General features: G+C 38.4%; 2 protein-coding genes across 2 annotated transcripts; both read left to right on the top strand.

Moving 5' to 3' along the window:
• The first annotated feature begins 6582 nt into the window (after nt 1-6582).
• On the top strand, nt 6583-7707 carry LOC139739615 (rhodopsin, GQ-coupled-like). Its single transcript, XM_071650217.1, has one exon. It carries the CDS (start codon nt 6583-6585, stop codon nt 7705-7707), a length of 1125 nt encoding a protein of 374 aa, XP_071506318.1.
• A 39531-nt stretch (nt 7708-47238) lies between these two features.
• LOC139739614 (steroid 17-alpha-hydroxylase/17,20 lyase-like) lies at nt 47239-65371 on the top strand. The gene is made up of 9 exons (XM_071650215.1): nt 47239-47442; nt 53926-54099; nt 59160-59253; nt 60784-60942; nt 61606-61814; nt 62443-62568; nt 63225-63464; nt 63907-64005; nt 65115-65371. The coding sequence occupies exons 1-9, from the start codon at nt 47265-47267 to the stop codon at nt 65369-65371; spliced, it is 1536 nt and encodes a 511-aa protein (XP_071506316.1). The 5' UTR covers nt 47239-47264.
• The last annotated feature ends 6718 nt before the right edge of the window (nt 65372-72089 follow it).

The following is a 72089-nucleotide window of genomic DNA, read 5'->3' as shown; positions in this document are numbered from 1 at the left end:
TTAAGCTTGAAATGGATGGAGGCCTCGATATTATGGTTGTAGTTTAGTCATTTTTTTTACTCGATTGTACATAACAAACATGTATTCATAATGCACGATATGTAGTATGTATGCTATACATATATAATATATATATATATATATATATATATATATATATATATATATATATTATATTTTTTTTTTAAGTTTGAAGTAATAGCTATGATACCCGCGAAGTTGTCCATTATTACTTGCGCACGTCAAGTCCGACTTTTCTGATGCAACAAACTTATTTCAAAATCTTATGAGAGAAGGAGAGAAAGAAGACGAGAAAACACCCTTCTCCCCCCCCCCCCCAAGAAACAAACAAACAAACAAACAACAACAACAACAACAACAAAATGCACCCACGCAAGCACGAACAAAAACGCCACGATCAGCACCATCATGATATATGCGCGAAGTGCTACACCCCTTGATATGATTTATGCGGGGCTGAAACTTAAGCTGGAATCTCTTTGCCTGGTGCAAATTGATTTTTTTTCTCCAGAGAAAACAGGAGAGAGCAGCGTATATTTGTATCCAAGCTTGAAGTATATGAAATATATCAAAAGAAGAAGAAGATGAGGAAGAAGTAAAAGGCGGAATCAATTTTCTAGTGTTGGGCAGATAAACCGGTAGGTACTCACAGCATTGTAGTGCTTGCGTGTGCGGTTATTACGTCTACCCTCTCTCACACTGAGTGTTATTGTCGTAAAGTATGTTCGGATATTGAAGAGACTGACACAACTGCAGAAAATCTAAAGACATGATTTCACACAGGTAAAGCCTACAACTTCATGGCATTTTGTTGTAATGTTATGTTCCTGCTCCAGCACTATACGTGGAGATATCCAGACGACTAAATTCGGTACTGATAGTGTTAAAAAGTATCCAGATGCCGTACTCACTGGGAAAATATGCACATTTCTCGACCGCAGGCTATATACCTCCGTATTTGGATTATCAAATTATAGCTATTTCAAAGCGGAAATCGTGGATTTAACCGCACAATGCAATAGCACATAATAATGCAAGCTACTGAAAAGCTGGAATCGAATTTATTTCAGATTCAGTTGCACAGATCGCACACACCAACACGCACAAACACGCACAAACACACACATACACACACGCACACAAACACACACACATTTAAGCTATTGTACAGGAGAGAATTGTATCGATCGAAAGTTTCAATTTCCGTCTTTTCGTGTCTGTTGCTTGTTATATTTTGTTCTTGAATCAAATTGCATCAAATGGGTAGGAAATCCGTTTTGTAAAATGTTGAGTCACAAAAGCGATTCACTGATTCCAGATCTGCGTGCTCTCAGGAGATAGATACTGTAGAGTAGATGAATAGATAGATAGATAGACAGACAGACAGATAGATAGATAGATAGATAGATAGACAGACAGATAGATAGATAGAATGATAGATAGATAGATAGATAGATAGATAGATAGAGATGGATGAATAGATATAGAGATGGATAGATATAGATAGATAGATAGAAATAGATAGATAGATAGATAGATAGATAGATAGATAGATAGAAATAGATAGATAGATAGAGATGGAGGGATAGATAAATGATAGATGGACAAATAGGTACGAGAGGGAGAGAGAGGGAGAGAGAAGGGGGGGGGGAGAGAGAATCCGACGTAGAGGACTAGAAGCGGATAGATTCAAAAGAAGTTACAATGCTTCTCCTTGGGATCTTGTTGAAAAAGCATTCAGACTCCACACCCACCCAGACTTTGAGCAATATTGCGCCATACAGGGTAATAAATGATCTCAATCCAGGATTCGGTTAAACAAATTAATCTTACAGTGCTCATTTATTATGCTAGGATTCATAGACTTCGAAAGCTGGATGAGAACAATAAGAAAGATAAAAACAAAAAAGCACACAAAGAAACAAACAAACAAAAATGGGCGTGGTGGGGAGAAGATTTTAAAAAGGCGTGTATAAAAGGGAGAAATAGATGAAAAGAAAGATGGTTTATTAGTAGTCTAACTTCTTTTCTCGAGTTTGACGGGAACTTTTTTAATTTTTATAATTTCTACAGTATATCAGTCATGATAATTATTCGTGAGGCGCACACTTGCAGTACAATGCGTTGTACACTCAAAACATGAATTAGAAAACTGAAGCGCCAAATCTAGCTGAACTGTCATAATTTGAGGATAATGATTACGAAGAAGAAAAAAATACAAGCAGATGAAGACCATTAATCTATCTTGCAAGGCGATAACGAAGTAGTTCATGCTTCCTATACATTCATCCCCAAGTTGGCCAACGACATCCAAGTGACATCGAACAACCTCCATAAAAATCGTAATGCATATGGGACAAAAAAAAAGTCTTCTTTCATAATCGGAGCATGATAATTACGAGGGGAAAATCAGGTGAAGAACATTAATCTGTCTTGCAAGGCGTTGATAATGAGTTAGTTCGTGCCACCTACATTGCGAAATGATTTAAACAATAGCGGACTGTCTTCCCCAAGTTGGCCAACGACATCTCGCGGCTGGCCAACGACATCGAACAACCTCCATAAAATAAAAAACAAAAAAACAAAAAACAAAAAAGGTCATGCAAGTGAGACAAACAAAAAAACCCCGCAAAATCAGCTGATCTGCCTATCTTCCTTCATAATCGGAGCATGATGATTACGAGGGAAAAACAAACAAGCAGGTAAAGAACATTAATCTATCTTGCGAGGCTTAGTCAGTTAGTTTAGTGCACCTATACATTGCGAAATAATTTGAACGACAGCGCACTCGCATCTCTATGTTGGCCAATGACATCGAACAACCTTCATTAAACAACGTCTTACTCTCCAAGCCTGTGGATTAATGTCTTATCTTTATTTTCCGGGACTCGGAGGAGACACAAACATGGCACCCACACCCCCCCCCCCTTTCTCTCCCCTCTGAACATCTTGACAGTAATTGCCTGCTACTGACGAATGACTGCCTTGGCTAATAGATGATTCTGTCCCCGTACTGACTGAAATTTGTTGCTGACTTTTGCCCCGAGTAAGACAGTTCGAAGCTTTGATATCGTAAGAATAAACTTGCTTTAATTGATTGTCAAGCCAGAACGTTTTGCCTATTCCCCCTTTCCCGCCACGCGGAATCCTGCTCTATCATGAGCGCGTTGCCTGGGAAAACGGCGCGTCGCGTTAGAATGGCATGATAGGAATTTACAATTAGCGAAAAACGAATGACGCCATCAGTCGCAATGGATACAGACAAATACATTAGAGTAGCCTCCAAGGGCGTCCCCCAAAGGCAGCTTTTAGTATCGTTTTCGTTCACTAAACTCGGTGCTCTAACAAGCACAAATAGGGGGAGGGGAAAGGTGACATATTGTTTGCTGTGCGATGCAGGGCGCGGTGAACGTTTTCAGTTTTCGTTTTATTGTTGGTTTGCTTCTTGTAGTCGAACATGCGATCATGGCAAATGTATGGCAATTGAAAGGGTGAATCTTCGCTTTTGAAAGGTTCCTGGAAAGTCATCAAAGACGATGGTAATCATAAAACTGGCATTTACATCACTCAGGAAAGTGAACTTCCGCAACAAATTACAGCAACACCTCATTAAAACTGTATTCTCGTTGTCGCCAAAGCACGTCGTTCATTTTCCCGACTCGCTATAACTCGTGATTTATTAAAGAAAGAAAAAAAACAGTGAAATGCGAGATGAAATTTATTGTTACTGCAAAATTTGTAAATTGTGTTTAGGCTGACTGAAACGAAATGACTTGATCGGGTGGGTATATCTGGTATTCACACTCAAGGTAATTTGTAAGCAAAGTGTCAAACAAGAACAATGAGATTTTTTTCCTACTTGAAAGCGCAGGTTTTCTATTCTATTTTATTGCTAAAACCATTTCGCCTATTTGAACTAACGCGAATAATTTTTACAATCTTTCTCGGGTACAGTGTATTTGTTAAAGATTGGGATGGTTCAATTTTCTTTCTCAGTGTTAATCCTTTCACTATCAATAACATTATTTTCATCTAAACTGGTGTGCATACTTTGGTTAAACAGTTAAAAGTAGGTCCTTATTGAAATGCTGAATAAAGTTGGAGACATTCGTCCATTTTTCCAAATTGTTATAATCAATGAAGGAACTCAGTATTCACAGCACATTGGAACAAACAAATGAAAAAAAGTCATATAATGGTACAATGTTTTCGAATCCACATGATAATTCCATAGATATTTAGTATCATGAGAATTTTTTAGCAAGCTTTGTAGTGTTGATCATCATCAAACAATACTGTTTTGGAATGATGGTTTGCTACAAAGTCATGTATTCACAGTTTTTTTTTTTAACTTTTATTTGGTCTTGATTTAACATACCAGTTACTACCTACCTGTCCATAGCAGAAGATCGGTATTTAAGTTTTTTTCTGAAAACTCCCTGTCCATCATGGCCTACACGCTTTACGAACAAATGAGTCATATTTTCACTTTACGTGAGATTCACTTTTCATTACAAAGTACACGTTCATGTATGTGTTTTGCAGTGTAATTTATTATCGCAGAAGAATTGCTGCATTATTACATTACATATGTTATTGTTGGCAATGAAAATTGATTCAACAATTTCGTCGTCGGTGAAAGTAAGGAATGATTTAGAAATCGTTACCTGTCATTAAGCTCCAATCAATTTCTTCTGAACGTTATGGCCCCTTTGAAACATTGACCGAAGGGAGCGCCCAGATTCTTCTTATTGTCCATTGTATAATAGGTCTTCTCGCTCTCCAATTAGCTATTCATCCTTTCCATAAGGGTTTGTCAATACCTCACTTTCGCACGATACACCTCTCATGCCAGGTCTACCTGTTTTTCCCCAATCTCCTTTCACGTCATAATGTCTACAAACCATCTGTGTTTCATTGTTGCTGTTGTTGTTGTTTTTTTTTTTCTTCTCTTTATCGGCATCCTGTCTGTCTTGCATCTACATCAATTTGAGTGATGGCGAAGACGTGCTATGCGCTTCTAATAGATTACGGTTCTCATTCAACACTTTTCATCAAAGATCTTGCAGATGTTCATCTCTCAAATTCGAACAGAATGTTCTAACCAAACAGTCACGATCATTATCACAACTTCCTGAAAAGGTGGAAATTTGTTAACTGTGAGACCAATATCTTGTTCGTCCATCTGCAATGATCTGTGTGCCTTCTCTTCACCAGTGGTTGGGTTTTTTTTTTTCATTCTTTTGCTTCATCTCTCTGGGTTAGTGTGTTGTCTATCTCTCCTCAGAATCAGCTTACTTTGGTTCCATTCTTAGTCCTCAATATTATGATAATCATTAATTTATCATATATTCCCAAAATACGCTCTAAGGTCAACACTACTGGTTGAACTTCAATTGATTGTAATGTCTAGGGACAGTCGCCATCGGATAATATTTGGCGTAAATTCACTTGACTGAATTTTTATTAAAGGTCACCCTACATAAAACAAGCGAGTAAAAGTCCTTAACCACTGTGGTCAGCGTCACACATCCACTGAGCACGTAATGGAAAGGTCTATACACATAAAACACACACACACACACACACACACACACACACTCACACACACACACACACACACACACACACACACTCATACACACACACACACTCACACACACACACTCACACACACTCACACACACACACTCTCTCTCACACACACACACACACACACACTCACACACACTCACACACACTCACACACACACATACACACACACACACACACACACACACACACACACACCACACACACACACACACACACACACACACACACACACACACACACAACTCATCACATATTCCGCTTTTCATCCGCTTGCTTTGCGGGGATTATGCTTGATTTTAGATGTCCGGGGTTAATATTCTGGCCTTGCAACGCATTTACGGGATTATTCCTAAAGTCGTTGTCTTTTTCAGATGCGACTGTCATATCACTCTCTTTTTTTTTTCATTTCCTTTGCCAGGTGATAACGAAGCACCCTGTTTGCGACAGAAGCACAGCTCCGCCACACCGAAGTACTGCGGGAACGGATGATGAGAGAAACCAATTCAACCTGTTAAGTGGTGATCGCAGACACCGATCAGGACCTCACGCTCGGACGCATCAACACGGAGTTTTGTGATCCCTACGTTTGTTCCATCACGTTCTAGTCTTGGGATGATCTAATATTGAAGGATTGGTTTCCACCCCCTGGTGACTCTTTCCCAAATTACCAGCCTACATACCCATGCTTGAAGATGATAACCACCAGAGGTGTAGCAAACGTCAATAATTATCTGAAATTTTAGCTTGCGCCGAGTGCCCCGATTACATTCGAGATGTGTAATCATACCCTCTGGAAGTGTAATGGATGGTCTCAAGTCTTCACACCTTCCACATATTTTCTTTCGTCGAATACAGGGGTGCAACCTTAAGTCGCACCTCTATTATAGCCTTAAACTTATCATTGGGTAGAAGAGGCGAAACTTACCAGCATCTCGCGGAATTGCCTTGGGTTCTCAAAGGTCACCATGGTTACGTCATCCTTTGTGCGCGGGAAGATGTCAACAGTTGTTATGGGCGAGCCGACTGTCGTTTTTGATTTCACTCAAAACGCACATCTTGCTGTCATCACCTTAGATACAGAGAACATGAGCACTCGCTTATCTGCGGGCCCCGAAGAATATGTGAATGAACATACGTTCAGAGCAATCGGATACTATCTCCTTGTGGTTATCATTGCAGGAGCTGCCGGCAACAGCGCCGTCATTTACGCCTTCTTGAATTGCAAAAAGCTCCACACTCCAACTAACCTCTTAATTGTCAACCTCTCCGCCAGTGACCTCGTCGTGGCACTGACCGGAACGCCGCTCTCAGCGTATAGTACATTTAACGGCAGGTGGATGTTTGGGGAGATAGGATGCAGTTTCTATGGTTTCATTAACTACTACTGCGGATGTATCTCCCTTAATAGTCTAGCGGCAATATCTATTTTCAGGTACTACATCGTGGTGAAAAAGCTCACAGGACCTAAAAAGATTACTTTCAGGAAAAGTTGGCATACCGTTCTCATCATCCATGTGTATACTCTCATATTTTCGACGCCACCTCTCTTCGGCTGGAACCGATTCATTCTGGAAGGGTACCGCATTGGATGCGACATAGACTTTCGCACAAAGACCCCTCTCTATATTTCATACATTGGTTACATGTTCATATTTCTATTTTTCATTCCGCTGGGAATCATAATGTTTAATTACTGGAGGGTTTTTCAAGCCGTACGTCAACATGCTTGCACTCTAGCTAACTCACCTTCAGCCCGGAAACCTGGTCTGAGGAAGGACTCCATGCTCGGGTTTCGATCACATTTCCTCAGGACGCGGACAGGGTTGATTCTCTTCATTACGGTGGCTGTGTTCCTTGTGGCATGGCTGCCATACTGTGTCGTGTCGCTCTGGGTTCTACTTGGGGACCCATCGTCCATTTCCCGCGTGGCGACCGTGGTGCCATCACTGTTCGCTAAGTCGTCCGTCGTTTACAACCCAGTTATCTACGTCATGTTAAATCCCCAGTACAGGAAGGCCTTAATGGGGTCATTTCACTCCAGCAGACCCTGTACCAAAATAACTACTGCATGGCAAGGAACATCGACGTGAACTCGACCGTGCCTCTGCAACAATATGAGACAGTTCTTATTGTACCCAAGGATAGATTTATATACCAAGGACGGAGTAGACCTAAAACGCGACACATCAGCGATAATGGAATATACTTTAATCGACCTGCCATTAAACGTGAAGTTCAAGGAGTTTATACGCGACTTGGTTTGTGATGCTATTTTGTATTGGTTCTCCCAGGACCTGTTGCCTTACGGCTACTGTATGTAGAAGCTATGGCAAGATTGAGTGCTCTCACACCTGTTACAACATACTCTTACACAAAGTAGCACCTTCATGAAAATGCAATATGTTGTTCTTTTTAGATGTGACAATAAGTCCAGTAAATGGTAATAAAAGAGTAATCGAAATAATGATTTAACTTCAAACTATGATAGGCAACAAAAATATGTCACATGCTCTCATTCTAACCGCCCGTCAAAAAAAAATTAAAAAAAAATAAATATATATATACACACATATATTAAGGATTTTATTTTACCAAACTTCTTTGAAATCTGAGTTCCTTGTGGGTATATTCACTGCAAGCAACCTGGTGAATAATGCACAACTGATGACTAACTACTATCTTCACTCGGTGTTTTTTCGTCTTTTTGTTTATTTAGTTGATTTAAGCAATTACTAAACGATTCAGGTTTCCAGCAAAAAAGCAGAGAAGTACACACCTGAACAATGAAAGACAACCATGAATTTAAAAAAAAGTGACGATAAAGATAGAACGGTGGTTTTTTGCTGCTGGGTGAACGTGCTGGCTGTTTTGACTACACTTTACTTTAAAGGGGATGGCTAGTAACCGATCAGTGGGAATCAGTGGGAATGCTGAGGGATGATTGTTCCAATCCTTGTGGGATTCATTTAAGAGTACATTATATGTCTATTGTTGTGTGAAAATAATTTGCTTCAGAATGGTCTCATATTCAAGTAATGTGCAGATTAATGCCCCGTCACTGACCATGGACGCTTACCTGGAAACATTAAACTGCACATTACTTGAATATGAGACCATTCTGAAGCAAATGATTTTCACACAACAATAGACATATAATGTACTCTCATTAAATGAATCCCACAAGGATTGGAACAATCATCCCTCAGCAATCCCACTGATTCCCACTGATCGGTTACTAGCCATCCCCTTTAATACTCAGTGGTTGCCAAATTAAATCATGGAGCTACAGCTGTACAACTGTTATAGCTTCATGGATAAATCCTCCTTACGACAAGCTGTTGGTATAGGGTATGCCACCACTCGACAACAGCATGCATATTTGATGGCCATAATGTGTGAAATGCTGAATGTATTGCTATTAGATAGCGACTCCGGGTTTCTCATGAGACCTATAAGACTTAAAACACCATCAGGCAGCTGGGGTGATTGATAACTTTATCTGATAGATGACGTAGGGCGACACAAACGGAATAAAAAAGAAAGGAAAATGGAAATGATGGAAATTACTGGCGAAATTTGAAAACTATGTGACATTTCGAGTAGATATTATACTACTGTCCAGAGAATATTCAACTAACACTGAATAAAGGGAAATATTGCATGTCACGCACAATGACCCTTTGCTGAATTTGTAATGAGTTTTGCTTCTTCTTTTTTGTTGTTGCAAATCCTTACGTGAATATACATCCTTTCTTTTTACAAGAAGCAAGCTGGCATAGAGTGGGATAAATTTATCTGGCATATACATAATGAACTAAGCTGGTCTAGTCCATGAGAACAAATATTTTATGTAATGTCTACAGACGGATAATATGACACTTCAGTGGATAATCGTAAGATGCACTACGTGATTATCTCTTTTCACAGGGGTCATAATAATATTACACTATGAATCATTAAAGCATGAATGAGAATTATATAGCCTGTATTTATTGAAAATGTCCTATCGATACATTCCTTTATTGATACTTGTATTATGACACCTGCCTAATTGTACAATGAATATTGCAGAATCATCGCTCTATCAAAGTATTATTTTTTCCCTAATTCTGAGGTAATATCAAAAGCATGCGTTTGTTGCATTTTTCCAAAGTTTCTATAATATTGTATAATATTAATTATTTTAAGAACAATGGATGATTATAAATACATGTGATTGAATGGAATTATGATATACCTTTTTTTTCGGCGAACTTCGTACTTATTTCAACCAAAGTTCAGAAAATTTCATTTAATTTGGGCGATTCTGATGACCGACGACGTCAAAGTTTTAAAAGATATGATAAAACGAATTCAGTTCAAAACTATGGTCATGCGATTTCGCTATTTTGTCAATTGAAAGTGTCCTTTAAAATCGCCCTGAATTCCCCGATGCAGGCGTTCCAGCATTGAAATGCGTGAAGAGGAAAACATGTTTGGTATTTAGCTTTTGAATAATTTCTATACAGATGCCAAGTGCTCCCAGTGGTTCACTCCCATATATATGCCAAGATGCCAAGAAGTTGACGGATAAAAGACTCTAATGAAAAAAAACAAAAGACAAACATTACTGTTATTCAAATTCATGAATTTCTTCCGTCGAGATGTTTTCATTGCAACTGATTGACAAATTGCCCTACATCGACGTAAATTACATTTACGTCGATGTAGGGCAATTTGTCAATCAGTTGCAAAACATTACTGTGTATCGACATCCCATCTTACATGATTATAAAGCGTACAGGTGAATCATACATCTATGAAGTATGATGATATTGGTTTAGCAGCATTGAGACTTATGACTTGCAGTGATGATACATGATCGTCAAGTTATCAGCAGATTGTTAAAGTTATATGATTTGCAGATAATGGAAATTAGATGTGAATAGGAATGATTTTTTAAAGGTTGATACAATGAAAAACAAGCAAACCAACAATTACAACAAAATGTAAATCAAGAAGTGAAATATGAACAATACATTTGGCAATATTTGGCAATACATATTACACGAAAATGATTTTCTGGAAATACGAACTTGCATTCTTGAGAACGAATTTGAAAGTTGTTATGATGTTGTCATGCCTTACACTTGACTGATGCGAAATTGAATAAATCTGTCTCTAAATTGAATAGTGAGGTGTCAAAATGACTTTATTTTACACAAAATCCAAGATTCTTAATAGCAGAATTCGACCCGAGTGAAAAGGTTAGCGAAAGAAATTGCTCTAACATCATCGCTTGTCATCAAATTCAAATTAATTTTCTTTTTATCATATTAGAGAAAACTCGTATTAAATCACAGAATATAACCGTACAGTCATCAGTCGTAGTTGTCGGGTACTGCCATATTTCACATCTGCATAATTTCATTTATATGAAACATGAACTTGAGTATGTTCTCTCGACAATTTTGTATCATGTATCAAAATGATATAACCATATTATGCCTCAATGCCTTCATGCTTGCAGAGTTAAACGTAATTATGATTAACGAGTCATGTAACGTAATCGTTGCCTCCTCATCATTCGGCCTGAGGCATAAGATAACGTTTTATGCAGACATCCCTAAATGCATTCCTCAATCGCCATTTTTTGTTCCCCACCCCATCCACCCCTCCCTATTGTATTCAACTTTGCATTGTATTTCATTCTACCCATCTAGCACGTTAAAGGGATCATATAGTTTTGGTTGAGACCTAACTTCAGGTTTCTAACATTTTTTGGTGAGATGATGAGGAACCTTTTATGAAATGTGAAAGAACATGTAATTCCAAGAGGAATTCAATGTTTATTTGATAAAAATTGGTTTTGGAATGGCTTAGATATCCAAAACAGAGCGATCCTAATAAAAGGCGGGACCAACCTTTTATTACGAACGTTTTGTTTTACTTTGTTTTTTGATGTCTCAGCCATTCCAAACCCCATTTTCATCAAATAAACTTTTAATACATCTTTAGAATGGTATAGTCTGTACTTTTTCATAAGTGGTTTCTTGATATCACACAAAAAGTTAAAAGCCCAATTCTTATCTACGAATATCTCCACCAATACACAAAACAGCCATTTAATGCGCCAGATTGTAAATTAGGGGCCCGTTTCATAAAAGTTACTATTATGGTAACTTTGCCATCCGATGGTTACTACTATGGTAACAATACTCAACAGCCAATCAAAATCAAGAATTCCATGGAAGTTACCATTGGATGGCAAAGTTACCATAATAGTATAACTTTTATGCAACGGGCCCCAGTCTTTTTTTTTCCTGTAATTTCCATGTTATACGGCCTTTTCCCGCATTGTTACTGTTTCGAAACATTGCAATAAATCTCAGTTCAGTTGTTTCCCCGTGTGCAACACATTCGTGTTCAAGAGAATACTGGTCGCTAAATACAATTCGAAACTGAGAAACTGACAACAAAAATAGATGCGATGCTGCATGAACAGGTAAATAACATGAAGTTAATCGGAAGAAATGGCAGATCCAAAACTTTGAATTAATATGAATAAAAGTATGAAATATAACAGATACAAATAAAGGTAATGCTTGCAAGTGCCAGTCAATTCCTGATAGTGAGTCGGCGACTGCTCGTAGAAATGTTGAGATGAGGTTATCTATCTTTCCAATACCAATAAAGACCAGGAAAAAATTGCTAGTAGTTTATCCGGTAATTGATGGTCATAGGCTGTTAACAGGCATCTAAAACCTTTATTAAGCAAACCAAATAGCGGATTGGCTGCCAAACACTAAAAAAAAAATGCAGACTTCAGAAAACCCTCTTTACAACCTCTTAGAACCCCCTGAAGTGTATTAATCTGAACCTACTGCTGAATGATGTTACCCTGTTATTTCTTTTTCATCTAATGCGATTCATTACATTTTGTATAAGCTTATCATGCTGTCTCTTGTGAATGAATATTCACCAGAATGTAATAAAGCAGTAATAATTATTTGCAACAGCTGTATTCTGGTCCCTTCTTGTTTGTTGTGCTTTCATGAAATGTTAAGCTTTAATGTGAAGCTTTGCTTTCAATACAATCATTATCATTACTAGTTTTCCTCCCTTTGTTTAATTATTTTTACAATGTGACATATCTAATTGCATCAAAACATTTACTCACTGGATCCACCTGGGGGAATTAGCTGTTAAAGAGACTTCTCCGCTTTCACGAAATGATGTCGTATACTACTTCCCAAGACCTTATCTGTGATATCGGTAATCGAAATTTACATTGTGTATGTGTGTGTGTGCGTGTGTGTGTGTGCGTGTGTGTGTGTGCGCGTGTTTGTTTGTTTGTGTACATTTTGTAGCTCGCTCTAATGCTCAGTACAATCAAGAACAACATTACGCACACAAGCACTACAAAAACATAATTTTATGCACAATATTCATATGTATTGTATATTAAAGGTTTACTATACATGTACAGTACAGTATGTGAATTCGTGCCGTACTTAGACTACTCACTTTCTTTCTTGCAAATTTGCTTTCTGTGCGAGAAATTCTTTAAATGCATCATCCAAAGTTAGAATAAAAGTAAACAATGTAAAGGTTGTGCATTAACAAGTAATTTCCCCTCCTACGAATTTATTATCACTGAAAAAAGAAATCTAAAACAAATCATTCGAATTCAAACAAAGGCATGTCAAAAAATTGGCATTCATATTCAGATTCCCACTGCCGTACCACTGCCCACTTCATATGATTTTATGAAATGACATGCAGGTTTCAAATGAGTGTATTAAATTTTAAGGTGTATCGCAATACATTCCCAGATATCACAAGTATTCAAAAGAAGGTCTACAAGACAACTTTCTCAAAATTTCATATCGACTAGCTGCAGCCCTGGACGGGCTATTCGTCCAATACGAAAATCAATGAAATAATGGACGTAAAGATCAGAAAGACGAAAACACATATGTTACAACCCACATAAAACACAGCGAAAAATATACTTAATCATGTATAACGTTTGATATCAAGATAAACATTTGTGTTCAGTAGGCCTATGTTCTGACTTTTGCTGCAATCAAAAGACATGGTTGTATACGTTTTGTGTTCTTTTTTTGTGTTGTATAATTATGATTTTGTAATTTCTTTAAGAAAAATTGAAATATGAAATTATAAATTGAACTGAACTAAGATATGAATAAGAACACATGCACACTTATCATACAACATAGTTTAGATGAATAGAAATGCAATGTTAAAAGTGAACATTACAAACTTGAAAGTCAATGATATTCAATCATACAAATTTGAAAGTTTTGAATAGAATTAGATCATGAGACAAAAAGAAATCTCGTTTTGAAATATATATATATATATATATATATATATATATATATATCTCTCTCTCTCTCTCTCTCTCTATATATATATATATATATATATATATATATATATATATATTAGGGGAGGGAGGAGAGAATAAAACATGTAAGGCATATAAAGCGTAATATTACTTATATCTGTATCAAAAATAGCTTATTGTATACAGAGACAAGTGACACAGTATCACATAAACACGCATGTGTACATTAAATAACACGAAATACGTGAACAGATGAAAGGGAATGAACGAATCTCTGATTTTAGATTCAGATTCAGATTCAGATTCAGATTCATTTATTGTCCATATAGGAAATTCTTCTTGTTGGCATATGGGGGTACACATAGGCATATCTGCATACATACATGCATACAAACTGAATTCCCCAAAATTATATGAAATGCCAAAAGCAAGCTCCACTGAAGAACTTTCTTAGTTTGGATGCATAATCATTGAAATCTAATGAGCTAAATTTGAAGAGGAATTGCTTATTTGAATAAGCTGAGAAAGAATCGAATGCGGATAAAGAAAAGAATAAAATGCCTCAATTGAAATAATACTGTCGATCGGTGAATTGCGATGTTAATAAATTAATTCATGTGCTCCAAATTGAATTCCAGTGACTGGATATAAGATTCTAAAGACCAATATTAATCGAAAAAAGATAGCGTCTGAATTTGTATGCATTTAAATGAATATGAGTGACAAAAACATGAAATTGTGAGGGAAACATATAGTAATACATATCTAGTTTGTTACAATATCACTTTTCGTATAATATTGAAAACACGGTAATTATACAAGGTGACTGGAAGCGTGAGGAACACGTGCTGGTCTCCCATTCAGTAGTTGCTTTACAGTCATAGTAATAGTATAAATAGTATAGTGATAGATTTATGATCGGAAGAGGGTAATTTTGGATTCTGTCCTCGCAATTTCGCATTAAAAAAGAATGAGTGCATGCCCTGCTGTCAGTAACATGGCTCAATCGCCCGTCATTCCATTATTTTCCCATTGTAGCATACTCTTAACTTTAGAATCTCATAAATCTGCCGAGGAAAATAAAGAACAAACTACATGTATACAAAATGTCTGCGCTGCTCAATTAAGGAAGGAGATAATCATTGAAGATAACGTGACACGTACACACAGAGGTTTTATGTTGATCTACATAATGTATGTGCGGGGTTGCCTGTATGTATGGAGATCTATCACTTAGTCTACTCCCACTTCGTCTAATGGCCATTAAGTCTCAACTCACATGGTTTAATCCCGATTCGTCTACAACCAGTTCGTCTAATAACCCTTTTAGTCGAATTGCTAGTTGATCTATATACTTCCAGAAGGGGCTATGCCCATTTCGTCTAATACTCACAGTTTATTAGACAAATGGGAATAAAAATCCTTGCTGGAATCAAATTTGCAATTAAACCATATGATCATTAGACGAAATGATAATTAGCAAACTGGACATTAGACCAAGTGAAGATTAGACTAAACGGGCATTGGACAAAATTGATAGTAGATCAAATGAGTTTAGTCGTACTGGGAAGTAGACCATCTGCTATTAGACTAAGCGGCAATAAACCATATGTACTGGTGTTGGTTTCTGTCTATATGACGGTCAGTGGCGTATCAAGGGGGGGGGGGGGGGGGGCAAGGGGGGGGGGCACGTGCCCGGGCGCCACTCCTTGGGGGCGCCGAAAACGAAAAAACGGAAAATGAAAAAGAAAGAGAAAAAGAAAAAAAGAAGAAGAAGAAGAAGAAGAAGAAGAAGAAGGAACAAAAAAACCCTCGCCCGGACGGGGGGGGGGGGGGGGGGGAGAAAACCAAATCAAACAAGATAAAAAACAAAAAATGACAATGTTAATTGTGTTCACACAAGAATTCCATGTTTTGTAAGCTGAAATTTTGGCTTGCTCGCTGCGCTCGCTCGACAAAATGTATAGAAAAGAAGATAAGAACAAAACGTGATGATAACGCGGACAAAATGACAATGTATATTGTGTTCACACATGCCATTGTTAGAAGGCAAAATGTTACACGGAGCAGCGGCTGCAATTTTATTTCTTTCGTTCTGAAGCGATCGCCTACTGGATCAAACGAGGGCACCAAAGGTGTCGAACATTACGGGGGGGGGGGGCGCAAAAAAAAATCAAACAAGATAAGAACAAAACGTAATAATGACGCGGAAATATACAAATTTCGGCTCACTCGCGCGTAATAATTTAGAGTATTTTTTATCAAGTCCTCAGTTTGTTGGTATAAATCGTTATCTATAAGGCCGTCACTATATCTTGATTAGAATTGTAAGATTTAATAAGCAAAAAATGGCAAGAATTCCATGTGTTGTAAGCTGAAATACAAAAATTTTCGGCTCGCTCGCTGCGCTTGCTCGCCAAAATTCATCAAAACTGAAAGAAGATAAGAACAAAACGTGATGATGGCGTAGAAATATACGAATTTCGGCTCACTAGTGCGTACTAATTTGGAATATTTTTTCAACTCCTCAGTTTGTTGGTATAAATCTATAAGGCCGTCACTTATATATCTTGATTAGAATTGTAAGATTTAATTAGCAAAAAATGACAAGAATTCCATGTATTGTAAGCTAAAATACAAAAATTTTCGGCTCGCTCGCCGCAATTTATCAAAAAGAGAAAAGAAAAGAAGATAAGAACCAAACGTGATGATGACGCGAAATACACAAAAATTTTCGGCTCGCTCGCCAATATTTATCTAAATTTATTACATTTAAATCACCCTCAAAAGACCCCTTTTAAGTGCTTGAAAAAGCATATGTGAACCTTTTTTCTAAAAGTCCCTACCGGGATGGGGTTGGGGTTGAACATTTTTTCAGAAATTAGGGGCGCAATTTTCGCGCTTGCCCCGGGCGCCGTTTTCCCTAGATACGCCACTGATGACGGTTCCATCATGATACTTCAAGGGAACGCTGTGGTTTACATCACTGTGTCAGTCATTGTTCAGTCACCACATTACGTACCTTTTTTGAGGAAGAGTGCGATAGCAGGAATTCACAAGAATGTACTGGAGGTGGAATTCTCTGCCAATGTCAGTCTATAACTGCCTTTATTCATACGATTAATTCAGGCTATCAAATGAAATAATAGTCGTGATGCTTCATCTCAATTCCTCCACTGACATGATCAGGATTTGACGAAATTGGTTAAAGGAATCAACAAAATCTTTTTCTTTTTAATAAAAAAAAAGGATATCTGTCAAGGAAATATGTTTAACTATGTGAGTCCTAAATTTCGAGCAATAACTGACTCCATCGGGGGTATATTATTCGCCATCGCAAAGAGAAGAGTGGAGAAGAGGGAAGATTGTTATTCGGTAAACAAACTTGACGAGCCAGCCCGTATGCTTTGATCAATGAAAATTCAAAGGAAAAAAAAGCTTTACGAGAGCTCTGCTGTAGCGCATTCCTATATATAAGATTTACTTAGTTTAATTTGATTCCAACCTGGATAAACTGAGAACTGGGTGAAAGTGGCATTAGAAAGAGAGATGTTAAATTGCACTACGAAGTCAATTGAGAGCCACAATGTGTGTGAGTGTTTTTTGTTTTTTGTTTGTTTGTTTGGTTGGTTGGTTGGTTGGTTGGTTGTTGTTGTTGTTGTTGTTGTTGTTGTTGTTGGTTGTTTTTTTGGGGGGGGATGTTTATACTTGTGACAATGACAACGTTTGCATGCTGGACAACGTCTTCAGTGTGAAGGTTTTTCTTGTCTTTTCCATTTTGTTGGGGGAGAGGCATTGTTGTCATTACTCAAGAACAAATTGATATTATATAAATATATACAATAGGCGTAAGAAATTACATTCCACCGATTCAGACGTAGGCCTATTCCTTCTTCTTTCTTCTTCTTTCTCTCTCCTTTAACCATCCGTTTATATATAGTTCAAGCGTTTGGCCCCAGGCCTTCATCACGATATATAATGAAAGCCTAGGGCTGAAAGCTTGAACTAATTAAAGGAGATAGAAGGAGAAGATATACGTCTGTGGATTATCATTTCTTTACGCCTTTTCAGCACAATGCCTCCACCACCTAGGAGTTGCCACGGAGGTTAAAGAGATGGAGTCACAACAGTCTTACTCCCTTTGATCCCGTGTTCGATGCCGCCCCTCGAAAATATTCGAAGTGTGTGCCGAACTCAACCTGCCCTACGGGAAGACAATGGATTCATGTGTCATTGCAAATTAAATAACCAGTCACTCTCTCGAGGGAAGATACTGTTTTTATGATGGTAATTACATTTCGCCGTCTCTTAACTCTTATGAAATACATGAGCGCTACGTACTGGCATACAGGCACAGGGATACGCGAATAGAAACTGCGCAAAACAAAATAAAAATGTGAAATAAAAATCAGAATTACTCGACTTTTTATTTCTTTGCACTAAATCGACATATAAATGAATAAAGAGCTACACTTGAAGAGTATACCACATCAGTTTCATTTGTCGGAAGTGATTGGAAAAATAATGATATCGGCTTTTCAGTGAGGGTTCATACAATTCTAAAAACTTTCACAAGTACAGCTCAAATGTACAGGTTTGAACGTATTTCTGGACGGAATCTACTTTTGTTCCTTTATTCTTTATCATTAAGTGAAGTTTCATTTAATTTAACAGGTAAACAAGCAAAATGTAGCGAATGCCATGTTTGAGTGTAAAATCAATCTTTCAGATTGCTCAGAAAGACGGCGTCATCGAACCCCTATCATCAAAGCCCCAAAAATTAAATTCAATTCAATTTATTTCAATTCCATTCCATTCCATTCAATTCAATTTAATTCAATTCAATTCATTTATTTTTCATTCTCATTTTTCTTCCAACAAAATACACCTGCGAAATTCTTTTGTGCATCCACAGAAAACAGACAACTGTTTGAATTATTCTATTACAGCCAGTTATAGCTGTTAGTACAATGAGAGATGATTAGAGATGAAATAATTACTGGGAAAAAGTTGGAACTGCATGTCAATGATTATCCTGAGTTTGCCGATATCGAAAATGGTCACTTGCTTCTTTTAAATGATTAATAAACAATATTTTCAATTCAAACCAAAAGTGCCTTGAACGCCAGGAGGTTCTAGAACGTATAAGATATATTTCATTCATCATGTTCGTTGAACATTGCATATTGGCTGTCACCGTAAACCATCATTCTGACCAGGGAAAAATATAAGTTTGTTTTTCAACGCTGAATACCCACTTCTAGACACGTGATATCTGCTTTTTCGAGGGAGAGCAAATCAGAGCCATACGTGATTAACACCAGGTGATGTGTGACTGTCTACACACTTAGACGTGTCAAGATTATTATTTTATCCCGATCGATTTGCCTGGGAGATCGACCTTTCCAACTTGATTGGCGATCTTGCGGAGCTTCGCCGGGAGAAGAGGGTCAGCTTTCGAGTCTTGAAGAGGATAAGGGTGGGGAGACTATGTCAATACAGCTGTACTTAAATCGTTCCTTTGCAAATTTAGCCTCCTGTCGAGGCTTCGTAGCTGAGATTTATATACTAGTATATGACGTTGATGCAGCTTAGACGAGACTAGACAAGAGGATTAATCGCTGGGGGATAATATTGAGGTCGCAAGGAAGTGCCTTCCGCTGGCGTCACTCGCTCGCCCATGTTTCCATGAAGTTTAGTATACTGACACTAGTCTACCACGCAGCTAAGCACCATCCCAAGCTTTTCTCGGCGAGATTTATTCACGATGTGAAATGCTAACCCATTGCGGCCTTCAAGGCGACTAATCAAAAGGCTAGATCCACCTGGTACCCCCCAAGTAGATCAATTTGTATGTAATTAACTACATCTCAAACTCTGCGCCATGCTAATAAAGTAAGTGCAATCAAAGGCAGGCTAAGCTGTCTTATGACACGATGTGGTGTAAAGTCATTTGGCCGAACTCATATCATTTACCTTATGATTGTGTGACAATTTTTTTAAGTCTCATTAAAGGAGCATTACTATTATATTATGTTGGAATCGCCAGATCCCTAAAAATAACGGTCTCCCATAGCATCGTGAGAATGTCTAATTACACGGAATGACTGGAAATGATGCGACTAGCCATGCATCCTTTATTGGCAATTATAGGGTGAAATGCATAACTCCCTATAGAGCAGGGTATCCCACCCAAGATATTTGAGAGCAATACCCGCTAGTCAGGGAGTGACTCTAGAGAAAGGTGAATAAATCCTCAGTTGGAAGACTTCTTTACTGGTGATGCACCGAGCAGTGCAAACGAGTCGAGTTCTCGCCGCGGGCAGAAAATTCAACTCTCTCTCAGCTAATGGCGGATGCACGCGCTCATCGAGTTGTGCTTCCTTTCCACTGCTCAACATTCGCTGCACATTCGGCGCCACATATCTAGCGGGTCATACCATGTTACCTCAGAGAGCTAATTGAAATACCTCCAGTGCTTTCGTTTGTCAGAGTTGGCAACTCAATGAGCTGTAAACGCTTTAACTCCTGCAACGACCTTTTCGGAGGAACATACCACTTTTTACTTGGGGGGGGGGGAGGGCATTTCATGAAGCATTATGTCCGACAAATTTGTCAGACAAATTTTCTCTCAGCCAATCAGATGCAAGGATTTCAGTAGCTTGTAACAGTTTGTCAGAAAAATATCTGAATATCAAAATGCTTCATGAAATGACCCCCAGAAGTCTCCGGAATTATGTAGATATATTTTTTATCTTGACTCTCGATATTACAAAACTCTGTAACCCCTGAATGTTTGAAAAATGTTTTTTTACAATTTCTCGATTTTATCTACTTATTCATTTCTACTGCACTCTGGGAGGCCTCTACACTGCAAAATCATAGAGATCATAAAGTGTCTTACGGTGATATGATATCACCCGTATCCGGGCAATTACCCCCGGAGGGCAATTACCCCCGGCCAAATACTGGTTGGTGGTAAGGTTAGAGTAAAGATTAGGGTTAGGGTTAGGTTTAGGGTTAGGAGTTTGGGTTAGGGTTAGGGTTAGGTTCAGGATTAGGATTAGGATTAGGGCCAGGGGAAGGGTGCGGGGTAATTGCCCAGGGGGTAATTGCCCTAGACCCCATCAGTCGCTATAATCTAATCTCACGTCAAGACTTTTAATAGGTGCTGTTCTTTAGTTCACATGGGCAGTAAAAAACGTGAAAAAGAGAGTGACAGTCGGACACACACACACAAAAATTGCTTTACAACTCTAAAATTAAGATACCCACTTGTTGTCTGACACGCAGCCTTTTCGTTTTAGGTTAGGTTTTAGGTTTGTAGGTTTATAGGTAGGCCTCTAGTTTTGAAAGTATGTGAAGGTTCGCGGTTATTTATGGATTGTCGTTATCTTGTTGTGAAAAACGAGAAGAAAGAGAAAACCTGAACAAAACACAACCACGCAATTCTACATATTGTCAAGCTCAACCGATGGGTGACATACACGTGATGTCATGGGAAAAAGAATATTCTTTGATAATTGAGAAGAGGACGTGACAAGGTGCCCAAAAAGGAGAGAGAACATTATTGCCACACTTTGAGACTCTATTGTCTAAAAGCTGAATATGACACAAGACGCTAACCTGCATAGCTATGATAATTATAAAAGGAAATATCTAAACAGCCGGTCAAGACAACAACGCCGTCAAGAAAGTTTGAAAATCAACGAATGTAACGAAATACTGAATCGTTTTCCGTATCTACACTGCAAAAAGTCCGGTGTTAAATAGTGAACACCGAGCTGGTGTTAAATTTTCGGTGCTCATTTATGGTGTTAAATTAACACCTCCGGGTGTCATTTCCAAATGTTAAACTGTTTTTTGAAGAGTTTCTTAGTAACTGCACTTCTTGTTGATTTTTAATTTAAACAAGACGATCCAGAATTTTACATTAAAATACTAGATGTTTGAAAAAATGTGAAAATAAATTTACACCCCAGTAACACCAGCTGGTGTGGTCTCTTATTGAAGCTGGACGGGTGTTAAACCATTGATATTAACACCAACAAATATCAAATCAACACCATGTGGTGTCATTTTTGAATTAACACCAGTACAGTGTCAAAATAACACCAGGTACAGTGTCAAATTAACACCACGAAGTGTCAGGTGAACACTTTTCAACACCATCACAGTGCATTTTTAACACCTGTGGGTGTGGTCCTTTATTGAAGTTTGATCGGTGTTAGATTTAACACCCGTGGTGTTAAATCTAACACCGATGTTTTTACAGTGTAGTCTGCGAGACAACACATTTGCACAAGCAATCTTCATTCATCAAATGAGAGGATTCATTTTGATTTTGCTTTATTCGCTGATAAAAACAAATCAAACTAACATTTTGGTGCAATAAAAAGTAATATGATAAAACACTGAACAGGTCAGTGTTATCATTGTATGAGAGAGCTGCTTAAAGAGGTTGATCCAGTTAGAAAAGACAAGAAATCTTAATGTAGAGATTTAAAAACAATACAAAAGTTACAACGATTAAGAACAGGATGAAGTTCAAAAGAGAACAAATAAAAAAGAAAGATTGCAAATAATGACAAATTTACACCACAAACAGCAACTCCCCGTGACCCTTGTAATTATGATGTAGGCTCCTATAATCTTCCGTTACGTACGAAGAAATGCATCTGGAGGTCGTATTTTAGTCCTACATTGTCCTACATCCATTATATCTTCACACTTCTTATTCTTCCAGCCCAAATAAGGAGGACACGAGGAAAAGACAAACATCATGTCTCTACACTGTTTTAGTGCCAATCGTTTTCGCTATCGCTTGTCGGTAGCATTTATCGATTGATCGATTGATCACAAGTGTCGGGTGGAACTGGGCTTTTCTTCCTCATTGTTTTGTGTGTCTATTTTGATGATCGAACGTTACCTGACCTCGTTTATAACAGCAATTGTGAGCGTCACTCTATCATTAATCAGCCACCATCATCAATTTCTATAATAGTGTTGAACTTGGGAGTTTGAGTTCCCCCTAGGGAAATGCATCCATTCTTTGATAGTGCTGACACCACGAAGCCACGAAGGATGGATAGGTGCTGTCGGAGAGTTAAGGCGCGTTAAGTTTAAAAATTCATGACGTTCACGCAGTATGCGCGAATCGCAGATCTTGTGACTGCGGTGATCGTTATTGTAAAATGTGAATCCACGAGGAAGCCTACACGGTAACCCTGCTGGGTACTGAAGAATTAGGACGAGGAAACAAATGGGGGGAGGGGGGAGGGGAGAGAAGGTATAAAAGAGAGAAAAAAAAATCTTTTATTGGGTACACACGCCTTAGCGAATAGTGCCTGCATCAGGTTGTAGCATTATATATAGGATTAGTCTGAACTTGTTTTTTTTTTTTTTATCTGAATGATAAATGTTTATAATAATGTTGTTTAGTGACATATTACTACGTTTTGAGTGATCCACATAATCTCAAGCCATGCTTTTTAGTTGATCACTTTTTGTTCATCTTTTCGGTCAACCTTTCAAAGTATTCATTCATGTTCATAGTTATTCTGCTTTGTTTGACATTTCATATCTTATCGAATAATTTACGATTCATATTGCGATATTTTCTTTTTCAAACTGATCAAATAACGTGATGATGTAATGCATATTATATTTCATACTTTGTATTTTGTCGTACTTGTTGTTGGATGCCGGATGGAAAGTAAATGAAACTGAACTGAAAACTGAACTGAACTGAGTCTGGTGTTTTGACGGTCAACGGACTCTTTGTAGTATTCAAGCTCATTTTGCCCATGAACGGAAGAGTTGAATTTAACAACATTTTTTAAAACAAGATGATGTTAAATTAAAAACAAAAATCAAGACAATTAAAGCTGACAAAGATGATGCGTTGTTATTTCATGATAATTATATTCTTATACTGACCTCCAAACAAGTTTTCATTACGCTTTCTTTTTAATGAAAATTCGTAAGAATATTAAAGTATCTTCTTCATTGAACTGTACTGTCATAATGAGGTAGAGCTTGCTTGCCTTACTAAATTACGATTTGAATGAATAAAAAACACGATGTAATATTTCCTTATTTTAGTGGTCACTACGGTCATGATTTCAACCGCAACTGTTTTCCTGAAAACCTATGAAACTTTCTAGTTGCTGCCTAATCGTGAAAATGTTACCTATAATTCGAAGGGGGCTCTGTAGGGTACAAACTTGGAGCTGTACACTGTCGCTGTATAGCAAGTCGCGACGCCGTGCTCTGCACTCGTAGATCGTCCGGTTAATGATTCTCAGCACTGTCATGTCCAATATCATATTTACATAGGCCTACTTTTTATGAAATCTGATCAGTAAACGCTTTATTGGCGAGTTTCACCTCTGATTCTTATTCTAAATTCATGAATACCTAACAGAGTGCCTAACACGCAGCCTTTTTCACGTCTTCTTGTATTCTCTGTCTGAACAATTCGATCAAGGCTGAACGCGGACCAAGGCGAGTTTTGAGCTCAGGGGGCATTTCATGAAGCATTTTGTCCGTCTGTTGGACTCTCAGCCAATCAGATGCAAGGATTTCTCTAGCTTTTAACAGTTTGTCAGACAAAATATCTGACTAAACGCTTCATGAAATGCCCCCAGAAGTAGCTTTCTCGCCAAGTGGACACTGAGCGTCAGCGAGTTTTGACAAATCGACTTCCAGCCGCCACTCCGATTCAGAATCCCTTATACCCCAATTCTACAAAGATTGTTTTTCATCGGTCACTTGTCGGCCACCCACGAAAGTGTATCGGATTGCAGTCTGATTAATACGACCTGTATTTGGTCGACTATCCGTCAGTGTCGAACATGTTGGGCGTGATCCGATGAGAGAAGATCGTCCGATGAGGATCATGAGCGACTTCAATTCAATTCAATTCAATTCAATTCATTTTAATCGTCCAATAAAAACATTACAGGAAATTCAGTGCGGGATTTTTACATATAAACTGATAGTTGGCCAGCACAGGTCAGATTCGTCAGACTGTCATCCGATGCACTTACGCTAGATGGCACGAATCCACAGACTTTGCTTCCGACGAGCGACCGATGAGAAAAAAAAAATGTTGCATGGGGATATTGTACACACACAGACTGTGGTCCGATACTACGCTAGTCGCCCTCTCCGCCCAGACGTACGTAAAGCCATCACACCTCCCAGGCCAGGCAGAGCGGAACGAGTGATAAACCCGTTACGCAATGTATGCAGACATCACACAGGTAAATAGTAGTAGGCTGCTATACGCGTAAATGGCTGTCAGTAGTCTCTGGAATGCCAGAAGACTGTGCCGGATAGACTAAACACATAACATGCCACTTTGTTAAGTGGCTCTGGCTTGGACACCACAAGACCAACACTTAATAGCATAGACAATTATTTCCTCCTCTGTGTTGCACATGCAGGTCTGTCGCAAGGCATTGAGGGATCCAGGGATTGTAAACGCTAGACGCAAGGCGAGGTAAGTTCACATGTGTAAGTGTCTCGCAATATTGTTAGTGTATATGTAGTGTGATTCACCAAGGAGGTGCCTAGTACCTCCTTGGATTCACACTGCGATGTCACAAAGGCCTATTATATTAGTACCCTCATTGCACCATAAAGCTCATGGCAACCACTCACTACACACGCACTATCACTGTAGCAATGAGAGTATATAGTATGTTGTGCGATCTTGGCACATGTACCCAAGACACGTCGATATAGTATACTCTATCGCCGCAGACGCATAATAAGTTGCCATTATGGCCGTCTCAGACAACCACAATCTGCACGCAAACATGAGGATACTGTACTCGTGCTGTGTGCGATGCATGCAGTTACGAGCCGCTTCACCTTGTATACCCGTACTGTAGTCACAGCCCAAGAATCCATGTGATGTATAGGGCATATACTCCTGCCAGGTTGCTGTATTCCCATTCATAAGATGCAGCTAGTTTTGCGGACGTGTTGATATCATTGAGTATATATATATATTTTTTTTTTCAAGAACTTGTTCACTGTTCAGTGCGTTTCCACCATTCGTTCTTATTCAATCACATGCTTGAAATTCGAACAGCATTTTTGATGGATGGGGGCGGGGCTTCATTCGAAATATATCTTTTTAATTCTCCATCTTTCCCTGCAATAGACTTAAAAACGAAGAACATACAATACGATTGCCGTATCTATTCAAGTGGTTTGTATATTCCCAGTGTCATATAATACAAGTATTGTATTACATTATGTAAAAGAATTGCACCCTCCACTCACAGTAAACAAAAATAATGTTCTGTGTCACCAAACTTGATTGCAATTAATTGAATTCATCGATAATCATTCGATGTGAATAGTGACAGTGATACAGTGATATAATGCAGTGTGAAATACAATGTATGCATCAAAGCTGGTTGGATAATGATTTACTTTATAGCTAGTCTCATTCCCATTTTAAAGGGTGTGTACAGTTCTGGTTTAGGTGAGGATTTAGCTTTTAACGTTTTGTGAGATATTCAGAAACCACTCTATAAGATGTCAAAGAGCATGCAATTCTAAGGGGTATCAAAAGTTTATTTGATGAAAATCGGGTTTGAAATGGCTGAGATATCCAAAAACAAGGTGAAACAAAGAGTTCCTAATAAAAGACGTGGCCTGTCGCCTTATATTATTATCACTTTTTTTAGATATCTCAGCCATTTGAAAACCAATTTTCATCAAATAGACGTTGAATCCTTCTTGAAATTACATGCTCTTTCATATTTCATAAGAGGTTTCTCATTATCTCACTGAAGAATGTTCAAAATATGAATCCCCACCTCAACCAGTACTGCATGTACAGTCCCTTTAACCCTGTGCATGCCATATCCGTTTTTTGTTCATTGCTTAATGTGCAATTTGTGCACATTTGACTCGGATGCACCGTATGGGTTGACAGTGTCGTACAAGATGTATTGCAAAGGAACGTTGATTATTCTTAACACTTCATGCTACTCACACTTACATTATGTTATCGTTTTCCCATCTGTACATGACGATTATAGAGATGATAATGATGGTAGCTTTGAGAGCAGACAGGTCTGCCTTTCTACGCTCAAGGTATACTTCTGGTATACAGGTATATGCACATGACATAATACACGAGAACAGAGAAGTAATAATATTGATCACGAATGCAGGTAGAAATACAGGTACGCTGTACAAGGCAAAGATGATTAATGTAGACTACGCTCACCTGGCCCAAGTTGAATCAGCTCCGACTTAGAGAAAACTCGACTAATCGGGTATTAGAATCAATAGATATAAGGGGAAAAGGGCGTGAAAAGATCTTCTACTTATTGCAGGTCGACTTCATGGGGATGTACAGTTCTGGTTGAGGTGAAGATGCAGCTTTTTAACGTTTTGCGAGATATTCAGAAACCACTCTTTGAGATGTCGAAGAGCATGCAATTCTAAGGGGAATCAAAAGTTTGGAATCGGTTTTGAAAAGGCTGAGCTATCCAAAAAACAAGGTGAAACAAATAATAGAAATCGTGGCCTGTCGCCTTTTATTATTATCACTTTTTTTGATATCTCAGTAATTTGAAAACCATTTTCCGCCCAAATCCTTGTCCGCCCTCAGAAATTGTCCGGTTTGCCATTGTTTGCTGGAAAATCCCCACACGCAACAAGCCCGCGTAGCATGCCCGGAATGTTGTAACAGGGCCTAAACATGGTTGCGGGTAAAAAGATTTGCGTGCGCACCTCCGGGTGACTACGGGTGAGATACGTGCTAGGTACTGTCATGTGCGGGTCATCTGCGGGGACCTCCGGGTAGTAAAAATTGTTCTTCACAAGTCGCACGCAAGGCTTGCCCGGAAAGGTGTGACACGGCCTTTACACTACAGTGTGTCTGTTTTTGTTTTTGTTTTTGTTTTTTCTGCTTATCGGTTGTATGATTTTGTATGAACGGAAAAGAACCCAGTAAACAGAACACAGGGGGTACACCATGCACTCAACATCAGTTTTCTCTCAGGTGAAATCACCAATCTTCACACACTGTAGGTATACGACAAATAATTGTGATGTCAATCAGCTATTATAAAAGGCAGTTCAAGTACACGCCCATGTTTTCTGTATGTGTCTGATTCATTCTTTCTTTTTCAGACACATCTATCAGATCTTTTGATCAGCAGTATTAATGGCTGATGGCATATCTAGCATAACAAAGGTGGTAACATATCCCAATTTGCTCGATTACCTCTGTTAAGCTTTTCCATATACTGACCCACAGTAATAAGGTCAAATTCATTAAAATATCCTTTGGTATTTTGACTGGTATTCCTCCATCATCCCATCGTTTACCCACAATAAAACCCCGAGTTTAGGGGCACGCGCCATGAAATATGAATATCCATCTATAGTGATTAGCTCAAACAGCACATTCAGTTCCTTTTTGGAACACACACACACACACACACACACACACGCACGCACAGACAGACGGAATAATGCATGTTTAGATAAGAAAGCATTCGCACAACTCTCTTAGAATCACACGATATCACAGTATCACAGTCACGATTATACCATTATCATTGTCTTTGCCCTAGTGACATGGTTTTGACCCCTCTCACCAAACACGCCAACATATGGAGTTTAAGATTAACATAAGATATATGACGATAACCCATATAGATTACATTATCATATAGCGGCACCTTTTAATTTCCCGACATGAATATCATTGAAAATATTTGTCTGTCTGTATGTGAAGATAAATGTTGATCTCTGATCACCTTTTGTTGACAATCTCACATCAAAACTTATTGTCAGTGGGCAAAGGTGCCTCTCACTCCTTTTCCTTATAGAATCTGGTTTTTATTTACATTTAATTGACGTATTTCGTTCTCGTCACCAATATGTTATAAGCTAAATCTCTGTAACATGGCTATTGGTGTATTACATATTTATCTAAACGTTGAGAGCATTAGGACCGTAGAGTTGGATTATTCACAGCTCTATGATTAGGACCTAAGTGCCATAGGTCACAGTGTTTCATCTGCTAACTCGTGATCTGTCTGAGGGATTATTATATCTTGGTCTCTATACCTTTTTTATTCTTTAATGAATGCATCTCTCCGTGTACATGTCGGTCCGTGCTTTCCCTCTCACCTGCGTGTATAGATACCTTTTCCTTTGCACCTTACATCTTCCTTGATGTAGTTGCCACATCACAGAGTTCCAGTATTGGTGGAGATGAGAATTGGGCTTCTAATTTTTTGCGAGATACCAAAAAAAAAAAAACCACTTATGATATAGTACAAAGCATATCATTTGAAGAGGAATTCAAAGTTTGTTTGATGAAAATCGGGTTTGGAATGACTGAAACATCCAAAAACAAAGTAAAACAAAGAGATCGTATTATAAAGTGTGGGTCCCACACTTTATTAGAATCGCTCTTTTTTTGGATATCTCAGCCATTTTAAAACCAATTTTCATCAAATAAACGTTGAATTCTTCTACATGTTCTTTCATATTTCATAAGAGGTTTCTCATTATCTCACCAAAAAATTTAGATACCTGAAATTAGGTCTCAACCAAAACGATACGCTCCCTTTAACATTGCTGTTTTAAATTCAACTACTAAATAGTGATAATGCGCAGATAATCTCGGGGGCGGGGGGAGGAGGGGTGCGTATATTCTTTGTTCAAATTTCATTCAGGGATGTAATAATCATAATTCGCAAAGGACCAAAATACTCATTGCACACATACCCTACGCACACAAACACACCAAAAAACAGAACAACACAAAACAAAACAGAACAAAAAACTAACGATAAACAGCTAAGATTTAGCCTGGCTGCCCCCCCCCCCCAATACACACATCTCTTACTGCTCCGCAGGCTAAAGTCCGAAAGATACAGACCTTTGGTCAGTGACTGACCGCTGCTGCTGTTGTTTCTCGGCGAAAGTATTTCTTCAAAATATTCTTCATTGTACATTATATTACCTGTGAGCAAAAGTGTCTTTTTGTCTTGTTCGTTTCGTTTTGTTTTTTTTCTTTTCTTTTCTTTTCTTTTCTTTTGTCTGTTTTGTTTTTACAACAATCATTGCCTTTTTGAACTCGTGCGAAATCGAATGAAACGTAAGGTGGAAAAAAATCCGTGTGTTGAAATGCGCTAGATTAATTTCATACAATGCCCTGCCCCCCCCCCCCCCCTTTCTCTCTCCCTCCTCCCCCCCCCCACCCCTCTATTGATTCTTCTCAAAGCGATGATATACTTCATACACGTGCATGTACCTGGACATTCACACACTTACAGCTACGCACTCAAGTGTGTCAAGATACAAACGTTTAAGCACAATGCGTGGAAGTCCGTACCTTAACAACGGCAGTAACTATTGTTCATTGATAAAAAAAAAAAAAACTATCACTTCCACAAGACGACTGAGCGATTGTGGAACAGGCTAACACCCTCAAATTTTGTAGTGTTTGACTGGAAATGTGACCAATTGTGGATGTGCAAGGCCGTCATCTTTCGTCAATATTACACAATGCGTTGTGATGATAACAAAATAGTTTGTCACTAAAACTTATACAGTGTACAAGAAATGCTTTAGGTTGAGCTAACCCCGTCAGTTTTCTGACCATTTGACTTCAGATATGACCAGGGCCCTGTTTCATAAAGACAAAAAGCTGTTTGTAAAGTTACGAACAACTTACGAGCGTCTGGTGATCAGTTCTGATGTGCTATACTTATCAGAATTTCCATAATTCAGCCCAAGAACTGATCACCAGTCGCTCGTAAGTCGTTCGTAACTTTACGAACAGCTTTATGAAACACCCCCAGGTGTATGTGGCCGCTGTAGTATACATCTTAAAATACACAGAACTTTGTCATTTATTTCACATTTCGTCGATCTTCGAGGATTGAGTCGCGGTGGGGGGGGGGGGGGGGATACATAGCTTGGAGGGGTGGACAATAATTATTGTTATACGTTTTATTTTTGTAACTGGTTTTTTTTTTCGGAAATAAATTAGGTGGAAAACAGTAGAAAGAGAAAAAATGGATTGTCTTCATAACGTTCTTTTACAGAAAAAAAATAACAACAAACAAACGTGTATTTCCGCATTTCAGACTTGCACGAACCGCTTGGCCGCAGACATGCACTATATAGTTTCAATTTTAAAGTTGCAATTAAGTCCTAAATCTTATGTCACGTGTGATATCATGACAGTTAACGTGCCTTATCTATTAAGTAAATGACCTGTAACAAAAAAATGATGATTATGATTGTCCTACACTGGGTTCGTAGTCTGTTCCAAGAGAAATTTTGTTTGTGCTGCCAGGCACAGGCCATCTCGGACTCCTGAAGTAGCCAGCTGGTATCAGTGACCAATTTCTTAATAAGAGTGGGCGGATAAAATAGGTTATGCTAATACTGAGTGTCGACATTTTGTAACGTAGTACGTGTACTTGGAGATTTATATCTGAAGCTGCAGACCACTTGACTCTACAAAAAATTATTTAGGTCCCGGCTTTGTATTTTGAAGGGTAGCAAAGGTCTTGGTTTTGTGTACAAGCAGTGGCGTATCTAGGGGGGGGCAAGGGGGGCACGTGCCCCGGGCGCCACTCCTTGGGGGCGCAAAAAAAAAGAAGAAGAAAGAAAAAAGAAAAAAGGAAGAAAAAAGGAAAAAAGAAGAAGTAGAAGAAGAAGAAGAAACAACTCACCGGAAGGGGGGAAGAATGGTGGGGGGGGGGGGGGGGGGCAGAAAACCAAATCAAAAAAAGATAAAAACAAAACATAATGATGACTCGCACAAAATGACAATGTTTGTTGTGTTCACACAAGAATTCCATGTTATGTAAGCTGAAATACAACAATTTTCGGCTCGCTCGCTGCGCTCGCTCTCTAAATTTTATATAGAAGAAGGTGAGAACAAAATGTGATGATGGCGCGGACAAAATGACAATGTCTATTGTGTTCACACATGTCATTTTATGTTTAGCAGGCAAAATGTTTCACGGAGCAGCGGCTGCAATTTCTTTCGTTCTGAAGCGATCGCCAATTGGATCAAAAGAAGGCACCAACGGTTTCGAAAATACGAGAGGGGGCGCCAAAAAAATCAAACAAGATAAGAACAAAACGTAATGATGACGTGGAAATATACAAATTTCGGCTCAATCATTCGTACTAATTTAGAGTATTTCTTCAAGTCCTCAGTTTGTTGGTAAAAATCGATATCTATAAGGCCGTCACTATATCTTGATTAGAATTGTAAGATTTGATAAGCAAAAAATGACAAGAGTTCCATGTTTTGTAAGCTGAAATACAAAAATCTTCGGCTCGCTCGCTGCGCTCGCTCGCCAAAATTTATCAAAACAAAAAGGAGATTAGAACAAAACGTCATGATGACGCGGAAATATACAAATGTCGGCTCACTCACTCGTACTAATTTAGAGTATTTTTTCAAGTCTTCAGTTTGTTGGTAAAAATCGTTATCTATAAGGCCGTCACTATATCTTGATTAGAATTGTAAGATTTGATAAACAAAAAATGACAAGAGTTCCATGGTTTGTAAGCTGAAATACAAAAATTTTCGGCTCGCTCGCTGCGCTCGCTCGCCAAAATTTATCAAAACAAAAAGGAGATAAGAACAAAACGTCATGATGACGCGGAAATATACAAACTTCGGCTCACTCGCGCGTACATGGGGGGCATTTCATGAAGCAATTTGTCAGATATCTCGTCCGACAAACTGTTAAAAGCTACTGAAATCCTTGCTTCTGATTGGCTGAGAGCAAATTTTGTCCGAAAAGTTGTCGGACAAAATGCTTCATCATGAAATGCCCCCCCCCCCCCCTGATTTAGAATATTTTTTAAAGTACTCAGTTTCTTGGTATAGATAAATCGTTATCTATAAGGCCGTCACTATCTTGATTAGAATTGTAAGATTTGATAAGCAAAAAATGACAAGAATTCCATGTTTTGTCAGCTGCAATACAAAAATTTTCGGCTCGCTCGCTGCGCTCGCTCGCCAAAATTTATCAAAATTCATTACATTTAAATCACTTTCAAAAGACCCCTTTTACTCTCTAAAAAAAATCGAGTGAAAATTTTCACTCTTAAAAGAGTGAATACAAAAAAGAGTGAATTTCGAGTGAAATTGGAGTGAATTTTGAGTGAAAATGCTCATTTTCACTCATTTTGGAGTGACGTCAGGGATCACTCCAAAATCTTCGAGTGATCCCTGACGTCACTCCAAAATGAGTGAAAATGAGCATTTTCACTCAAAATTCACTTCAATTTCACTCGAAATTCACTCTTTTTTGTATTCACTCTTTTCAGAGTGAAAATTTTCACTCGATTTTTTTTAGAGAGTAAGGGCTTGAAAAGCATATCATGTGGACTTTGCTTAAAGTCCCTACCGGGATCGGGTTGGGGTTGAACACTAGTCTTTTTCAGAAATTAGGGACGCAATTTTCGCGCTTGCCCCGGGCGCCGTTTTCCCTAGATACGCCACTGTGTACAAGTAAACTCCCTTTATATTTCCCTTCTTTTAACAGTCGTTTTGTTTTTGTTTGTTTTTTTTGGGGGGGGGAGGGATTGGGGAACAGCTGCTTTTACTTGTCTTTCATTATAGTCACGTGATGACGTAGGTATAATTCCCATGTCCTGTAGTATTTACAAGACATCTTGCCTGAACTTCCTGTATAAAAAGAGAACGAGGAAAATCAATATTATTTAATAGAGTACTCGCACTGCATGGCAATCAACAAAGCGAAATTATTTTCCACCGGTGATCACTCACCGAATAGATAAAATATGAGACTGATATAAACAGCGCATTTCTGTAAACTTTTCCCTTTCATCCCGTATTATATCTCCTACAGGTATCTATTCATCCACTCAGTACAGGGGCAGATCCAGGGAGGACCGCAACCGGCGCACGCCCCCTCCCCCATTATTTTTTGTTGAAACAAAAGAAATAAAAAGAAAAAATGGGGGGAGGGGTGCGTGCGCCCCCCCCTTTAATTTTGTAAACACGCCCCCTCTTTACGGAATTCATGGATCCGCCCCTGCAGTATGTGTGTGTATGTTTGATGTGTATGTGTGTGTGTGTGTGTGTGTGTGCTTGTTTTGAGTGTGGCTGTGTGTAGAACTCCTCGTTACTTAAAGCATGGTCCATGTATAAAGCATGGTCCATGTATAAAGCATGGTCCATGCTTTAAGTCATGTCTGAAAGCACACCAGTCATATGGACACTGGTTTTAATCGAAATATTGTCTGTCTTTTAGACACGTTGAGATTTAAAAAAAAAAAAATCACTCTTTAAAGCGTGTAATTTGTATCGCAATCAAATAGGAGACCATTGAAGTGAATCCAGCGCTTTCCTTAGTAACTATAAGTTCACCTTACGCATTCTTGTAGACCATCGAAAACTTTAGGGCTTTAGAGGGCCTGGAAGGAGGTGTATTTTTGTCATAATGGAGATATTGATTGCCAAGTCGACATGTTGACCATGATGACAACAAACTTGTAAGTGCACTCACAAATGTATTTACCCGAAACTTTTTTTTTGTTGTATGACTCTCTAAATGGGGGGGGGGGGGGGGGGGGGGGGATGGCGTGGGGTCCCTTGAGCGTGGTGCAGATTTGTTTCTCCCACGAGCCCTCAACAGGGGAGCCTCAGAATATAACATAATACAAACTTTTCACTACACTTAGAAACGTAATTACTTTGCATTAGTTTTTTTTTTAAATTTCTAAATTTAGTTGTACAGAAGAAGAAATAAAGATTCTCTGATTTGAGGCGTTCTGGTCCCTGGATGCCCCGAGTAGGACATTGTGCCAATGCAATTCAAAAATTGTAGTTTTACAACACCAGCGATAAGACACGCCAAGCTGGTGAAAGTTTGATCATCGGTTATCGAGAAGAAGATGAAATGGGAAAAATAGCCCCCAATTTTAACCCTAAAGGTCCCGAGGGGCACCCCTGGATCCACCATGAACAAACTTAGCAATATAGTCACAAATTTACTTGTTCGTAGCAGAAAGAAGATTTTCAACGATGCCTTAATGGAGAGAGGGGTATTACTGTGCCCATTTGAACAAATTAAGATCCTATCACCCAGGGATATCTGCTAGGCGTCATTCGTCATTTAGTTTTCGGAAAAGAGGTTTACATTGTAAAATGGAAAAGAAAAATACGCACGACGCATGGCGGACGATGCTAGACGAATGCCAGACACCGAATGATCGCAATAGCTCGCATGAGCCTTGAATAAGCTAAAAATTTGCTACCAGACGTAAGGACATCTTGTCCGGACCAGTAACTCTAAACTCCGAGATGTTTTAACGTTAGCAAATTTTGTGAGGACTCCTGCAAAACATTACCTACATGCATTGTTTGCTTAATCTGAAGTCCACTCTGATAAGAAATGAAACGATTTGTTTAAGATTAAGTTTATTTACGGTCCTATTCTATACCATACAATGATTGAGATATAAAAAAAAAGTAACTTGAGTCAATAGGAATGCTACCCCGATTTATGTGGGATTAGTAATGGATGCATGTTACAAAAAAACAAACAAGAACTGCATGGTATATGAACATATCTACAACATTGAATTAGTTCCTAAAGTATAAACGGAGTTGTTTGAAAATTTATGTTGTATGCCAATTGGCATTATAGGCCCTATATGCATAGACAAAGTCACACATGCACGATTAGTGAAAAAGGAATGTGATGTAATGATAAGTAATATCTTGTAATCATACTTCCTTATTTCAGGAAAGACTTTTTTCTGTGCTTTTGGTATGATAATGCAATCCATTTTCACAACATTAGGTTCACCAATTCCAGAAAGAAGTGTATAATAAGATTATAGAAATGATGAACTATAACTCAAAATAGAAATATATAAGACTTAAATTAATCTTGCGTTATAAGGAAACCTATAGATATGGTGTATTGGTATACAGGGTAAGAACAGCTGTGGAAATATAGCCGATTGCAGCCTTAAAGTGATTCACAATATGACGTGCAAGAGGGCTGTATGATTTATAAATGCTGCCTGAGGTTCTAGATTGTGATAAAGTGCTAATGCGGTGCTATATAGTGCGTGCAGTGCTAGTGAGTGGAAACGACACTACACTTTTTATAGACAGCCTTTGTGTCCGAGGCATCTACTGCATATTCTGACTTCTGTTTCTAAAGCTAACGAGAGTTGTGGTTTAGAATTTCATATATATGCACCAAAAAAAAAAGTAGTTGTATTGCTCGCATACAATTGCTTCAAGCACGGGCTTGTCAAAGACAAGATCAAGTTTAAGCAATCGTTGTATTCCGTAGGCATCATATTTTGCTTGTGCTCGAACATTTTCTTGCCTTCATATTGCAATGAAATTTCAACAACAGCGACGTCACGCCTGTACGAACACTATTCGTACTTTGAGAAGAAAAGGCGGGTTCCATGTGAGGGATCTCAAGGCACGGTGTGCGGGAAGCAACTCTTGACATAGTAAAATTTCCACGATAATTTTAGAACAAAGTGCGCATGCATAAACTCGCCTACACACACACACACACACACACACACACACACACCACGCACGCAGTTGATATTTGTATCAACGTCATTCACAAAGAAACAAATACAGAAAATGCCAGCTATAGTATCCTTTTCATGCTGCTTTATTACATTTATTTGTACATGTCAAAGAATCATTCCTGCAGATTCATACAGAAAACAACAACAACAACACACACACACGTACTGGCTGATGCCCATCACCCCCTTTGCTGGCAGCCTTTTAGATCTACTTTGTAGCCACGAACAGTTTCTTCCCGATTCCTTAAATTCCTGGAAACGATAGCTGTTGATGCGTAAACGCGAACGTCCTGTAAGCAAAGGCTCAAGCTGGTATAACCATGGAACTACATGGTATAACCGAGCCTGGAAAAAAAAAGCAATGTAAGAAAGAATGAGCAAAATATCTGTTTTACGCTCTATCTATAAAGGGCCTATGTCTCACTGGCGGAGATGTGTCGACCAAAAATTGGCCTGCCATCTCACCAAGAAGACGACTACAGGGCGACTTCAGGGAAGTCTCCAAACAAATAACGAATACTTGGAAGTCACGACGACGTCTTCAGAACGTCTCGGGCAGTTGCGGGGACTTCTCCGAGACCTCTCCAGATAGTCTTCCCGGTGGCGTTTCCGCATTGTCGCCGGTAGGTCGTCATGGGTCTCCGCAAGGTCGCGGAGACTTCTCATTGGCTGCGACTAAAGACTGGAAAAGTCTCCTAAAAATCGAACATATTCGATACTCCCAGGCGGTGATTTGGCTCATTCGGTAGTGCATCTCCCTCCAGATCCAAAGGATCCGGCTTCAATTCCCGACTCCAACTGAGCAATATTATGTGTAATTTATACGGGGGAGGCAAAACACTCTGTTCGTCGGATAGGACATAAACCGGAACATAGATCAGAGCAGGGAGGTGAGACGATCTGATCAGAGGGTCCCGCGTGTGAGAAAGTCACAACTCATCCCGCTTCATTCATTCGTCGCAAAAAGCAGAGTAATATGTCAGTGGAGTGGTCCCGCCTTACATCCAACTGCATGGAACTCATGGAAGACCAGCTAGTGCAGCTGAGTATAGCTATTCATCCATCTTCTCAGATGGAAAAATGAAACAAACAAAAAGCACACAAACTTCCTGGAGACCAGTCCAGTCTCTAAGCGACTACGCAAAGACGTCTGCGAGATTCAAGCCTCCACCCAGACCGCGCATGACTTGCACAGTTCCTTGTTCCTTTGTACGATTAAGAAAATACGTTATAAATGCAAGAGAATATTAACTAGAGAGGTGAAGGGTGAGATTTGTAAGAGGGAGACAAGCAGAAGAAAATTCATATCTCAAGAAAAGACGTTGTTGGAAAACACGCAAGTTTATCTCGGTCTTGAGGTAGGTGCATTCCGATTTTTTTAAATTAATCGTAACGATTATTGTTTTAGCAGTGATTGATAGATTAGAGGGTTTTGTGGGCGTATCCTAAAATCTGAGGAAAATTGTGGAAATATCATTGTAAAATATACGGTACATAATATTTAGATACCCTTGAGGCCACATAATGAATCATGAAGCAATACAACAAGTCAACATGCTGCATAATCCCTTTCAGCAAAAGTTCTGCTTGCAAGCAAGTGCTCTCTTTTGCGCTCACCGATTCGAGCAAAAGGCTCGCTATGGAGCTACTACATTTAGTACTATGCTGTACATGCAAGTATAGCTCCATAGGCTAGCACGAACGATTACTTCATAACTTTTATATGCATGCTCATACTGAGTACAGCCCCTTGTTGAGACATTTTTTTTCGATCAATGAATCGTTCACATTTTGCATAAAATGCATCAGACCGTGAAGAAAATTTGTACAATAGATATGCGCTGATGTGTGGACTTAAACATGTGTATACACTTTGTGCATTAGGTCCTACCTGCGTACCACAGGTGCTAGTAGTTGTATGAAGGAATTCCCAGCAATACCGTGTAGGATTTACTGCCGGGCAACGCATAATATAGGCCTAACAATATTCAGGTGTGAACAAGTTATACGATATGATGTGTTTGCGATATCTTCTGGTGTATTTCAGTGGCCGTCTTTTCAGATGCATGTAATCTTGGGTATTACTTTCATTTGTCAGGTCGATTTCTAGTGTGACAAAAGTGTTTTCTACTGACCCAGCTCTGTTCACCCGGACTTAACTTCGAATTGACGCCAGTATGTTTGCTGATGTTCACTGCAGACGAGCTCGATTCGAGCGATGTTTTGTTGTTGTTGTTTTTATGCTAAAAGGGAATGAAACCCCCAAAATATGTTGCGACATTTCCAGTTTTTTCAACAGACTTGGTCAATAGCCACAACAGCTGCACAATCATCCTTACCACCGTTTTCTTTTTATTCTTTTTCCCCGTCATTTTGTCGTCCTTCTTCTCCTCCGGCGCCGCCTTCTCAGTTTTCCTAACTCTTCTATCTTCACGTGACCACAGTTGTCGTCTCCTCCGTCGCTGTTAATTCGGGAATGTCTTCATCAAATAGGGCATTACATTCCTGGTCGAACATTTTGCTTTATGACAGAAGAGTGTGTCGACGCTCATGAATAGTTTGATGCACCTTTTGATTTGTTTTTTCTTTAAAGGGACGCAGTCCTCACGAAATTTAAAAAAAATATGTTGTTGTTGGTACCTCCAATGAACTACTTTCATCAAAAACAAACTTTCAAATCACCAAATAAGCTCGTACATTTCGGTTAAAAAAGTGTGACTCTGCAAATGAGCAAGTCTTGGCGGAGAGTCATACGTCATCGATGCACAACTCTTTCCAGCGGTGTTCTGCTCGTCATCCCTAGTTATTTATAAATACATGTATACTATTTATTTTTATATTAATTGTATATATGAATAAGCTTGAAATATTTTGTTTGAAATAATAAAACCACTTATTGTCACATTTTATGAAAAAATCAGATATGATCAGTTTGAACACTTAAATTGGTTTTCTGAGGGACGGCTGTCAACTTGAGAGTAGGGCATCAATGACATTGCACCTTTTGGCAGGCTCTTACACGATCGCTTGCAGGAATTATTTTTTAAAAATCGTGTACGGAGACAATTTTTGATGTCAACGCGTATGAATTGGTGAAAGGTTATATCTTTTACTCTTCTTAATTATCAGTACAGTGAAAATCTCAGGACTGCTTCCCTTTAATAAAGAGTGCTGCGGCATAGTGAATATCTAAGACTTTTGACTTTCGATCAGAAGACCCGAGTTCGAATCCCGCCTAGTGCTTAAGTCCTTGGACAAGATCAGTTTACCTACCATGTCCCTCTCGACCCAGGTGTATAAATGGGTATCTGGCAACGCTATCATGGGTATACATGTATTAAATAATAATAGCAGGGCCCTCTGGTAGAGCAGTGGCAACACTGAGGAGGCTACCCTGGGTAAATAAGACCTTATTATTATAATTCATTAATCTTATCTCTCGATTGTAAAATAGTTCTAAATATCGTATTCCAATTCAATTCAATTCAATTTGATTCAATTCAATTCAATTCAGCTCGATTTATTCATCCATTTTGTTGAAATGAGGTGATCCAAGTATTCTCTCGTTAATGTTTTGTTTGCATGCATCCACTATAAACCAGTATATGCACTGGTAGAATGCATCAGAGGCATAACATAGCCATGATAGATATAAGATATAGAGCAAAATGAGCAATGCATAGGGAAAGCATTGTCAATGTCAATGTCAGAGAAACATAGCATTAAAGGAAATATTAATCTGTATGAGTCAACATCGTGTTGGGTGTGATGTGCATGTATGCATGGATGTTAATCTCTGTCAAATTGATAGTGACTATACAACTTGTGTGTAATTTTATGTCTAAGTGAGTAAAGTATAAAGTTTTGAAGGTTATGTGTGTGTGTGTGTGTGTGGGTTTGTGTTTCTGTGTGTGTGCAAAAATTAATGTAATTTTTGCAATGTTTTCCTCCTCACATGCATTTCTGCATGGCACTCTTGTACATCTTTTTTGATGAACATTTTAACGAGGATTTTCCGACGCCACTAATATTTCTTATATGCAAAAAAATAAATAAAAACTGCGTCATACGATAGCAATTTCTCCTGAACTCTGATGTAATGACTTGGATGGAATTTGGATATTATCTAACTGTTTGGACATCCGGTACTCAAAGATTTGACAAGGACCGTTCGGTTTCTCTTTTATCATTCTTAGAGTGCATTGATTTGAGGGGAAGGTGAGGATATCCAATTTCACTCCAATAATGTTATCTTCGATTAACGTCTTCCATTAAACCCATTCCTATCGTACTCGGCAGCTGAATACTTCCAGCTGCATTTTTCCATTACTCCATAAATGAGGCAAGTACGAGCAGGTAATTGACCTGGGGTCCGTTTCATCAAAGTTTTATGAGAGACTTTTCGCTCATAAGACACACTTAGGAAAAAGACTTTATGAAAGGGATTTCACTTCTCTTTGAAAGTCTCTCATAGCTGCATTATTATACTGAGCGACTTTTGCCTTTCTGAGATTTCTGTAAAGACTTTTATGCGGAGATTTCATGAAACGGACGCATGGCATACCTCTGTTTGTTCCTTTGCTTGTTTCAGATAGGGTGGAATTATATTCATGGTCAGGACTGAAATTAAAAGCTGAAATTCGGGTCAAAAGTCTCGCAACACTTGGCGTGCCGAACATTGATAACGCATGTGTTTGGATAGACTAGGAAGGTGAGACAAACCTCCCTGGATAGAGTCGCTGGACTGAGTATGATAATGGTAAGAGAATCTTCCAACATCTGGACTGACCATCCAAAAGGCATTGGTATCTCGCTTGGCTAAGAACTCTACTCTCTTCCTCCAGGTTAGGGCCTTGAATGATTCTGTAAGGCAACCTGACTGACAATAGTCGTTGATGCATAGGGTATCTTACCACAGGAATTAAAAAGTCTTTAACATTTGGAAATTAACATCTGACAATCTTATGCTTCCAAGTCCACTGTATAAAAGGTGATATTCACGCCATGCAAGATGACTGCGTGCTAAGGATTTTTAAACATTCCTTTACAAAATCAGAAATTTCCATTTCATTTGTACGGGATTCGTCAGGTCTCCCGTTGGCAATGCGCCAATTAGACATCATCGCAGCATTTTGAATGCAACTCGTGGAACCTCTCGTTCCCACAGGTCTAACATCTTGATGATACACCACTTTCATGAATTTGCAACACGCATTCATAGAAAGGACAACTCTTTGAAGTGGATAGAGCTGAAATAACACATATTAAAAAGATTCACAAAGTGACTTCAAAACCGCTTGGGATGACATTGTTTTCCTGATTGAGTAGTGACGTTCTTGAGTTCTTCCAGCACGTTTTTTATTTCGTTTGTTTTGTTGAAAAGCTTCCATGACGTTGAATGAAATTCATGCTGTACGTTTGCTATTCTTCTTTTCCATGTATCAGTAATGAGATCCAATGGACGCTTCTTGCCCGAGACGATGTTCACACCCTAGGATATAACTGTCCATTTACACCCCAATTGTCACGCCAACGGTACAAACAAACAAAAAAGGGTAGTCTTACGCGAAAACTCAGAAATAGCAACGTGATTAAAATTGCCGTGTTTAGTTATGGTAAATTTCTTCACAAAACGAACCTCAATTAGGTGGGATATTTGTTTCAATTTGGATTCATAACACATTCATATTTTGCAGTGAGGAAATTGTCGCCTACATTTTGAGTGAGGCTGAGGCAAAGGAAAAACCCTTGCCAAATTTCAGGACTGAAGAGAAGCAATTAAGGGGCTTTATTTGGATATAAAACAAATAAGACGTTGAATATTTCATTTCTTTTAATTTCAGTTTCCTATCTGCAATCAAATTGTCAACACCGGCCACCATTGAAAAATATTCATGGCATAGTTTTACCTTAACTGTGCACTCTCGTCATAACGAAGTTGTTGCTTGTTTGTTTCACAGGAGCGCTTTGGTTGGATTTTTTTTGTTGTCTGGAAAACTTATAGAATGAAGTAATGTACTTGTTTTAGCCAAATAACTGAACATTTCATTTAACTTGGGCAATGTTGGGGCGAATTCGAATGACCAGTGACATCAAAGTTCAAAAACCTAAAATAGGCATTCAATTAAAAACTAGATGGTCATGCTATTTCAGGATTTTGTTTATCGCGAGTGTAAGAAGGAGGATCATTCAAATTCAATTTTCGTATACCAACTTCATTCAAATTCATCCTGGCTTGCCGATCGCGAATGTCCCAGCATACGACAAAACATGTTTGTTGTTTAGGGATCGATATTTCCACAGATGCCTAACAAACTAAGAAATTGTTATACAAGATGCAAGCATTATTGTGCACCCCGACAACATTCTATGATTTCAGAGGTATACAATTTTATCGCAGCAGTACTGGTTCAATGAACCGAATCGAGACTTACAACTGTTAATGATGATGTCATGAATGTAAAGTTAGCATTATAATAGTTGAAATATGATATGATCCTAGCATATGATAAAATAAAATTAGATAAAATTTTGGAGGAGGCGAATGATTTCTTGAAATGTTGATCCAAAACGGCAGCAAAATGGGAGCAGAAAAAGAAATTCATGAAGTAGCAAATGGTTGTATTTTGGCAACGATGCATGAAATCGATCGCTGGAAAAACGAACTTGTATTCTTGGAAACAAAATTGACTCTTGTTTTCATGATCAGACGTTATCATGTCCTATAAAGACGCAAATAAATGGCGATATTACGGCGCAAATTATAATGAATCTATCAAGAATATGAATGATATGATGTCGAAAATGATTATATTTTACAGTAAATTGACAGTGGTTGACAACGAATTTGAAAGAAGGGAAATGGCGAAAGAGGACAATCGCTCGAATATAAAAATGAATTCGAATGATTTCTTTTTAATCAAATCGGGCGCGACAAAGTTTGTAATTACAAAATGCACATGTGGACTATTATTCATCTCGAATTTATTGCTCATACTATTGTTTTAAATGGCTTTAAAAAAGCAAAATGTAGTTGATCAAATTCATAATAAGCATTGCAAAGCTCATGGGTCGAAAAGAGTTCGAAAATACACCGGAAGTAAATAATGCGTGAAAAAAGGAAGCGGTGGAAGAGCATATGGGTAAGTTGTGTATTTGTTTTTTTCAGTGAGCCACAGTCAAGGAGATCCTTTCCCTACATAGAAATCATCAATAGCTGCGACAAATATACTGGCTTGTGGTGAGGTTTCTTCCGTTTGCAAAGGATATTGTTTGAACAGCGTTGGACAATGTGCACATTGAAAATAGCATTTAGCATCAAATGGGGGGGGGGGGGGGTCTCACTGAGTGGTTAGTTTTTGCCAACATAGCGAGTCTTAGCAAATTTCAGGTTTTGTCAGGATGTATAGACAGTTTCGATCAAATTCGCAAACAGTTAGAAAATATTGAACATACATTATGTTCATAATATTTTTGATGAAAACTGGTTTGCTCATTTTTCGAGATAATTATGTTTGCAACATGGAGTCTGTTGTAGTTCCGCTTTTGCACACTTGTACATTTTACGGTTCCTGAAATTTAAGAGATTTGCACATTCCATTAAGACGTTGCTTATGTACAACAGTTTGCATATACGGATTTTCAGCATATCTGACGGCTCTACAGTGTTTCTTTCATCCGTTAAAGGAAGCCTCCGGATGATTTTCTGATTTTACATTTGATCAACTATAAATTAGTTATAATGAGGACAGAGTTTCAGAATATGTAATAATTGGGATGAAGAATAAGAAAAATTTCAAAATTTAGAACAAACTGCCATGAACAATGATAATGGCATGGCAGCCTCACCATAAGAATGCATGAGTTGGGGCTCAAGGAAGCAGAACAAAAGAAGAAGGCATGCATACATTATACACAGGTGAACTCGTAAGCAAGCGGTATTGTAATGAAATTACACTGCATTTCTGAAATATGTGAACCTCCTATGTCATCATCCTTGTTCAGTGTAATTTGTCTAAGGTTTTTCAAAGTATTGTTTCTCTACGTAAGAACCACAATTAATTTCACAAATCTATACATGAGTTGTCGATTTATGTACTATATGATGTGAAATTGTGAAAATTTGAAAAATATGAAAAAGTCTGGAATGACCCTTTAACTCGCCTGTACTCTTTCTGCACATGCACAGATCGATAAGGATGAAAACGTAGTCATCATTATCATCTCCACGTTTTATAAAGTGTGTTGACGGTCCTGCCCTGGTTCTACAGACACGTTATTGACATTGCACGTGCATGCATAGAAGCACCGAAGAGATTGTCTTGGCAGTCTTTCACACACACACACACACACACACACACACACACACATACACACACACACACACACACACACACACACACACACACACACACACACACAGTATGCATGCAAACTTTGGTATGCAAATGTTGAAAGTTATGAATTTTAAGAGTGAAATCGTGTCATTGCCACTGTCTTTCTTTTACTGCATGAGTTGTCAACTGCGAACCAAACCTGCAGGGATCCTCGGAGAGGTGATGTTAGAACATGGCGTCCCGTTAGGATTACAAAATTCACACATACGTCATAATTTTCTCACATAATCATTCACAAATGTAGTAATGCCCAAAGTCTTCTAACACGTTATTGAGCTTTCCGTACAGCCATATACATCATTTATTGACCTTTCGGGGGTTCAATTACCATTAATGGAATGAGCTGGATTCTTTTTTTTTCCTCCTGGTCTACCCTAATCCATCATCCTCAGGAAATGCATTTGACCTCCGCATAGTGCGACCATCTCAATGCTTGGTGTCCGGTAAATCGATGACTTTGGTCATCGCCATTATACTACCATTATCAGGTCGTATATGCACCTACTTTCACTTCTTTTTTTTTATCAGTACAGATGCCACCGCAAATCTTTCTATTGAGCCGCACAATGCTGTAGCTTTTATCTCAGTATACCTGGGAACCGAGGTGGATTTTTAAACTTGGAAGTAAACGTGTTAAGGCATAGAACTGATTGCGCGTTGATGTGTTTTGACCTCCACATGTACCGTCATCGATTTTACTCTCTTCTAGCTGCTTGCATATAATCATCGTTTACCCCAAACTGATTTTGCTTTGCTTTTCTGCATGTCCTCCATTAGGTTACTCCTACCTCTCGCAGGTTGCCATGAGGAGAAGTCACCTCAAAATGAGCTATATTTACTCACAGAATCCTAACTAGTGGAATGCTCTTCATGAGGGCATGAATAAATTGTGCGTTATGACAGTTTTATGTAAATCCATACAGGAGCAGAATAAATCAACCGTCCTCGACGTGTCGCTTGTGCGTCAAGATTGTAGCCAATTTCACTTTTGATTTGTGGACAGAAAATAATGATATTCATTGTTTCACTATACTCCACAAGTACCAATAATATTATGCAGTTAAAATGTGCATGGTTCACGGGGTTAATAATAGAATCAGAACTGGAGCAGAAAATTAACTACTTCGGCCAGCTCGACATATAAAAAATTAAGATGCAATGGAAATTACGCAAGTAGTGGTATTGTTCACGTGAAAGAAAAGCAAATCACAGGGTAGCACTAAATGCGACTGCAGCCGACTTATATTCAAAAGATTCTAAGTGTGTGTGTGACTCAATCGTTGTTTTGTTTTTATTAGATTCACTTTATTCAAGATCACTGCACTCTGCTGACTTTGTGTGTTTTACTGTTTTTTTTCGAGTATGTGACTGTTTGTCATGTACGAGTCAATTACGTTACTGTCAGGCTCAATATCTCGCTGTCTTGCTACGTCTCGCTTTGTCAGGGTTATTATTGACTGTCCAGAGACCGGAGCTGTAACAGCTCCGGTCTCTGGACAGTCAATAATAACCCTGACTGATATCAGAACATGTCGTGTCAGGACTGTCACCCCCACCCCCTCCCTCGACAATTACCCCGGCTGAATGCTAGTTAGTGTATGCTTAGAGTAAATATTAGGGTTAGGGTTTGGTTTAGGGTTAGAGTATGGGTTAGGGTTAATAGGATTAGGTTCAGGATCAGATTTAGGGTTAGGGTAGGGGAAGGGTCCGGGGTAATTGCCCAGAGGGTAATTGCCCTAGACCCGTATGTCTCCTCGATTGGGCGGTGACAAAGTTGGATGGACTCTGGCTCGTCGTGAGTAATTTGCGTGAACGGGACAGATATTTTGTGTATGTGTGTGTGTGTGATTGATTGGGTGTGTGTCTGTGTGTGTGTTATATGCAAGTGCCTAGGAACAGTCGACTAGAATGACGCAGAAAACAAGTGCAACGCGACAGAATAGGTTAGGGCATACCATCTTGACATATTTTAAAAACTATCAAATGTATTTCAACAATATTCTGATTGGGATGGCATACTTCATGTATGAAAAAGTGGTATTATAGGCCTATATATGTGTGTATATATATATATGTATATATATATATTATATATATATATATATATATATATATATATATATAAATCAAGTTTCAAGTAAGACCTGCAGTTCAAATTGAGGAATATTTCACAACATGCATTCTCTTTTAAAAAGTATAAGCCTATATACCTTTGTTCTTTTCCTTCGGTTTTGTTCTTTAGGCACACTGAGGCCTTCTGGAGCCTTTGGTAAGCATGGACAACCTCTCAGCAGATAGGTCCGCGGCGTCTTTATGGCATGGTCATATCAGCGTGGCAGCCTCCGTGGTCTTGGGCGTGATCATCATCGCCATCGCTCTCGTCAAGAATGTGATGCGGCCCCGCCGATTCCCTCCCGGCCCCCCTGGGCTCCCTCTCATAGGCAACATCTTAGGTAAGATCAAAAGGGCTTTTTACACTTGTGTTTCTTAACCCCGGACTTTCTCTGACCCAGGACTATCGTTAGTCCCGTACCAATTTTTTCAGCTTTTTACACTCGCCAATTAGTCCCGTACTATCTCTTGTCCGGGGCTAAGGAGAAAACTGACCTTTTTACTCTCGTATTTCTTAGCCCCGGACTTTCCAAACCACATGAATATTCATAATTACGCTGTGTACTGTACACGTACACGCACGCACCGGCAGCACTTGATTACCTCGTTTCTGATTGGTCAGTGAGGGTCGCACTTCGTCTCCGTCGCTTAGCCCCGGATTATTTTTTCGTTCTGTTTACACTCACTTGCTTGGCACCGCAATTGCGGTGCTAACCCCTGCTATTTTGCAGGGCCAGATAGTACCGTACTATCGGTGGGGCTAGCCCACTTTGGCAAAAACGAGTGTAAACAGAAAGTGGGCTAAGGATAGTCCCGTACCAACGGTGGGGCTAAGGCCCCCCCTTAGCCCCACCGTTGGTCCGGGGCTAAGCAAAATTTTACAAGTGTAAAAAGCCCTAAAGAGTCCATGCTATGGGGTGATAGAGTGGGCAAGTGTGTGCATGGATACCTCGTCTTACTTTTCCACCTCGCCTCCCTCTTAATCCCTTAAACCTCCGCATTACCTCTTATTCCATCCCTCTTCACTAACCTCCCTCTACTTTGCCTTTCCCCCACTTATCTCTCCGTCTAACACTTTAACCTTTCCCCAGTGACCCCTCCTCCTCTTTCCGTCACATCCCCTTCTCTCCCCAGCCTCTCTCCCCTGTCCATATTCTGTCTTCACTTAGATGTACCCCTCCCAACCCTTATACCACCTGCCTTGCCCCTCACTTTCCCTCTGTCATCGTCCACCTCCCCATTGTCCTCTCTCTACTTACCCCCTTCTCTATACCACCTTAGCTTATCTTACCCCAAGTTGCCATCATTCCTGTTCCTCCAAAACTTTCCCTCTCGCACGAACTCTTTTTGCTACCCCCCCCCCCCCCCGCCTTCCTCCTCCTCCTCCCTCTTCTCCCTCTTGCCTTCCCCTCCTAATGATTCATCCTCATTCCGCTCTTCACTTTTTTCCTTAACTTCTCCTTTCACTCCTATCCCTTCCTCCTGCCCCTGCCCCTGCCCCCCCCCCCCCCCTTACACCATCCTCCTCCTTTCGGCTCAATCTCCTTGACTTCTCTCCGTTCTTCATCCTTCCTCCTCCCTTTTCCCCCATCTGTCTGGTTCCGCGGATATTCAGGGCAAAATTTAGTAGTTTTGAGGCACAACGTTAAGTCCAGATAGAAACGCGAAAAGTAAATGAAGTGATTGCCATGACACAATCAGTTTCCTCGGTAAGGTAACGTAAAACGCAGCAATCTGCTGCAAATCAAAAATAATCGATCCCTTCTCTCCCGACACTTTGAGATCAGGAATAACCGTAGATTGCTTTCGGTTAGCAATCGATTACCGACTTCTCCTTCTTCTTCTTCTTTTTCTTCTTCTTTTTTTTTTCTTCTTCTTCTTCTCCTTCTTCTTCTTCTTCTTCTTCCTAACGGACATCTATCACTCGTTCTGAAAATCCTCAAACACCGATCGCAATGCTGCAAACCAAACCTTAAAAATGAAACTCCGTTGCACAAAGAGTTGATTTCATAGTCACTATTCCAGAATTATAATATTGCCTGTTTTATTTTACGTTAACGGGCCTAGATTCCATTATGATTTTCGGAAATGCCGTTTCCATTTGAGAATTTTCTTTCTATAAAGCGTGCACGATGTGCGTGATATGGCATTCTGTGCAGATGTAGTTAACTTAATATTGTGCGCCTGTGATACGGTTCATGACTATACCTTCTGTGTATCAAAAACTAAGTCATGGTTGATGAATATTTCACATGTGTAATCTAGTGTCAAATTATATTGGTTTTCCGCATTTCTTAGTCAGGTATTGTATTCAGCATAAATAGATAAGTAAACCATGTGAATACAGCTCAAAAGAGAGAAGCAGAATAATACAATGACTGAGAGTAGCGGAAATGTTTACTCTACACTTATAGGAGAGAGTGGTCTTTATAGTAAAAAAAAAAAAATGACCATATTATCAAGATCAGCGTGTGGGATTTTAATAGCAACAATGCGCTCAGATTTATTAGTCACACAATACAACAAAAGCTGCCTATTGCTATGTGTATCTCACTTGATATACAACGTACGTTGACCATGGTTTCAATATTGTACCACATTCGTGAATTCGAGCGTACGAGTCTGGATAGTCAGAGTGTCACATTGTTAAAAGGACTCGCAGTTTCAGTTTATTTTATTTAATCACGACGATTTGCTTCAGCGAAGCTGTTCTTCTGCAAATCCGCGAACAACATAAAAATAGCAGATATATATACATACAAATTGCATAATACAATAGTAAAGGAACAAGTGTTAGGTAACAACAAAAACAACGAAACATTAAAAAGTACAACAAATATAACAAGGAAAACAGAGCAAATACCTACGGTAACATGTTATTTCAACTATATCAAATAGAGAGAGAAAGAGAAAGAAAAAAGAGAGAAAAAAAAAACAATCCTGGGCAGTTGCTTAGGCTAGAGCAGAGATATATCAAGAGCTCGTTTGAAACGAGAGAGAAAAATATGTGTCAATATTATAAGAAACAGAGACCCTGTTGAGACTATTTTAGTCTATCAGAGACCTAAATAGATTTGCTCTATTTCATCGCTTCAAGGTTCAAGTGCTCCTTCAATTTAAGACGAGAAAGAACGACATTTTGTGACGAAAACCTTCTCAGGGTGACGGAGACGAATTTTGGAGCTGGCTGAATCGAAATGTTTTTGAATGTCGAGGAAGGCATTCACGGAAAGCATGAGTCCACGAAGAAGATTGAAATCTAAAATACAGCCGGAAGGAATTCGAAAGTAGTGAAGGAGACGAAAATCAATATCGGAAGGAAGCCATTCTATGTTTGTGCTTCCGTCCTTGTGATAAACGTTTGTTTTTTTCCCGCGCGGCATGAGCGCGTGTTTTTGTTGTTGATTGTCTTCCCCCTATATTTGTTTTGCCCAGTGATATTTATTTGCTTCTTTATCCCCTAAGGACAGAGAGCATGACGGTGGCAAAGTAGGCTGACAGGCATGGAGGTATTGGTGAGCTAGGTTGACTTGAGTGGCGTATGCAACCCTTACGTCTTGCCCGAGCGCTGAAGCCGTGATAAATAATACATGGCGGACTTAGTATTCTCGGCAAATTGTCTCAATAGTCTCGTGAGTGTGAGCGCCAGTAATACAACACAGTTCTAGGAATCACTGTCGATGGGTAAACATTTCCATGTTTTCATCTCTTCTGATCCGACATGAATGGCTCCAAATTGCCTGATCGATCTTGAGCGGAAGAGAAGTATAAAACTTGACGTTAAAGCTGAGCTCTATCTGAAACATGCTGTCTATCCCTAGCACTTTTTAAAAATTCAATATTCAAATGTTGCCTCGCCGTATACCTTCAGGTTTGATTACTGATCGAGGGACGGGTCAATTCGCTATTCAACGCCTTGTCTCCAGGCAAAGTCAAGTATTGATTTTAAAAAGATTTCTTCTCGGAAGACTGAGTTTAAAAGTAAAACAAAAAACAGAAATTATCCACACAATAAAGGGATTATCCATGACAAACATGTATGTCATACATTACTAAGCTTGTAAGAGTTAATAATGAGGAATTTGTTCGACGCTGAGCTCTTCGCATTTTATTGTGGGTAATCTGAGCAATTCTTACGATTACAGAAAGGCCTTACGTAACAGTGTACTAGCAACTTGGTACTGGATACATTGTTATCGTCTAATAGCTTCTGCAAAGAAAACGTTTTGATGTTTGATAAAAACCTCAAAGTTTAATAGCCTCAAACGCTTCATCCTTCCGGGGTAGCGCATGTTAAAGAAATACACACACATGCACATTCATTTTTATATAAACACATACATATTGCTGACAAAAGAAAATTCTTACATATGAATAAATAAATAAATATGAATATATATATATATATATATATATACATGTATATATATAAATATATATACATATATATTATATATATATATATATATATATATATATATATATATATATATATATATATATGTATATATATATAATATTGCATGATGGGATATGTATACATAAACATATTAACAATTTTTTTTATCAATCTCATGAACATATTCCGGATATTCTGCGCTACTTCATCTATACTTCCTTCTCTCTGATGATGTAAGTCTAATACCTTTTGATTACCTTGGGATTCTTCGCTTTCCGGGCTAATATAAGAAAAGCGCCAAAGGTCTGTTTCTGTTTTATTGTGTAGCAGGCGTAAGCAGATTACCCATTAATGTTCGTTGACCCTGGCTTATAGATAGCTAGCTCAAACAGAATCGTCTATCAGTGGGTGCTTACTTGTTTATTTACGCGCAAGATTTCAGTTGCTATTGTTCCTACTTCTTGTTTCTCGATGCAACATTTTTTTTTTCAAGTTAGCCATTACTGACAAACGCCAACACATTCGTATTTTATTCATTCTTGTATTATTTGTTTTCCCCCCATAGGGTGGTTGCATAAAAGCAAAAACACGCAACCCATGCATAAATCAACGAATACGTAGATACAAAGATTGTATGTCGAGATGGGAAAAAAGGGCTTCATAGTACACTGTATTACCTTTTTAATCCTGTCCTTGTTTGCAATTGTTGACTCGTTTTTGCCTTGCACACTGAATCAGTGTGATAGGAGGTATATCGAGGAATAGAGCTATTTTTTCGGGGGGGGGGGGTGTGAATTCATTAGGCGGGGCAGTATTACGTGTGTTACTAAGCGTCTTGATTGAGGGAGAGCAGAACTGGACAGACAGACTGACAGACAGACAGACAGACAAAGAGAAAAGACAAATTTCGCTCCTCGTTCAAATAAAATTTGATAACATGATATCAAAAAGAACAATGATAGCTTCGTTTTAGGGAAGGACAAATATATAATAATAATAATAATAATAATAATAATAATAATAATAATAATAATAGTAATAATAATAATAATAATAATGATAGTAATAACAATATACAGTATGTCCCCCAAAAAAATTACAATCAGATTTTCGCACTGAAAACTTCCAATATGATTAAACTATCTGAATGCTATTTCAGAGTGTTAAAATATAACATCATAGCTATAATTTTGCAGAAAACCCCATTCAGTTTGGTTAAGTGGTCACGGAGAAATGTGGATTCTTTTAAAGCATGTCATGAGTCTGATTCTTCCAAATTTCGCACCTGGATGCACTCGGAACTGCATATCAACGTGTGAACACAATGGACAAAACTTGGAGGGAAGGGATTTCTGACATGCTCTACAAAAATTCTCATTTCTCTTTGACCACTGAAGCAAATCGGGTGGGGTTTTCTGTAAGATGTGGTATAGCTTCATATCCTTAAATTTTATTTGGATTGATTCTCTATTTTTCAATCTTTGCGGAGGTCCCCGTTGTATTTTTTTTTTTGGATATACGGTATATATATCTTTTTTTCTCTATGATTTGGTCATTTACTTTACCCTTGCTCCTCATCTCAATCTTTAAGCTTGATTTTAACTGGAACCTACGCTCGACAAGCTTGCTTTTAAGTAGGTTCCTTCATATTTCTTTAGCATTTATTCGCAGATTCCAATTTTACGTAGGTCGACCACTATGTTTTCTATGTTTGCAATATTTCTATATATGTCTCCTAGGTGGATGTCATGTATTTCATTGTGTAATATTATGCCTCCTGCCTAGTTATCGTGTATTATTTAATTTTGTTATATTTGATGTATTTTTTTCTCATCGAGAAATATGAAAATAAAATTAAAATTAAAAATGTTTCAATTCTTCTGTCTGAAAGGACACAATTACACATGCAGATTAGATGAGGTCCTGAAAGTATTACCAGGGAAGTCTGGGATTAGCCATCTCACATTATTTTGAAGACTGAAATTTACGTGATTTGCGCACAGTTTACACATAATATGCCATTTACAACGAAAATTTCTCTTACGTAACACTACTTACAACTTACCGCAGACGCAGACACAGACACGGACGCAGACACGTGCATACAAAAATGATGTAGATGTTTGTAACATAGTGGCGAGAAAAAAAAAATATGTATGTGTTAATTTGTATTATGATACGGTACGTAATGAAGGGAAACTCAAAATCTTGTCTTTCTTCTTTGAGTTGTTTTTTTTTTTCAATTAAGATGCAAACGGATATAGGGTTCACGACTTTTATATTCAGAAATATTATAGTCTTAGTTTGTGCAACTGGTTTGTGTTTCGAAATGGTATACCCGAGACAGCGTTACTAGCTTTTGTCAATTTGTAACGCGACTTCACCACTGTATTTCTGCTGCTTAATATCTACTCCTGCCACACAGAATTGAACGATCGGAGTGAGATCCTGCTCGACAAGTTTATGAAGAAATACGGCGACATCTTCAGCCTTCGAGTGGGAGAACGATGGGTCGTCGTACTGAATTCTGTAGATATGATCAAGGAAGCGATGCTGAAGAGGGGAGCCGAGTTTGCCGGACGCCCTCAGGTTTACTCCGGTGAGGATTGCTGTGACAGTTTGATTACAATATCTCTACGTATCACATTTACGTATCACAATAGCTCTACGGCACCATGTCCTCTTCAGTGCTTAAATGTTGATTCCGGGCCCATTAAAAGTTAATCTGAAAATACAGAGTACATTAATGTTTGCAAGCACTGCAGGGAAAATTTGATCAAAACTGGACTTTGATCAATGTTAAGCTTGTGCGAATTAAAAAAAAAAATGTTACTCTTTCTTATCGGAAGAACTTTTAACTGGTCCGGAATTCCCCGTTGGTAAAGGCCTGATTTCATGGAGCACGCGAACGATTTGCAAAGGACGCGAATGGCAAAATCCAACATTTGGAAAAGTTTTTCTCCGAATGTGTTCCGACAATGAAGCCGAAAACCATCCTTGCGCAATTTGTGCGAAGGTCTCCCGACGTATGTGCGGATGCCGTGTGTATCATCGCTAAAGTACGGCATGTTTCGTCCACGAAGAACACGCAACGGAAATGCGAACAAGGCAAATTTTTCAATAATCATGGGAGCGATGTTTCCAAGGAGAGATGAGAAGTTTTTTTTTTTCTTTCCTGTAATTCTCTTTTCTTTTTCTTTCATTTCTCTGTTGTGTGTGCGCCTACATTTTTTTTTCTCTGAGGACCTACCTCCACTAGTAAAGCACTTATCTTTTTTTTAAGCAGTTTCTCCCCGCACATAATCTCTAGTTTCAATGTAATTTTGGCATACTTTATAATAATTTGTTTGTATATCAAACATTTCGTTGTCTTTGCTGGTCTTTATTTATCTATTTTTTTTTTACTATACAGGGTGGCCCAGAAAGAACGGAACATCTATGATCTTTAATTTCAGAAAAATTGTTGCAAATAATCATGTCACTATTTTGCATACAATTTGAAAGGCCATTTTTTCCCCCAGTAGAATGACTCCAAGTTCTTTAATTTTGGTTAATGCGTTATGATTTTAGGACCATTTTTGTCAACCCTTGCAATTTTCAAAATGTGATCATTTGGCACTCTCAGAGATACCGAAACCAGCGGTAATTCGGCTTGCCATAGAATCAGTAGTGTTCACAATGTGTGGAATGCGGGGCGGACGGTATGATTGTCACCGAGTAAATTTATAAGCAGCGACCGTTCTTTTGGCGATCTTTTGCAGACTAAAATACGAATGCTGGATTTTGCCATTCGCGCCCTTCGCAAATAGTTCGCGTGCCCCGTGAAATCAGCCCTTTAAGGCTAGCGTACAGATTCTGTGGAGAATATCAGCCAACCAATATTCCCTAGTATTATGATGGAAAGCACAAAGTGAGTGCGATCAGGTAAGGTGTTGAAGGAAATGGCATTGAAACCAACTGCTAGGAAATTATGAAGGCGTAGTTGTTATTGTAAACGATATTCATCTATTTATATGGATTTTCTACTTTGACTTTTGATCTATAGTTATTGCTTTCACCCCCTCCGTGTTTAGATACTTTATTCATATGTGCTAATTTGTTTTTATTTGTGTAGCATTCACTTTATTCAATTCAATTCAATTCAATTCAATTCGGTTTTCTTTCAAATCAAAAGAAGCAGTTTACAGTATATTCATTTATATATATTATTTATATCTATCTATATACTTTGTTTGTTTTTTTATCTATACAATCATTCGTGTTTTCATACAACAGTCATGTACAGATAAGCAAAAGATTTGCTATGTCGTTTGTTTGGGGGTTTTTTTTCGACATACGCTTGTTACGTGTTTGAGGCCCCTTCCAAAAGAATATCATGTAGCTTCTGTCTTTTTATTGTTTTTGTTTTTGTTTTTTTGGTTGGTTTTTGTTCATTGATTATTGGTTTGTTCGTTTTTTGGTCTTTGTTTTTGCTTTTTTTTTTGTTTTGTTTTTGTTTTGGCGGCGTGAAAGACTGCTGAGAGCGTAGAATGGTGTTGGGCATGTGTGATGTGATGGCAACTTTCCGAAATGTCAACACACCGGAGCTCATAGAAAAATGATCGAGAGGTGTCGGGATCGAGAGAGCATAAACACGGTACATATCAGTAAAGCAACAAAGCTGCCTTATTATTGACAGAGCGCTGCTCGGTTTTGCGTCAGGGAGATATATGGGTCAAGCCATGCACATCTGCCATGACTCTGGGGACTTCAACTTGAGATGCAGTGGCGGAGATTCCGACTTATGCCTATCTGATGTATATAGAAACAGATCTGTTAATCATTCTCTCCATGCTGATTCTTGAAGTTATCAACTTTGTCTCTCTCTCTCCCTCTGCCTCTCTCTCGATAAATACAGTATATATATATATATATATATATATATATATATATATATATACTGAACATCACTGCAACGTCTATACTGCAAGTTTTCCTTCCGTCACATACATATGTATATATGTATATATATATATACATATATATATATATATATATACACACACGTATATATTAGGATGAACAGTAAGAGGAATATTTATGTCAAAGCTACGCATCGATTTCTTCTTCCTTTCTCAAACTTATATAAATATATATATATATATATATATATATATATATATATATATACACTTGTATATTAGGAGGAACAGTAAAAGGAATATTTATGTCAAAGCTATACGCATCGATTTCTTCGTCCTTTCTTATACTTATATATGAATATATGTATATAAATATATATATATATAATTATGTAATATATAAACACTAAACAAAAAGTAAGTTCCCCCTAAAACAAATCGCTGTAATTTCTGAATCAGGAACATTTGAGGAAATCTAAACACAGGGGCAGGTAGCTGCACTCCCAAGCTACCTATCATGTGGAATTCAGTGTATATCGACCGACCACGCTTTAGTGAGCACGCCTTGAAGGCAAAATGGTCACTTTTTTTAAGTTCACAAGCCGTATTTTGTAACTTTGATTCAATGATATTGGAACAAATTCAATTTTCCAGCATAAGAAGGCATGCAATGCACAATTTATGTGCTTCCTGTCATACCATTTGACTTGTGGTCAAAATTTCACGGTTGAGTGATCTCGGGGTAAAAATTGCCAAAATGGCAGTTTGGACATATTTCTCATGGTACATTTGTTCCAGCAGGTGGAATTTATGTTTTGGAAAGCTAACAACGACTTTTACACTCAATGTACGTCAATCCAGGGTTTAATGAGCACATTATAAAACAAACAAAAATGTCTCATTGAAATTATGCAGTATGTAGTACTTTGATTTTGTGCACGTGAATCAACTGAATGACATTTTTTTCATTGTGTTTAAGACTGATTTGCATTACAGTGATCATATGGCATTTCCTTCAAGGTGTCAGGCTTCAATGAGCACGTGGGGCTGGTAAACCCCTTTACCCTATAAATGGACTAAATCCAGTTCCTACGTTGTCTAGACTTCAAAATTATTCATTAGGAATTAGTCTAATTTCATTTTGATAAACATTCTGCTGTATTATGCATCGGTGAGCACAAGACATGTGACTATCAAAAGAATTTATAAGGATTTAAACCTACCACTAGGAACGGTTTTGGTGGTAAATTCTTGCTTCTTATTGGTGGTCTCAATTCATGTAGGCCTATCCAGTAACTCACTGTAGCATGAACACAGGCTACCAATGCAATAAATGCTACATTTCGGCATCAGTTTTCCCCACTATTAAAAGTATGTTCTTACAGTACATAATAGGGAAGCAAATGTTTGATATAACGTCGGCCCTTACATGACTGAATAACCTCCGCAAATAAAATAAAACGGAAATAAAGTACGGAGAATCTGACTACAAAAAAAGCAATATGCATACACGCTTGAAATTGCTTTTAAATTGAAATGTAAAGTTAAATGGCATTTCCTGAATAACCTCCGAAAATAAAATCAGACGGAAATAAAGTACGGAGAATCTGACTACAAAATAGCAATATGCATGCACTGCTTGAAATTCCTTTTAAGTTGAAATGTAAAGTTAAATGAAATTTCCGTTTGATTTTATTTTCGGAGGTTATTCTTACTCAGACTGAGTGAATCAACTTTGTAAGTTTTATCTGTAGGTCTACCACTCAGTTTGAGTAAGTGTCTTGTGAAATGTGTAGACGCCTGCTCATGTGGGTTTGGCAACATGAAGGAATAATGGCAACTTGACCACAAAGGGCGATCGGCGAAGTGTAGTCAGGAGCAGTTCGATCGGTTCCGCCATCATCATTGTCGACGTGTTTGTAAAATGAACACGTCATATTGTATCACGATTGATATGCATATGTCGATTGTGTGATGAAATATTGTATCATAATGTGAATGGTATTTAATACAAGTGGTCCTGAATAGAACTTCATGTTAATTTCACGTGCTTGGAATTCGTCTACTTTGTAATCATTTCGCGTGTGGCGTTTGCCGCATTTTTTTTTTAGTCTGCCTTGTTGGTGATTACGAAAGTGACAAATAAAAAAAAGCTCCAAACGATTTGATTTCTTTACATGGAGTTTTTTACTTTGTTTAATGTCGTTCTCTGAGTCCATGTTCATATTCTGGTTTTTTATTACTGCCATAACACTGGAGCAGAAACCAGAACGAAAAAGTACATTGCCTTTGACTAAATGCTACAACGTATGCGTTTTACAGTTGTTCCTTTGTTGCACTTTACGTCTCCACGAAGAGAAAGGTAAATAATCGCAACATGGGGCGTACATTACGTCGTTATACATTCATTCCTACTTCGTTAGCCTCGCTTTCCACGGCTTTATCACCACAATGCAAGGAATAATTAAATAAGATGCCAGGCATTCGTCCAAACTAACACGGAGTAACGAGATTTCGATTCTAAAATCGCCCTGATTATTTTCCCTGAAGCACAGCCTTGAACCCAGCTGATTCAATGTTTCGAGCGAGGAACTACCTAAACCCTATCAGTGGTATCAGCTACTTAACAGATTAATATTCGCTGCTTTACTCTTCAATGGCATTCCTCCCCCATCTTGCATCCCCAAACACTCCCCATCTCCCCAACCCTTTCTCATCTCTTCATCCTTATCTCATCCTTGTCTCTCTCTCTCTCCAGCGGAGATCTTGTCTGAGGGATTTAAAGACATCGTCTTCAGTCCCTACACTGATACATGGAAGCTCCATCGCAAACTGGCGCACTCAGCTCTAAGGTAATTGCACAACCTTGACGTCACTATTTTGTTTTTCTTGCTTTGCATCATTTACGTTCTTTTGCTTGTTTTTCAATGTTGATTATTTTGACTTTGGGGTTTGAATAAGGAGTGCATTTTTTTTTCTTACCTTACAATTCATTTGTTCCCATTAAATCGCAGTGGTTTTTGTGCCATCACCTCCTTGTGCATCGCCATTTTAATTAAAGTGCTATCCCACACCTAACCATTATGAAGTTGACCTCAATCAAAAGAGTACAATCAGATGAATTGACTGGTAGAGGACTCATCGAAAGATGACCTAAAGTAAGACTATCATATCATATCAATAAATGTAAAGATGGATGCATCGCGCACAGATATTGCTTTGAGATGATGGTTTTGTCCTTTTTGAATCTAGATGTAAGCATTCTTGTGTTCATACTCAGATTATACAGCCAACATCTGAAGTTGCAACGGATGAATGGCGATGACAATTACAATATCTATGGCGGCATTATTGTTATTGTTATTATTGTTATTATTATTATTATTTTTATTGTTATTATTATTATCATTATTATTATTATTATTATTATTGTTGTTGTTGTTGTTTTTTTTATTATTGTTGTTGTTGTTATTATTATAATTATCATTATCATTATTTTATTAGTTCAATTATCATTGATTATAGTGGTAATTATTACAATCTTAAAAACTCGCCTGAAGATCAACGACTGAGTTCATTAAAGGTCCGGCTATTTTCACAGCAAAACCACAAATATTATATCAATTTTACGGTCGTTGTGTATCTTCTCTAGTCATGTAGTCATGTTTTTATGCATGCTTATAGCTTGTTCGAAGCGTGCTTCTTTTTAGCCAGAGAGTATATAAACGAAACATGCTGGCACACGCACTAACCTGATTTCTGTGAACCCTCTCGAAAATGCTCACATGGTAGGATAAATGCAGAATCTTATTCAACATTGCCTGCGAGTTTACATCAATAAGGAGGAGAAACGAAGTATGTGCTATAGGCGAACTCTACTTTCTTTGTTTCCTTGTTATTCAGCGAATTTTGTTTGTGCGACTTATCGCCAAACATTACATATTCTCTCTGGGCGTAATTGAGTTGGCCAATGTTCCCTCTCTCTTACGTGTAGTTGTTGAGAATTTCGTTCAACTTTTGCTCATATGCTTTTAAGTGCGACGTCTTCCCAAGCGGATATCTCACAGTGGTACTCGTAATCGCATTGTATAGTTGCCCGATGGACAAATTCTTCACAGTTGCAAAGGCTTTCATCTTAAACAACAAAGTAACAGAAAAAAGTGGCTGAGCATGCTGAGTATGGCAGGAAAATAGACGGATAGATAAATAGAGTTATGCAAAGAAGAATGAGCTGGAGGTAAGGGGAGGTGGTGATGACGACAGGGAGTTGCCATGGAGACAGGAGTATTATCTGATGATGCGTTAAACCGGAGCGGGTCGTGGAACTGTGTCGCGTTTTACACCACCTTTGTAGTGAGGAGTCTCTCTCTGTCACCCCTCAGGCACTTCGCGACGGGGAAGAATCTTGACAAGCTGGTTCACAAGGTGTTCCCCCAGGCGGAGGAAGTCATCGCACGGAACGGGGATAAACCTCTCGACCCCAAACTCCTCCTCACTCTTACCATCTACAACGTCCTTTCCCAGATGTGCTTTGCTGAGAGGTATCAACATTTCCGTTTGCCATCTATAGAATATGTTGTATATAAAGATAGCGGGGATATATATCTTACCGCAGTTGTTTCGTAATTTCATGTCATTTATTTCATTCCATTTATTCCATTTCCAACAAAATATGAAACCAGCATGATATCAGCCGTAGCACATAGTTATACAGAATCAAAGACATAAAAGGGAAAATTATGGTGTAATGAAGTAGTGCAGTCATCATACAGTGGAATTCACGGTATAAAAGAGCATTGTATTTTGTTGGAAAAGAAGTTGACTGCTGAAAAGCTTGGCTTGTAATTTGCAGTCCCCTCATGAACAATAACTAATTACAACATGTAATGAACTAATGAGGCCGAGGCATATTGCCTGATGAAAAAAAAAGGAAAACAGAAAAAGACAAAACAAAACAAAATAAAACACATACGCACAACCTCATACATGATTATACACAAAGTGGGTCAGCCTCTTTATACAAACGAGGATGAGCGTCGCAACAGAAGAATATTTTTATCTCTAAATGTTGCATTCCTTTTTTAACTGGTTTTATGCACTACACATCGTAAATTTCAAAATTTTACAATTCCATGTTGATACACAGAATCATATACCTCATCTTGGTAATAAGTGTAATAAAGTTTCTTGGATTTGTCTTGCAGCTTTCGATTCGACGATCCCAAGCTGCTAAAGTATATCAAGTTCTCTCGGGAGATGTGGGAGAGGGTGGGCTTCGGTCTTGTGGCAGACATCTTCCCATGGGCCCGCTACATATCTACCAGCGGCACCACCCTTATGAACGATATCAAGTCACAATACCTGGCTTGGTCGATGCCTCAGATGGAACGTCACAAAGCCACATTTGACCCGGGTAAGCCCCTGGAGAGGATAGGATCAAACCAGTCTGTTCCTTGCATTACATTTTATCTTTCGTTGTATTCGTCCAAGCACTTTGAGTCTATGTGGTAAATATATATATATATATATATAAAGATGGGTTCTTAATCTTCTTATTGTTATTTTTCATCTAAAATGGAGACACATTAATAACCAACATATATGCGCTTTAGGGCAATATTCTCTTACGATTCAGCTTTGCAAAAGAGACGATTTATGACGTTATTGCTATTAATTAGTAAATTACGGAGTTTTCGTCTAAAAAACCAATCAATAAGGTATCATTAGCAAGATGGCCGACACGTCCAGGTGTCTGTAATTATTTTGTTTATAAATTGTAATCACGGTCATCTCAAAGTTATCATCACTCCAGTGTGTAAACGTAAATATATTGTCTACCAGTCACAAGTATAAGTCACGGAATATCAACACTTCAAACGTTTCATCTTATAAGTTGATAGTATGCCATTCACTAATATGGTGTAATTAAACAGACTAGATCATTAGGTGGAAATCGGGCAATAAGGGAGAATCATGACTATTCCAATGCCAGTAAATCGTTTTTGTCATTGTCTTCTCTGCCATATCAACCATTCTTGCAGACAATTTGAGAGATTTCTGTGACTTCATGCTACTAGCCCAGAAGGAGGCTATAGAGAGTAAACACGAGAACATCGACAACCTCACAGACACCCATTTAGTGCAGACTGTCAATGATATATTCATCGGTAAGACATTTGTCTTCTGCCTTCCCCCCCCCCCCATTATTTCTCATTCTAACGTGGACACATCATTTAGTGATTGATTCTCCTCTGAAGAGCTACCCAAATGTACCGAAAACATGTCGCCCCCTGTGGTATGCAGTAGATAGAGGATTATTGTTGAAGCAAATAGGTTATGTGTAGGTAGGTAAATAATTATGAATGGATGATTGAATAAGGGAATTAGTAAAGTAATATATTTAGGGACTTTGTCATCTAGAAATGAGAAGCAAACAATTGAAAAAGATCAACTATTCTGCCGTCACTTCTTTTGAGCTTTCAGCCCAATGGATGATGTTGTACAAGAGCCTTTACTCGCAATTACAAAGTTTGTGTGTATTAGGGGACATCGTAGATGCGTTTAAAACCAAACATTTCTAGCAACGGCTCCATAAATGAGCAAGCGTAGTTACGATTGATCGCTACGATTGAGAGCTGGGATGGTATCCCGTTTGCATATTGTTTTTTTTTTTTTAATTGATCATAGCATGACACCTTCTGACCAAATAGGTCCTAAAACGGCGGCTTCGTGCACGAGATGATCACACCAGGTATCTGTTTATTCTCGTCTATTTTGATGTCATGTCCATCAATTTTTGCCGACACCTAATTCTTTTTAATAGCCGGTATCGAGACGTCGCTTCAGCGGCTTTATTGGTTTGTCGCCCTCATGGCTGAGCATCCCGACATCCAGCTAAAGGTCCAGCAGGAGATCGACCGGGTCATCGGCCGTGATCGCCCTCCGTGCCTCGCTGATCGCGGTACCCTCCCGTACACCGAGGCAACGGTGATGGAGTCAATTCGCTACAGCTCAGTCGGCCCCGTCGGAGTGCCACACTCTACTACGGTGGACACGGAGTTCTGTAAGGACCAACTCTATTTTTTTATGATCTTTACCAAAAGCGCACTAGTATGCAATCACGCGACCGCATATACAAATACGCGCACAGATGGTTACTTTTCAATCTGTAGCCATACAGATGTCTACACATAGAGCTACAATACAAAATGATAGGGTCTTGTGTGCACAGAAACATGTTTTTTTTTGTAATGTATATTATGCGGGGGGGGGGGGTTTCTAACAAGCAATTTGACCCGTATTGGTTCCCACTCTTTCCCTATAAAACAGTTTTCTATAGGTATTTGATGATTATTGTATAGAATGTGGAATAAAATTATATGAAAAAAGAGAGAATGTACTTCATGTACACTTGTATTATGACGGAAGAAACAATGCTCGTTGTTAAGTGTCTAGTATTTAATCAATACAAATTACAGTTTTATTCTCACACCTATTTACCCCAGATGGATATCTGATTCCAAAGGACACCGTCGTCATCATCAACCATTTCTCCATGCACTTTGACCCCAGAGAGTGGGCGGAGCCTAACTCTTTCAGGCCTGGTAAGAAAAGGATTCATATAAGACATAATTATTTCTATGAGTTACTTCCTTTTATGTTACTTGCTATAATGTAGTTTTATGAATGTTCAATTATATTCTATGGTTTGGTTTATATATATATATCTATATATATCTATCTATATATATATATATATATATATATATATATATATATATATATATATATATTCATATACATACATACATATGATATAGGTGAATATAAATGTGTTTCGTATCAATATCGCATATGTTGATTTTCTAACCTTTGTTTTAACCCAAGTGACCAACAGTAAGCTGCATGCATGCATAGTTGTATTGGTAGCGCCTAATGTGGTTACTATTATGGTGTTACATAATTTTCAAGTCACATGACATATATTTAGCTTTGCGGGGTTAATGTTATATGTCTTACTGTTTTAAAAAAAAGTGTACAGTGTATGAGTTATCATGATACATTGTATAAGCAAAATTATATTTTTACATGTATTTACAAAGTCTGTTTCATTCGATAATAACATTATTATGTCGCACATCATTATGGCTGCATTCAGTGTGATATTCTTCAAGTAAACCCCGTAAGTACCACACTACAGAGGTCGCAATCATATACATGTATTTTACCAGGAGCTTAACTATAGCTTGATTGTTTTGTCCGCTTACCTGCTTGTGGATGTTAGATATTCTAAGTCGGGCATATTGTTGAAGTGAACGATAGTGCAATAGTATACCTCATTTCAGTCGTGTCCTGACAGTTCGTTGTTAAGTACCACACTACATTTGGGACAGATGAGACCACTGTTTTTTTCTGCTCATTTTGTTTCCTCTATGCCAAAAAAGGAAGGAAAAGAAAAGAGTAAAAAGAATACAGAATATATGTTACAATTTAGTGTCCTTGTCACTTCGATCTCGATCAGGGGTACATATACCTCTCAACTCACTAATTCCCATAAAAAAAATAAAAACAAGCACATCATTTTACTTCTACTGTGTAATGCAACCATCGAACTATCCAGAAGAATGCCGTGATGCCCTTATAGGGATGCACTTGTCCAGTAGAACAATATGCCATTATTGAATCATTTCGCTGTCTCTCTCTTATTTCTCAGAGCACTTCCTTGATCCGACTGGCTCGATGAGACAGCACCCTCCTAGCTTCCTCCCGTTTGGGACCGGACGTCGCAGCTGCCTCGGGGAGGCAGTGGCCAAGGCCGACCTCTTCCTTATATCCTCCTGGCTGGTGCAGAACTACACCATCTCAAAACCAGCGGGTCACACCGACGTCGACCTGCTGCAACTCCAGCCCGAGTCGGCGGCGGGACGGATCCTCAAAGACTACGAAGTGGTGATTGAAAAGAGATCTTGAATCATGGTTGAATGGTAAAGAGAAATGGTAAAATGGTGAAGAGATCTTAATCATGGGAAATGGTAAAGAGAAATGGTAAAATGGTGAAGAGATATCAAAGGAGATGGCTAGTTACTGATCAGTGGGAATCAGTAGGAATGATGGGAAATGGTTGTTCCAATCCTTGTGGGATTCATTTAAGAGTACATTATATATCTATTGTTGTGTGAGTGTGTGTTTGCTTCAGAATGGTCTCATATTCAAGTAATGTGCAGTTTAATGTTTCCAGGTTAGCATGCCTGTACAGTGAAGGGGCATTAATCTGCACATTACTTGAATATGAGACCTCTCTGAAGCAAATAATTGTCACACAACAGTAGATATATAATGTACTCTTAAATGAATCCCACAAAAATTGGGACAATCATCTCCCAGCATTTCCACTGATTCCCACTGATCAGTTACTAGCCATCCCCTTTAACCATGGTAAATGGTAAAGAGAAATGGTAAAATGGTGAAGAGATCTTTATCATGGTAAATGGTAAAGAGAAGTGGTAAAATGGTGAAGAAATCTTAATCATGGTAAATGGTAAAGAGAAATGGTAAAATGATGAAGAGATCTTAATCATGGTAAATGGTAAAGAACTGGTAAACTGGTAAAGAAATCTTAATCATGATAAAAGTGCTAATTACACGACCCTCTATAAGAATGGAAGAGATCTAGGAAGCTAGTTTGATAAGATGTAATGAAAGACTGATATATTATGTCATTGTCTTTGTATGTATTTGTGTGTGTGTGTGTGTATGTGTGTGTGGCATGCAATGCACTATGAAATGTCAAAATGAAAAGTCGATTACAATCGATGAACGGAAACTTTCAAAGAGTTAATAAGAAGACTTAGATATGTCAGTATTGCATTTGCTCTCTGTAAAGAGGGAAAAACTAATTTGATGAAAGCTCAAAAAGATGTTTTCATCTCCCTCCCAAGATAACTATATTCTCGTCACAGGTATAACCTGTGACATCTATGTTGGTAGTAGTAGCATTAGTTAGATAGATGGAATTAGATTTCCCTCACAATGTTATTATTGTTGCGTAATGAAAGTAAGCGTTCATGCAGATGCATGACAAAAATACAGTAATCCAACCAGCAGCTGCAAATGTGATTAGAAAATGCATGGAAAGAGAGTACTAGATGGACGTGAAAAGTCGGAAAAGTAGTATGGATGCCCCTTACACTTGCTTTTATCATTTTTTATTTCATATTGCCTCTAATAGCTTGACAGAGGAGAACGGAATTCCAAACTCGTCAATAGAGAATCGTTCTTCTCAATGGGACAGATTTGACATTTTGGCCGTCATGATTTCATTGAAAAAAAAAATTACTTGTTTTACGTTTTCCTTGTTTGCCGTTGTCACCAATGGACACGGACCTCTTATCGACCGCTAATGAGCAAGTAAATAATGATATTCAGGTCTTAGAAACACACAATAGCACAGATTTGAATTTAGCAAAATCTGTAATATGTCTAAGGCTTATGGGGGAGATTGTTCCGTAATGCTAGTGCTATTTTTTTTCAAATAGCCCTTTCATCAAATGTCTTATATTTCACACGTAAGCGTAGATTAAGACAGGGCTGATATGGCTTGATGAGTTCACTGAGATAGGCACGAGCTTTTCCATGATGACATTTAAATACAAGCTAGTGAAAGAACCTTATACTTGATACGAGCCCTTAACGGCTTTATGATCCAATTTTGTTTTGCGTGTTACAATCCGTGCAGCTGAATTTTGTATCTGTTGGAGTCCTATTAGCTGAGATTCCGGAACTCCAATGAGCAAACCGATCTTTTTATCTCATTGACTTAAAATGAATGCATGCGCTAGTTCCTGTGCAGTTGTTCCATCCAGAAAGTTTATGCATCGTAGAGCACCAAAGGCATTATCTATTTCATTGTTAGTCGCGTTGTTAGTTGTAAGCCTCAGAATCGCAAAAGCTCCTTGTGACATGGATGCTGCTGGATATATAGTGACTATACTTATTTACACGTGATTTTACCAGGCATCTCTCTTTTCATTCTGCAAACGGATATTATTGGGAAGGGGTGGGTCTCGTCGTGAGTCGTTTATTGGAAATTGTTGCCGTAAAGTCTGGCACTGTCGTCGTCAGCTGAATGAACGAAATATAATCCGTGACTTTAAATATTTACAACTTTGGACAACGTACTTTATGGAGAGTACAAGTACACCGTAAGTCCGAAAAGGTGACGTTTTGAAACAGCAAGAAATATTTTCACTGAACTTCTTCGGGTTTTTCTCCTACGGTCAGGATGTTACATTCCAAAATGTGGAAATCAAGAAAGAAAGAAAGATAGTCGGAGACAGAAAGATCGAAATTTCTAATGATGCATACAATGCATTTCAAGCTTGTGCTTTGCGAATCGTGAAGTTCTTCGTGGAGTCATCCACGCAGGAGCCTGGATATCAAAAGTCGTTGACCTCACTTAGCTGGGAACTACCAGTGGAGGGGATTTGCAGATGCTCAGCTCCCTCATTTATTGTCATTTGTAATTCGTGTTTCTTTGGCATTGAGAATGAAATCAATCTTAGCAGAAGCATTCTCAAGAGAGGCTAGCAAGACCTGAGCTTCTGTCAAAAGTGCTTCTACTCTTGCAATATTACCTGCATTACCAAGATCGATAAGATATTACCTTATACTCCTGTCACGGTTTGACTTCCCTGGATTGATGACAATTCCTTTCTCCTTAATGGTGCCAACTGATTGCCTGAGAGTGGAATCTACTGCTATGATAAGAAGATGAGGGTCAGGGCCAACTCCTTGGAGCATATCGGCTGTTGAGACAAGAAACATTACCAAAATAACTTGAGAGGGAAATTAAGAAACGAAAGTAACGAGAATATACCCGGGCACCACCAGCCTCATGTGGAGGAACGACGGTACCACGGGGAATTATCGTTTCCATAATTATCTTTCTTGAGGAGGATTCAACGCATTGGGATAGAGACGATATTCTCGTAAAGCCAAAGATTGGCTGTTTACGCCACAAAACATGCAATTGATCAACGTCTTTAAACCTAATTTTATCCATTGCGTCATCGTTGAGACGGGTTAGTGACCAGAAAGATTCGCTTCATTATACTTAGTTTTATGTTCCATACTGTTCCTAACCTAACAGATACGAACATGGCAGTATGAGTTAAATGTCACGATATACCTGATAGTTTTGTGTTCCATGTTGTTTCCTGCTCAGAATAGTGACAGTACTGGTTTGACGACGTCACGATGTGAACTAGTGTTCCGAATTGACCAACGAATCTGGGAATGTGACATCTGATCGGTGGGGGAACATGTTACGCAATCGTGAGGCTTGCTCAAACGCAGAAAGAACGTTTAGTTATAATATGATACAGACTTGCAACCGAGATTTCCGTGGGGTTGTAGTCGTTCTGAGGTACAGACACACGTACGTAGACATGCATGTGCAGGTATACATAGCATTAGTTTTATTATATGTTGAAAAAAAAAGTATTGCCTTTCTTCTTGTCATGATTCAGTATCCATAAACCGCCCATCACGTACTCATTTCTCGAAACGGAAGAGAGCAGGCTGATCGTCAATCACGTGACTTTCTTTACACCGTGTTAAGAATGCACTCTATGCCTCTATCCTCCCTATCCAATGCACCCGCTCGCCTTAATAATCACTTTTAGCTTCATATTGCTCTAAATGCAAAATTTAAAGAGTTGCCTATCGTAACACCTATCAGTATTTGTGATGCTATGACCTAGATTTTAGAATTGGCTATTAAGGCGCATGCAGCTGGCGCTGAAACAATTACCATGTGTGTACGCCGAATCAGGACAATTACCCCCTACGGACAATTACCCCTCGGCCAAACACCGGTTAGTGATAGAATTGGGTTCAGGATTAAGATTAGGCTTGGGGTTAGGATTAGGATTTGGGTTAGGATCAGCTAGGGGATTCATATCAATTCACACTGGACATGCTTGGTGCAAAACTGTCAATGTACACTGTATTATGAAATTGTATTATGTTACTTACATCGATCTGTTATATTTTTGTGATGAATTTAAAACCTGACTTTGAAGAGGCAGTATTATTTACGTGAATTCAAACATATCACAATGCAGTACGGCTGGAAGCAAGACAAAGTTACAAAACAAGCGCTTACCTGAGTAAATAAATAAATGCATATTAAGAAAAAAGAATAAAATCATTTATCTCGCCCATTGGAAAAGATACATTTAAGCTATTATCGAATAATTTTCGATTTACTGCTCCTCATTTTTGATGTAGTGCATATTTGTTTTACCAATATTCAATTCTCTCGCAGTCATTTTGCATTGTTTTGTCGTATATACCGAAATAATTTGTAAATGCAACCTGTACTTTAGAGAATAACAATAATGGGGATAGTTAACCTTGAGTACTCAAATGGCACGAAAATGTTTATCTCATGTTTTCATCTAATTCACACGATTATAAGAACTGCATGAAGGTAATATGTTCTCTTTGACGCCTTGATAAAAAAAACCCAATGCTTCTGACACAAAATGAGCAGGATGTAATGCGTCTTTACGGTCAGTTTATCATCCATTAAAACTGCTCCGGTGCCTCGCCAGGATGACGGCCTGTGCCCACGAGGACGATGCTGACCGTAAGCGCGGTCATTGCTCTGCATGATGTTAAATCTAACTGTGAAAGTCGTCTGGCGAGTCCAGACGGAAGAAAGATTACAGCATCGATGTGTGAAAGAGTTTGCATTATTGGTTGGTTGAGCTGACCCACAGGATAATACGACACAGATTATCGAAACGTTATGACAGTAATCAGGGCACTTGATTGCTCGTCGGAATGGCTATTTTAATAGGTAAATCCATTTGTCAGCTAGTCCACTAGAAAGGAATTTCGCCAGGGAATGAAACGTGGCAAGGTGTCAAGAGAAAGTCAGAATATAAATATCAGGCATGCATGATGAAGAACGATTATTAAGTTATGAACGGCAGTAGGTTATCTTATCCCTATCGTTTTGTAATTATGGCGTAATTTGGATTGGAACTGATTGACTTTATTGCTGTTCAAGGTCAAATCTTAATCACCGCCCGCATTCCTTGATGTAACTTTCAGTAGGGAAAAAGGATGCTACATTCCACGTGATTTGAGGACATAAAAAGAAACAACTATAATAGCATCAGGGGAAAACCGTTAAGACGTGTGATAGTATGATAGGATGTTAAATGTGCTATGATAATATGTATTGTCCCATTTCCGCTTGTTATGGTTTACGTGCAATTTACGGACGGCATAATAATTTGAGAGGGGTTCTGTCCGATTACTTGAAGGGCACGAAAGATTCCTCACACAATACAAAGAAAAATAAATGAAGATGAAACGTCGATTAGTAATTTCAAGGAGAAGAAGACATGAGAGTAATCATGTCCACTTACATTGTTTTTGTTTCAGCGTGTGTTACATTTTAGTGTAATTCATGCTCAATCGTATTCTTAATGTATTCAACTGACATTCAGCCTGTTTCCTCATCATCACACGACATGATAATGAAAGTGTGGGTGTATGACCATGATCCTTGAAATCTTTCAGTGACTATAAGATATCGCTTTCGATATGTGTCTCTCTGTTATTATCTCCTTCTTCTTCTTTTTTTTTTTTTGTCGAGATTAGATTGAAGTCCTTGAACCGCTTTTGGTAAAATTTTTTTGGTCTTTCCCTTTTGCCGAATACGTGATTCAGTTGGGGAGTGTAAATAAGATTGTTGTGCGAATGATGATGATAATAACAAGTTCATCGGGAGAAGACGTTAACTGGGTGATTAAAGATATTGTTTACCATCGGGAGCAGTGATTTAAACAATGTTCGAGTTACAGCATTTTATGCATATGTGTAGATCAGTTGTATCACAAAACGTCCTACCGTATAGAAATGTCGCAATACAGCCTATGAAATATAAGGAGATATCACTTTTTTTCTAAATAAACCATAACTGTAGACGGTTTAGTCTAGAAAGAATTTTGTTATAACTATTGTTCACATGAGTTGTTTTCATTGGTAGTTCCTATTCGTAACTCACATTTTAGAACTTTGAAGCACAAAAGCTGAGTTTTTGTTTTATCTGCAAATGGTACACGATGCCTTTTAATGTTCATTTTAGAAATATGTAAAGCCATTTAATTGATATTCTTGACTTTATTTTCCTGCGCTCTAAATGCAACTGCTCCGTTCTAGTATATTGTAATGTTTGAAATGTGCAACACATTTCAATGCAAATTACTTTGTTGTGGCATTGATAGTCACCGTGTACGGTACATCATTTCAACATTTTTTTTTCATGTTCATCTGTATTTCGTAATTTCTAGTGTATAAAATACTTATTTTCTTTCAAACAGGGATAAATATGTGGAGAGTTTATATCTACTTTTTATACCAATTATGCATCATCTAATGTTGCTTTGATCTTTTTGTCACTCTGGACGGTTTTCCTCTTTCCTCCGGAACGGTGGATGGGCTCGTATTACTGTCTCTATAGGTGTGTTTGTGTTGTTTTATTTTGTGGTGGTATTGTGTGTGCTGCAATTCAGTGAATCGTAAGCAATTCAATGCACATACATTATTGTGTTGGGTACATCCTGTCGAATAAATGTATAGAAACCTAAGTTTTGCCATGCAATGCAATTCC

Source organism: Diadema antillarum, unplaced genomic scaffold (genome assembly GCF_040938485.1).
Source record: "Diadema antillarum isolate AM-2024a unplaced genomic scaffold, OU_Dant_1.0 seq00000809_RagTag, whole genome shotgun sequence".
In the NCBI taxonomy this organism is placed as follows: domain Eukaryota; kingdom Metazoa; phylum Echinodermata; class Echinoidea; order Diadematoida; family Diadematidae; genus Diadema; species Diadema antillarum.
Note: the sequence above shows the minus strand (reverse complement) of the source record. Positions and strands in the feature narration are given on the sequence as shown.

Coding starts and splice junctions, on each gene's coding strand:
- LOC139739615 (XM_071650217.1), top strand. CDS start 6,583: ATGGTTACGTCATCCTTTGTGCGCGGGAAGATGTCAACAGTTGTTATG.
- LOC139739614 (XM_071650215.1), top strand. CDS start 47,265: ATGGACAACCTCTCAGCAGATAGGTCCGCGGCGTCTTTATGGCATGGT. Junction 47,443..53,925: donor TCTCATAGGCAACATCTTAG/GTAAGATCAAAA, acceptor CCTGCCACACAG/AATTGAACGATCGGAGTGAG. Junction 63,465..63,906: donor TACGGTGGACACGGAGTTCT/GTAAGGACCAAC, acceptor TATTTACCCCAG/ATGGATATCTGATTCCAAAG.